The sequence below is a fragment of the Lontra canadensis genome, unplaced genomic scaffold, assembly GCF_010015895.1.
Source record: "Lontra canadensis isolate GAN:19392208 unplaced genomic scaffold, GSC_riverotter_1.0 scaffold286, whole genome shotgun sequence".
Classification (NCBI taxonomy): Eukaryota; Metazoa; Chordata; class Mammalia; order Carnivora; family Mustelidae; genus Lontra; species Lontra canadensis.
In genome coordinates this window covers 55,031-127,119 of record NW_022631280.1, presented here as the reverse complement: position 1 = coordinate 127,119, position 72,089 = coordinate 55,031, and the positions used below count along the sequence as shown (strand labels likewise).

Genomic DNA, 72,089 nt, shown 5'->3' with positions numbered 1-72,089 from the left:
AGCCTCCATTTTTTTATTGCATCTCATTAATAGCCTTTTTGAGTTCAATTTGGTTAGATTTTAGTTCTTTTTATTTTTTTTTCTCCAGAAAGGTATTTTCTAGTGTTTTCTATGCTTTTTTCAAGCCCAGCTAGTATCTTTATAATTGTTATTCTGAACTCTGGTTCCAATATCTTACTAATGTCCATATTCATTAGGCCCTGGCAGTCAGTACTGCCTCTTGTTCTCTTTTTATGAGGTGAGTTTTTCTGTTTTGTCATTATGTCCAGAGAAGAATAGATGAACAAGAGAACAAAATACTAAAAGTACAACAACCCCAGAGAAATATACACTAAACAAATCAGAAAAGATCCAAAACCAGGGGAAAAATATGTATAATCAGACAAGTGAGCAGAATAGAGCAATATGCTGGATTCTGTTTGTATTTTGGTCTGTTTTTTAGAAAGATGGATTCCAAAATTGTAAAGAAGGAAAAACTTGTATATGTACAGAAATAAAGTTAAATACAATGAAAGGATAGAATGTGATTAAAAAATGGAAATTAAAAAACAAGATAGCACAAAGGAAGAGGAGGAAAATAACAAAATAAGAAAAAAAAGGAAGAGATTTAAACAGATAGATGAATATAACAGAACAATACTCTACCTCCTGAGTGTACCTTGGTCAGTTTGTTAGAAGAAACTACATCTTGAAATTGTAAGGAAAAAAAAAAATCCTTACATAAAACAAATAAAATTAAATACATTGAGAGGGTAAAACGTAACTATAAAGAGGAAAGTTTAAAAAGACTCTAACAAATGAAAAAAATAATAATAAGAAGAAAAACAAGCAAACAAAAAGATTATGATCTGGCAGGTGAATAGAACAGAGTCATACACTAGATTTTGGTTGTTTTCTGGTCTGTTAGATGAAACTGGATCCCAAAATTTGAAAGACAGACAGAAAGAAAGCAATATATATACATATATATGTACACACAAACACACACACACACACACACACACACACATATATATATATCTTTTATCTTTAAGATATCTTTATATCTATATTTATTTCTATATATGTAAATTAAGATATATTAAGGTTAACTACAATAAAGGGATAGAATGTGATTGTAAAAATGAAAATTAAAAAAGATTTTTAAAAAGGAGGAAAAAATTTTAAGAAAAATAAAGAAAATTTGAAAATTAAAGGTGGAAGACTAATGAATCATGGGGAAAAAGTCATAAGTTCTATGTGCTATATTTCCCTAGCACTGGAGTTTTGCAGTTCTCAATCGGTAAACTTGGTCTTGGCTGGATGTTTTTGCTGATCCTCTGAGGGAGAGGCCTGTTGCATTGATTCTCAAATGTCCTTGCCAAAGTTGGGATTGCACCACCTTTGCCAGAGGGCCCAACTAAGTAATCTCCAAGTGGCTTTTGTTTCCTGAAGGCATTTTGCTCAGCTTTAGAGGTTGAGAAAGAAAATGGTGGCCTCCCATTTTCCAGGCCCTAAGCTAAAAGCTCAGGGCCTCACCTCAGCAAGCCTTCAGAGAAAAGCAGTCAGTCAGTCCTGTCTCCCTGGTCTCAGGCCATAGTCCATGCTCACACAGCCTTGTGACTGAGCATTTCTATCTCAGACATTTCAAGTCTCCAAACCCTGCAGACTCCTGTGGCATGCTTCCCTTCTACTCCTCCTGGGGGGCGGGGGGGACGGGGCATATCACCCATTCTGCTGCTTGCTGGGCCCCTGCTCAGAAACAGTCATCTGACTGTGCCACAGTTCAAGGGTTATGGTAACCCTCAGCTGAGAGCCCACTCCTGGACTCAGTGATTGCAGCCGGCTTCCCTGCTCTGATACCTAGGAGCTCTGCCACACTCAGGCACTCTAATCTTTGTGTGATGTGAGGATCCTAAGAGCACACTGTCCCAGCAAAGTTTCCACCTGCTCACCCTCCACTGGCATTTACTCACCTGACCAATGTCTTTCACTGGAGCAGACTTTTAAAAGTTCCAGGTTTGTGCTCCACTGCTCTATCACTTGTCAGTAGCTGGCTGATGGAGGCTCTCTCCCCCACGGTCTGTCTTCCCATATATTGCCTCATACTACCTTCTCCACACCCCCTACCTTGCAGAAAATGGTCACTTTTCTATTTGTAGAGTTGCAGTTATTCTTTTCTTAGATCTTTGGTTGAGTTTGCAGGTGTTCAAAATGGTTTGATAGCTATGTAGCTGAAGTCCCGGGACCAGATGAAATTAAGGTCTCTTACTCCTCTATCATCTTGGACTGCTTTATTGTTTCTTTTTCATTTCTAATTTTATTTGGGTCATTTCTCTTTTATTATTCATAGGTTTGGTTAAAGGTTTATCAATTTTGTGCATCTTTTGAAGAACCAGCTCTTACTTTCATTGATTTTTTTTTTTTTTGACAGAAAGAGATCACAAGTAGTCAGAGAGGCAGGCAGAGAGAGAGAGGAGGAAGCAGGGCTCCCTGATGAGCAGAGAGCCCAATGTGGGGCTCAATCCCAGGACCCTGGGATCATGACCTGAGCCGAAGGCAGAGGCTTTAACTGACAGAGCCACCCAGGTGCCCCTCATTGATCTTTTCTATATTTTCTTTTTTTCTTCTTCAATTTTTAGTCTTCATGTCATTTATTTTTGCTCTGATTTTATTATTTCCTTCCTTCTGCTCACCTTGGCTTTTGTTAGTCTTGTTCCTTAAGATATTAGTTTAGATTTTTTTTTTTTTTCTTGTTTCCTGAAGTAGTTCTATAGTGCTATAAACATTCCCTCAGAATTGCTTTTGCAACATACCAAAGATTTTGGACAATTGTATTTCCATTTTTATTTGTCTCCATTTTTTTTTTTAATTTCTTCTTTGATTTTGTTGTTGATCTTTTGGTTGTTTAGTAGCATGTTGTTTAACCTCCACATGTGTTTTTTCTAGTTTTTTTTTTTTTTTTCTTGTGATCTATTTCATATTTCATACTGTTGTGGTCAGAAGTGTATGACATGATTTGAACCTTCTTAAATTCATTGAGACTTCTTTTGTCACCTAACATTTGATCTATCCATAGAATGTTTCATGTTCACTTACAAAGAATATTATGTTGGTTTTGGATGTCTTTTCTACCTTTCTCTCTCTTCTCCTTCTGAGACTACTATAAAGTGAATGTTTGTTCACTTCATGTCATCTAAGACATCCCTTAATCTACCCTTGGTTTTTAAATTTTTTTTTTCTTTTACTGTCCAGGTTGGGTGCATTACCCTGTCTTCCAGATCACTGACCTGTACTTCTGCATCCACTAATATTCTATTGATTCCCTCTGGTGTGTTTTTCATATTAGTTATTGTATTCTTCAGCTCTTTTTCATATTTTCTTTGTTGTTGTTGTTGTTAAAGTTCTGAGTTCTTTTGTTCTTCTCTCCGGCCTGGTGAGCATGAGCTTTACTTTAAACTCTTTTTTCAGGCACATTGATAATATCCATTTCATTAGTTCTTTTTCTGAGGTTTTGTCTTGTTCTTTCATTTGGAGCATATTCCTCTGTCTTCCCATTTTGCTTAACTTTCTGTTTCGTTCTATGAATTAAATAGAATAATTATTTCTCCTAAACTTGAGGATATAGTCTTGTGTATAGTCATCTCCTGTGTGAACTCTGTGTGCCTAGTGATTTTTGCTGACTGGATGGAGTTGTGGCTGGCAAGGGCTGGGGGTTCATAATGGGGCTGCCTTGGTAGGATGGCTGAAGCTGAAGTGCACATGGTCTGGGGCAGTCCTGAGGCTCTCTGTACAGATGGTGAACTTTCAGAAAAGTTGAAATGAAGTGTGTGCATGACAGGAGGTCCCAGAGCTCTCCACACAGTGATTGTCCTAGCAGAACAGCTGAAGCTGAAGTGGATTAAGATGGGGGAACTCAGATCTTTTCATTCACAAGGTGCCCTAGCAGGGTAGCTGAAGGTGAAGTGAGTACAAGCTAAGGGATCCCATGGCTCTATGCACTGAAGTCTTCTTGGCAGTATAGACGAAATGAAGTAAGTATAAGCTACGATGTTCCAGGGCTCTCCCCACAGAGAGTGCCCTGGTGGGACAGCTGGAATTGAAGCAGGTGTGTGTTGGGAGGTCTATGGTTCTCCATGCAGGGGCATCATGGCAGGACAGTATTTCAAATGTCTAATCTTGTACCAAGAATGAATCTGTATTAATGGGTAAGTCCATTAGGAATTAAAATATGAATTAAAATATGGGATTCTTATTAAAATGTTGGTAATTTAACCTGATACATGTAAAATTTTAAGTGCTCCTTCACCAGTCTAGACCATAAAAATAGACTAAATAAATCTCAGCCATCAAAGTTGATTTTAAAAATCAAACACAATGGTCCAAAATTTTTGATCCAATTTTTTTGGCAGCAAAAGTGATTCCAAGAAGGACGTTTATAGCAATACAGCCCACCTTAAGTAGAAAGAAAAATCTCAAATATATAGCCTAAACTTACACTTAAAGGAGCTAGAAAAAGAACAGATAAATTCCAAACCCAGGAAAAAGAAGTAAATTATAATGATCAGAGCAGAAATAAATTAAATGAAAACTGAAAAAAAAAATTGAACAGATCAAAGAAACTAGGAATTGGCTCTTTGAAGAAAAAAATCAACAATATTGATAAATCTCTAATCAGACTCATAAAAAAGAGGGGGGTGGGGCGAGAGAGGACCTAAATAAATAAAATAGCTCATGAAAGAGGAGAAATAATACCACCACCACAGAAATACTAACAATTATAACACAATATTATGAATACCTATATGCCAATAAATTGACAACTTAGAAGTGGGTAAATTCATGGAAATATATAACCTACCAAAATTAAAACAGGAAAAAAAAGTAGAAAATTTGAATAGGCCAATTACCAGAAATAAAATGGATTCAGTAATCAGAGAACAAGACCAGAGTGCTTCACAGGCAAATTCTACCAAAAGTTTTAAAAAGTTAATTAAAAATAAAATAATAATAAAATAATAAATAAATAAATAAATAAATAAATAAAAAATAAATATATATAAATATACATATATAATAAAATAAAATAAAATAAAAAATAATAAAAAATAAGAAGTTGAAAAGTTAATAGTTATTCTCAAACTATTTCAAAAAAACAGAAAATGAAGAAAAACTTCATTCTCTGAGGTGAGTATCACCTTGATATCAAAAACAGATAAAGATACAACAACAAAAAAGAGTACTACAGGCCAATATCTCTGATGACTATAAATGCAAAAATTATCAACAAAACATTCATCTACCAACATATTAAAAAAAAATCATACAACACAATCAACTGGGATTTATTCCCAGTATATAAGGGTGGTTCAAAATTCACAAAGCCATCAATGTGATATGCCACAACAATAAATGAAAGGATAAAAACCATATGCCATATGATCATTTCAATAGATGTGTGAAAAATATATTTTTTAAAAATTAACATATAATGTATTATTAACCCCAGGGGTACAGGTCTGTGAATAGTCAGGCATACATACTTCATAACTCTCACCATAGCACACACCCTCCCCAATGTCTATAACCCAATCACCCTTTCCCTACGCCCCATCCCTGGCAACCCTCAGTTTGTTTTGTGAGATTAAGAGTCCCTTATAGTTTGTCTCCCTCCTGATCCCATCTTGTTTCATTTTTTCCTTCCCTACCCCCAAACTCCTCACTCTGCCTCTCAACTTCCTCATATCAGGGAGATCATATGATAATCGTCTTTCTCTGGTTGACTTATTTGGCTCACCATAATTAATACCTTCTAATTCCATCCACATCATTGCAAATGGCAAGCTTTCATGTGTTTTGATGTCTCCATTGTATTCCACTGTATATATATACACCACATCTTCTTTATCCATTCATTTGTGGATGGACATCTAGGTTCTTTCCATAGTTTGTCTGTTGTGGACATTGCTGCTATAAACATTTGGGTGCACCTGACCCTTCAGATCACTACATTTGTATCTTCAGGGTAAATACCCAGTAGTGGCAATTGCTGGGTCATAGGGTAGCTCTGTTATCAACTTTTTGAGGAACCTCCATGCTGTTTTCCAGAGTGGTTGCACCCGCTTTCATTCCCACCAACAGTGTAGGAGGGTTTCCCTTTCTCTGCATCCATGCCAGCATCTGTCATTTCTTGACTTGTTCATTTTACCTATTCTGACTGGCATGAGGTGGTATCTCGTTGTGGTTTTGATTTGTATTTCCCTGATGCCGAGTGATTTGGAGCACTTTTTCATGTGTCTGTTGGCCATCTGGATGTCTCCTTTGCAAAAATGTCTGTTCCTGTCCTCTTCCCAATTCTTGATTGGATTATATGTTCTTTGGGTGTTGAATTTGATAAGTTCTTTATAGATTTGGATACTAGCCATTTATCTGGTATGTCATTCACAAATATCTTCCCCCCATTATGTCAGTTGTCTTTTGGTTTTGTGGTCTGTTTCTTTTGCTGTGCAAAAGCTTTTCATCTTGATGAAGTTCCAATAGTTCATTTTTGCCCTTGCTTCCCTTGTCTTTGGTGATGTTTCTAGGAAGAAGTTACTGAGGCTGAGGTCGAAGAGGTTGCTGCCTGTGCTTTCCTCAAGGATTTTGATGGATTCCTGTCTCACATTGAGGTCTTCCATCCATTTTGAGTCTATTTTTGTGTGTGGTATAAGGAAATGGTCTGTTTCATTTTTCTGCATGTGAATGTCCAATTTTTCCCAACACCGTTTGTTGAAGAGACCATCTTTTTCCATTGGACATTCTTTCCTGCTTTGTCAAAGATTAGTTGACCATAGAGTTGAGGGTCTATTTCTGGGCTCTCTAGTCTGTTCCATTGATCTGTATGTCTGTTTTTATGTAGGTACCATACTGTCTTGATGATGACAGCTTTGTAATAGAGCTTAATGTCTGGAATTGTGATGCCACCAACTTTGGCTTTCTTTTCCAACATTCCTCTGGTGATTTGAGGTCTTTTCTGTTTTCTTATAAATTTTAGGATTATTTATGTTCCATTTCTTTGAAAAAAATAGATGGGATTGTGATAACGATTGCATTAAACATGTAGATTGCTTTAGGTAGCATGGACATTTTCACAATATTTTTTCTACCAACCCATGAGCATGAAACATTTTTCCATTTCTTTATGTCTTCCTCAATTCCTTGATAAGTGTTCTATAGTTTTCTGAGTACAGATCCTTTGCCCCTTTGTTTAGTTTTATTCCTAGGTATCTTATGATTTTGGGTGCAATTGTAAATGGAATTGACTCCTTAATTTCTTGTTCTTCTGTCTTGTTGTTAGTGTATAGAAATGCCACTAATTTCTATGCATTATTTTATATCTTGACACTACTGAATTCCAGTACAAGTTCTAGCAGATTTGGAGTAGAGTCTTTTGGGTTTTCCACATAAAGTATCATATCATCTGCAACGAGTGATAGTTTGACTTCTTCTTTGCCAATTTGGATGCCTTTAATTTCTTTTTGTTGTCTGATTGCTGAGACTAGGAGTTCTTCTACTATGTTGAATATCAGTGGTGATAATGCACATCCCTGCTGTGTTCTAACCACAATGGAAAAGCTCTCAGGTTTTCTCCGTTGAGAATGATATTCACAGTGGGTTTTTCATAGATGGCTTTGATGATATTGAGGTATGTACCCTCTATCCCTACACACTGAAGAGTTTTATCAAGAAAAGATGCTAGTGGTACCTGGGTGGCTCCGTGTGTTAAGCCTCTGCCTTTGGCTCAGGTCATGGTCTCAGGCTCCTGGGATCAAGGAGCTTTCTGCTCAGCCTCTCTGCCTCTCTCTGTGAACTTGTGATCTCTCTGTGTCAAATAAATAAATAAAATCTTTTTTTTTTTTAAAGAATGCTGTACTTTGTCAAATGTTTTTTAAGCATCTATTGAGAGTACCATATGGTTCTTGTTCTTTCTTTTATTAATGTATTGTATCACATTGAATGATTTGTGGATGTTGAACCAACCTTGTGATTTGAATAAATCCCACTTGGTCGTGGTGAATAATCCTTTTCAGGTGCTGTTGAATCCTATTCGCTAGTATTTTTGTGAGAATTTTTGTGAGAATTTTTGTGAGAATTTTTGCATCTGTGTTCGTCAAGGATATTGGTCTGTAATTCTCTTTTTTGATGGGATCTTTGTCTGGTTTTGGGATCAAGATAATGCTGGCTTCATAAAGTGAGTTTGGAAATTTTCCTTCTATTTCTATTTTTTGGAATAGTGTCAGGAGAATAGGTATTAATTCTTCATTAAATGTTTGGTAGAATTCCCCCGGGAAGCTGTCTGGCCTAGGCCCTTCTTTTTTGGGAGATCTTTGATGACTGCTTATATCTCCTTACTGGTTAGGGTTCTGTTCAGGTTTTCTATTTCTTCCTAGTTCAGTTTTGGTAGTTTATACATCTCTCAGAATGCATCCATTTCTTCCAGATTGACAAATTTGCTGGTGTATAATTTCTCATATGTTCTTATAATTTTGTGGATTTCTTTGGTGTTGGTTGTGACCTCTCCTCCTTCACTCATGATTTTATTTATTTGGATCCTTTCTCTTTTCTTTTTGATAAATCTGGCCAGAGAATTATCTTATTAATTCCTTCAAAGAACCAGCTCCTATTTTTGTTTTTGTTTTTCTTGTTGTTGTTCTACTATGTTTTTTTTTTTGTTTGTTTGTTTGTTTGGTTGGTTGGTTTCTATTTCATTGATTTCTGCTCTGTTCTTTATGATTTCTCTTCTCCTGCTGGATTTTGGCTTTCATTGCTGCTCTTTCTCCAGCTTCTTTAGGTGTAAAGCTAGGTTGTGTATTTAAGACTTTTCTTGTTTCTTGAGAAAGTCTTGTATCACTATATACTTTCCTCTCAGACTTCCTTTGTGTGTCCCACAGATTTTGAACTGTTGTGTTTTCACTATCATTTGTTTCCATGAATTTTTTTCAATTCTTCTTTATTTTCTTGGTTGACCCATTCATTCTTTAGTAGGATGTGCTTTAGCCTCCATCTATTTGGGTGCTTTTCAACTTTCCTCTTGTGATTGAGTTCTAGCTTGAAATCATTGTGGTCTGAAAATATGCAGGGAATGATCCCAATCTTTGGTACGGGTTGAGATCTGATTTGTGACCCAGGATATGATCTATTCTGGAGAATGTTCCATGTGCACTAGAGAAGAATGTGTATTCTGTTGCTTTTGGATGGAATGTTCTGAATATATTTGTGATGTCTATCTGGTCCAGTGCATCACTTAAGGCCTTTATTTCCTTGTTGATCTTTTGCTTGGATGATCTGTCCATTTCAGGAAGGGGGGTGTTAAAATCCCCTACTATTATATCATTATTGTCATTGTGTTTCTTTGATTTTTTACTAATTGGTTTATATAGTTGGCTGCTCCCATGTTAGGGGCAGAGATATTGAAAATTGTTAGATCTTCTTGTTGGACAGACCCTTTGAGTATGATATAGTGTCCTTCCTCGTCTCTTATTATAGTCTTTGGCTTAAAATCTAATTTATCTGTAATAAGGATCAGCACTCCAGCTTTATTTTGATGTCCATTAGCATGGTAAGCTGTTTTCCACCCCCTCACTTTAAATCTGGAAGTATCTTTGGGTCTAAAATGAGTTTCTAGTAGGCAGCATATTGATGGGTCTTGTTTTTTTACCCATTCTGATACCCTGTGTCATATGATTGCAGAATTTTGCCCATTCACATTCACAGCAACTATTGAAAGATATGAATTTAGTCCCGTTGTATTGCTTGTAAGGTGACTGTTACTGTATATTGTCTTTGTTCCTTTCTGGTCTGTGTTACTTTAAGGTTCTCTTTTTGCTTAGAGGACCCCTTTCAAAATTTCCCGGAGAGCTGCTTTGGTGTTTACCGATTTTTTTAGTTTTTGTTTGTCCTGGAAGCTTTTTATCTCTCCTTCTATTTTCAATGATAGCCTAGCTGGATATAGTATTCCTGGCTGCATGGTTTTCTCGTTTAGTACGCTGAATATATCATGCCAGTTCTTTCTGACCTGCCAGGTCTCTGTGGATAAGTCTCCTGACAGTCTAATATTTTTACCATTGTAGGTTATAGACTTCTTTTCCTGGGCTCCTTTCAGGATTTTCTCTTTGTCACTAAGACTTGTAAATTTTACTATTAGATGATGGGGTGTGGACCTATTTTTATTGATTTTTGAGGGGTGCTCTCTGTGCTTCCTGGATTTTGATGCTTATGCCCTTTGCCATATTAGGGAAATTCTCTACAATAATTTGCTCCAATACACCTTCTGCCCCCATCTCTCTTCCTTCTTCTGGAAACCCAATTATTCTAATACTGTTTTGTCTTATGGTATCACTTATCTCTCGAATTCTCCCCTTGTGGTCCAGTAGTTGTTTTTCTCTATTTTGCTCAGCTTCTTTATTCTCCATCATTTGGTCTTCTATGTCACTAATTCTCCCTTCTGCCTCATTTATCTTAGCAGTAAGATCCTCCATTTTTTATTGCACCTCATTAATAGCTTTTTTGATTTCAGTTTGGTTAGATTATAGTTCTTTTATTTCTCCAGAAAGAGCTTTTATTTCTCCAGACAGGGTTTCTCTAATAGCTTCCATGCCTTTTTCAAGCCCAGCTAGCACCTTGAGAATTCTCATTCTGAACTTTAGATCTGACATATTACTAATGTTCATATTGATTAGGTCCCTAGCCTTTGGTAATGCCTCTTGTTCTTTTTTTTTGTGGTGAGTTTTTCTGCCTTGTCATTTTATCCAGATAAGAATATATGATCAAGAAAATAAAATACTAAAAGGGTAGCAATGTCCCCAGAAAAATGTATGCTAAGCACATCAGAAGAAACCCCAAATTGGGGGGAGAAGAGAGGGGGGAAAAAAGAAGTTTTTAAAAATTTCTTTTTTTAAATTAAAAAAATATATATATATGTATGTTTTTATGTACACACACACACACACACACATATCTATATATATTAGACTGATGAATAGAACAGATCCACCCACTTGATTTTGTGTATATTTTGACTCTCTTAGAAGAAATTACTTCCCAAATTTTTAAAGAAAGAAAAATTTATATATCTACAAAAATAAGAGTAAACATGATGAAGGGATGGAATATGACTGTAAAGATGAAATATTTTAAAAAAATTCTAGAAAAAGAATTGATAAGATCAGTTGGTTTGGAAAAAGAAAGAAAAAGAAAGTGGAGTGAATTTGCTCAGGCTAGAGACTAGAACAAGGCCCTGTGCTAGATTTAGGGTATACTTTGATCTTTTAGAAGAAATTGTATTCCAAAAATTTTTGGAAGAAAAAACCCCTATATGTATACAAAAAAATAAAGTTAGATACAATGAAAGATAAAATATTACTAAAATAATGAAAGTTTAAAAAGATTTTTTTAGAAAGGTATTGTTAAGATAAACTAGTTAAGAAACGTTAAAAGAGGAAAAGGAAAAGTTACAAAAATTAGAATAAGGAAAAAGTAAAATTAAAAAAAATAATTAACTTTGCAAAACTAAAGAATCATGGGGGGAAAGCCATGAATTCCATGCTTTACTTTCCCCTCCTCTGGAATTCTGCTGTTCTCCTTGATCAGTGAGCTTGGTCTTAGCTGGAAGTTCTTGCTGGTCTTTGGGGGTGGGGGCGCTGTTGTAGTGATTATCAAATGTCTTTGCCAGACGTGGAGTTGCGCCACCCTTGCCAGGGGCCAGGCTAAGTAATCTGCTCAGGTTCACTCTTGGTAACTTTTGTTACCTGAACACTTTCCCTTAGAGTTCTGGAGGATGGGAATGAAAATGGCGGCCTTCCAATCTCTGGCCCAGATGAACTGAGAGTTCGGGGTCCCACTCCTCAGTGCGCCCTTGGAGAAAAGTGCTCAATCTCTCCCATTTCCCTGGTCTCCGGCCGCACTCCGAACTCACCCAGCCTCTGACTGAGTATTTCTGTCTCTGGCACACAGTCCTGTTTGGAGTTTCCAAACCCAGCAGATTCTTGCTGTTCTGCTCTTCCAGCGGGTGAAGGTGGGTCTCCCTGGGTCTGCTACTTGTGGGGTCCCTCTTAAAGAGCAGTGGTCCAACTGTGCTGCAGATCACAATTTAAAGTAACCCCAAGCTGAGAGCTCATGCCTTGGGTCCGTCTTTGTAGCTGGCTTCCCTGCTCTGAGACCGGCAAGCTCTGCTACATTCAGACACCCCGATCCTTCTGTGACCCCATGGGACTTGAGACCGCACTGTCCCCATAAGGGCTCAACCCCCATTTAGCCTCTGGAGCTATGTGTCTCAGTGGAGCAGACTTTTAAAAGTTTGAATTTTGTGCCCTATTGCTCCACTGCTTGCCAGCAACCAGCCCCTTTTCCTATGCTCTATCTTCCCATTGCTTCGCATTCACTTCTCAGCACGTCCTAGCTTTCAGAAAGTTGTCGATTTTCTGTTTCTAGAATTGCTGCTCTTCTTTTCTTCAAACTTCTCTTGGGTTTGTAGGTGTTTGGAATTGTTTGATAACTATTTAGCTGACTAGGCCCTGATGTCATCTCAGTCTGCTACTCCTCTGCCATCTTGACTCCTTCCCAGAAAAGGCATTTCACAAAGTACATGTATTCATGATAAAAACCCTCTGCAAGGTGAGTTTAAATGGTACATATCTCAACATAATAAAGGCCATTTATGAAAAATCTATGGCCACCATCATACTCAATGGTGAAAAATTGCGAGCTTTTCCTCTAAGGTCTGGAACAAGAGAAGGATGTCCACCCCCATCACTTTTATTCAACATAGTACTGGAAGTCCTAATAACAGTAAATAGAAAATGTAAAGAAGTAAAAGGCATCCGAATTGGAAAAGAAAAAAAAAAAAGTAAAACTCTCACTATTTATGGATGACATGGTACTATACATAGAAAATCCACCAGTCAGAATGGCTAAAATTAATGTCAGGAAATGACAGATGTTGGTGAGGATGTGGAGAAAACTACACAGTTGGTGGGAATGCAAGTTGGAGCAGCTGATCTGGAAAACAGCATGGAAGTTCCTCAAAAAGTTGAAAATAGAGCTACCCTATGACCCAGCAATCACTCTATTGGGTATTTACCCTAAAGATACAAATGAAGGGGCACGTGCACCCGAATGTTTATAGCAGCAATGTCCACAATAGTCAGACTATGGAAAGAACCTAGAGTCCATCAACAGATGAATGGATAAAAAAAGTGATATATATATATATATATATATATATATATATATATATACACATACATACACACACAATGGAATACTATGGAGCCATCAAAAGAAATGAAATCTTGCCATTTGCAATGGTGTGGTTGGAGCTAAAGGGAATTATGCTGAGCAAAATAAATCAATCAGAGACAGACAATTATCATATGATCTCTCTGATATGAGAAATTTGAGAGGCAGGGCAGGGGTTGTGGGGGTAGGGAAGGAAAAAATGAAACAAGATGGGATTAGGAGGGAGATAAACCATTAGAGACTCTTAATCTCACAAAGCAAACAGGCTTGCTGGGGTGTGGGAGGGTAGGGATAGGGTGGTTGGGTTATGGACATTGGGGAGATTATGTGCTGTGAAGTGTGTAAACCTGGCGATTCACAGACCTGTACCCCTGGGGCAAATAATACATTATATGTTAATAAAAATAATTTTTATATGTTAATAAAAATAATTTTTTTAAAAATCCTAAAGACCATCATAAGTCCATCAACAGATGAATGGATAAAGAAGATGTGGTATATATACACAATGGAATACTATGCAGCCATCAAAAGAAATGAAATCTTGCCATTTGCGACGACGTGGATGGAACTAGAGGGTATCATGCTTAGCGAAATAAGTCAATCGGAGAAAGACAACTATCATATGATCTCCCTGATATGAGGGAGAGGAGATGCAACATGGGGGGTTAAGGGGGTAGGAGAAGAGTAAATGAAGCAAGATGGGATTGGGAGGGAGATAAACCATAAGTGACTCTTAATCTCACAAAACAAACTGAGGGTTGCTGGGGGGAGGGGGGTTGGGGCGGTGGGGTTATTATGGACATTGGGGAGGGTATGTGCTATGATGAGTGTGGTGAAGTGTGTAAACCTGGTGATTCACAGACCTGTACCCCTGGGGGGGAAAATATATATATATATGTTTATAAAAAATAAAATTTATTAAAAAAAAAACTACTAGAACTGATAAGTGAATTTGGTAATGTTAGAGAATGCAAAATCCATGTGCACAAATATCCTGCATTTTTTTACACTAGTAATGAAGCAACTAAAAGTGAAATTAAGAAAACTACTCCGTTTGCAATTGTACCCAAAACAATTAAATATCTAGGAATAAACTTAACCAAAGAGGTGAAAGACCTGTACTCTGAAAACTATCAAACACTGATGAAAGAAATTCAAGACAACCCAAAGAAATGGAAAAACATTCCATGCTCATGAATTGGAAGAACAAAGATTGTTAAAAGGTCTGTACTACCCAAAGCAATCTACAGATAAAATGCAATCTCTATCAAAATACTAATAGTATTCTTCACAAAACTAGAGCACACAATCCTAAAATCTCTATGGGAACTCAAAGGACCCTGAAAACCACCTTGAAAAAGAAAAACCAGGAGGTATTACAATTCCAGAATTCAAGTTATATTGCAAAGCAGTAGGGAGTAAAACAGCACAGTACTGGCATAAAAGTTGACACATAGATCAATGGAATAGAAGAGAAAATCCACAATTATATGGTCAATTAATCTTTGACACAGGATAAATGAAGATACAGTGGCCAAAAGATAGTCTTTTCAACAATAATGCTGGGAAGATTGGACAGTTATATCCAAAAGAATGAAACTGGACCATTCTCTTGCACCACACACAAAAATAAATGTAAATCTGAGACCCAAAACCATAAAAATCCTTGAGGAGGGCACAGGTGGTAATTTCTCTGATGTTGCCCATAGCAACATCTTTCTAGATATATCTCTTAAGGCAATGGAAACAGAAGTAAAAATAAACTATTGGGACTACATCAAAATAAAAAGTTTCTGCACAGCAAACAATCAACAAAACTAAAAGGCAATCCATGGAATGGGAGAAGATATTTGCAAATGGCACAGCCAATGAAGGGTAATATCCAAAATATATAAAGAACTGATACGATTCAACTCAAAACATAATCCCATTAAAAATTAAGCAGAAGGGGTGCCTGGGTGACTCAGTTGATTAAGTGACTGCCTTTGGCTCAGGTCATGATCCCAGGGTCCGGGGATTAAGCCCTGTATTGGGCTCCCTACTCAGCCGGAGGTCTTCTTCTCCCTCTCCCACTCCCCCTGCTTGTGTTCTCTCTCTCACTGTCTCTCTCTCTCTCTGTGTGTCAAATACATAAATAAATAAAATCTTTAAAAAAAAATGGGCAGAAGACATGAACAGATATTTCTTCAAGGAAGACACCCAGATGGCCAATAGACACATGAAAAGATTTTCAACTTCAGTCAGCATCAGGGAAATGCAAATCAAAACTACAATGAACATAAGCAATGAATTCCAGTACACTGAAAAGAAATTAAAAAAGTAAAAATAAAAATAAAAATAAATTAAAAAAACAGTGCCTGGAAAAAAAAAACTGCAATGAATTATATGTGTCAGAATGGCTAAAATTAAAAAAAAACACAAGAAATGATGAGTGTTCATGAAGATATGCAGAAAAACAATACTCATGCACTGTTGGTGGGAATACAAACTGGTGCAGCCACTGTGGAAAAGAGTAAGGAAATTCCTCAAAAAAGTAAAAATAGAACTACCCTATAATCTAGCAATTTTACCACTGTTTATTACCCCCCAAAATAAAAAAAATACTAATTCAAAGGAATTCATGCACCCCTGTGTTTATTGCAGCATTGTTTACAATAACCAAACTATGGAAACAGCTCAAACATTCACCCATGGATGGATGAATAAAGAAGCTGTGAGATTTTATATATATATACACACACACATACATACATACATGTGTACATATATATATATATGGATATCCATATATATATGGATATATATATGGATATCCATATATATATGCATATATATATATAATGCAGTATTATTCAGCCATAAGAAAGAATGAAATCTTGCCATTTGCAACAACATGGATGGACTTAGAGACTATGATGCTAAGTGAAATAAATCAGACAGATAGGTGCCATATGTGGAACGAAACAAATGAACAAAGGAAAAAAAAAGAGAGAGACTAACCAAGAAGCAGCCTCTTAATTACAGAGCTCGAACTGATGGTTGCCAGAGGGAAGTCGGTGGGGAGATGGGTGAAAAATAAATCAGTAGTAGTCTAGAGCTGCCCAAAACATGGAGGGTAGAGCATCCTAAAACTGGCCATCACTTTGCTCCTCCAGTGGCTGACAGCTCAGCCTATAACACACTATAACACACTACCATGAAGAGTAGGCCCCCAAGATTGAAATGAAATGTGATTTTGTGAATAGAGATTGCTCTGGAGTCAGAAACTCTGCCAGTTGTTGGCTAGGTGGCTTCAGATGTCTCAGGTGAAGGGTTTCATTGTAAACATTATTAAGGATTAAATAAGTTTGTACATGTAAAGTATGTATCTACCATAAAGCCTTATAGTTATAATAAAACTGTATGGTTTTATTATTCCTCTTGTTGTCCACAGTGGCTTGAAATCCCATTCACTGGTTTTTTCTTCCTAGCACCGCAGACCTCTTGACTTTCCTTTACTATCTAACCCCAATATCTGGGCTTCACTGGCTCACCCTCCATTTGTTTCAAGATCCTTCTTTTGAATAGATTTAGAAATTTTTCTCATTTCTAATTATTAAACATGTATTAAGTGCCTATTCCATAGGACGTTCTCTGCCTCAAGAGTTACAGGCATGATGGAAATAAAGTCTCTGGCCTCAAAATTGCTGGAAAATTAGAACTTATTCCAGAGTACAGATAAACTCCCTTCCAAAATCATAAGTTTAAAGTCTTTTAAAATATTCTGAAATCTTCCCAGTGTCTTGGTTCTCCTCTTCCTTTCTTCGTGCCTCTCTAAATTTCCAGTTCTTTGTTATGACATAGATTCTGGAAACTTCATAGGCCACACTCCTGTAGCCTGCTTAGGTCTGATCAACCTAAGTCACACAGTTCCTCTGCAACCCTCTGCATGCTTGTCTACAAGGGTCTCCCCGCATTCAAGTTCATACTGCTCAGAAACAGTGAGCTTGACTCCTTTTTTCTTGATCAGCCTCTGACAAAGAAATCCAGATGATACAGAAACCACTGAAGACAATACCTGGAAAATGGCAGTTTTGGGTATGGACTGAGTCCCTCTCTAAGGCCTCTCTTACCCTACTGAATCAGAAAAGTCTCCTCCTTAGAGACTTTAACACACGGCTTTACCTTTCTTGCCTGCTTACTTTCAAATTCAATATCCTTTCTATCATTCTCATTGATTCCTTTCGGAGCCTGGGTAAAACAACCCACACAGTCAACTAAACTCTAGAGTAAGGATATTAATCTTTCTTTTGGTTTCAGGAGTTTGAATTACTAAAAGAAAATAACCATCCTCTGGAATAATAAGAAAATTCCTTAGCCTGTTATCTCACTTCTGGTAATACTATTCACTTTATAATCTGCCTCAACTCTTCCTCTTATTTTCCTCATAAATGGAGTAGATCATCTTCTGTCCAATAGCCAGAACATTTCTGACACTACTCAAAGGGAGTACCAGAAGCTTGATCCAAGTATACTACCTGGTTATCCCTTCCACCCCTAAGGATTACTTCACATCAGTTATGAAAATCTGACTTGCACGAAAGAGTCCAACTACTTCCTATTCATTTTAGTTGTCCATTAGGAGAAAATCTCTGAAGGTTGTCTTTTTGGGAAAATTTTCTCACATGATCTAATACTTGAAAGATCTGGTAGACATTTGCCCAATTTTCCCCAACTGGAGATGTGTCATTACATCTTGAAATGAATTTATCTATTGCTTTCTTGAAGCATCCTTAATCTTAGTGTAATTAATTTTCTTAGCCCTTCATAGTCAATTGTCTTAAACATTTTTCACTGTCACAGGCAGATGTATGATTCTTTTGTTCATTCATTCCTTCTTTCCTTCCTCCTTCTTCCCTTACTATCTCTTCTCTTTCTCTTTCTCTTGTTCTTTCTCCCTTCTTTCCTTTCTCCACTCTTTCCTCCCTTCCTTCCTTCCTACTGCCTCACTGCTTGCCTTTCTTCTCTCAAAGGTTCCTTAGTTTCAGTTTTTCATTAACCATAGCAAAGTATATAATTAAGATTTGTCTCTCCAATTATACATAAACAGATATAGTTTAGGCAGTTCCAGCATTCTTTCTCCTAGTAATCAAAGTAACATTCATCATAGATTTGTGGATGATGACTAAAAGGTCTTCCCCAATGGTAAGAAATTTCTGCCTCTGCTGTGGTTTTCATTAATATGACCATCTTCAGTCAGGGGCCACTAAGTTTTGATTGCTCAAAAAACTTTTGCTGTAAAAATTTTTCACACACATTATATATGTGTGTATATCACACACACACACACACACACACATAAAACATACTACTGTACTAATATATGTTTCAAAACAGGAAACCTAGAATTTTAAAGTTGTAATATAAAATTACATAAAAGTAGAACAAATATTTTTTTCCTCACACTCCAGTGGATTGTTTTGCATATCACTGAATTCCTCTAGCCTTCTGTCTATAGAAAGTAAGGGATTCAATTGAGGAAGGAAATCTGTCACATTTTCCTCTCTAAATCAAGGCTAGACAGCAACTGCGGTTCTTGGTATCTGACCAAAAGGACCAACATAAAAAATGGGTAGGCGAGGGAATGTGGGGACAATAAGATGAAGAACATAAAGGAAGAAAGGAGTTCAGGTAGCAGAAAAGGGGGCAGAGGAGATACATCTATTTGGCAAAAACAATAAAGAGGTGATCGGTAATTGTCTCTGATAATGACCAGGTCTAAATAAGCAAGTCTACAGGTGAGATTTTGTTGCAGAAATAACTTTGGCTGTCATCCTGACTCTACTGGGACTTGCCATTCTGGCTATTTTATTAACAAGATGGACACGGCGCAAGCAAAATGGTGAGTAATAAATCAAAATGGAAATTCCCCAAAAGTCACAGTGGAAGGGATGTCAAGATTCAGTTTCATTTCGTTTCTACTTATTAGACGGCTAGGGACTTTGCTAGAGACTTTTTAAACTCCCAAAGCTCACATAGCCAATAAGGTCAACCCCCCAAAAAAGCAGATTGAATTTAAAAATAGTAATAACAAGAATACTCTAAAATTATCTAAGTTCCAAGGGAAATTATCTACATAATAAAAATGGAAAAGAAAAGATACTGTGCTGATGGACAGTAGCTAGTATTATACCAAAAATTTCAAGAATTTTAGTTACTGGGGTGCCTGGGTGGCTCAGTGGGTTAAGCCTCTGCCTTCGGCTCAGGTCATGATCTCAGGGTCCTGAGATCAAGCCCCACATCAGGCTCTCTGCTCAGCAGGGAGCCTGCTTCCCCCTCTTTCTCTGCCTTTCTTTCCCCCTCTCTTCCTCTCTGCCTACTTGTGATCTCTCTCTCTTTCAAATAAATAAATAAAATCTTTAAAAAAAAAGAATTTTAGTTACTTAATACTACAGAGATGATAAGAAGAAGCAAATATAGAGTAGTATTTGTCAAGGAAACAGAGATGGGGCTTATTTAGCCAATGACCTATTTCTATGCCATAAGGTGTCTCTTTCCAGGATTTTCCTCAGTATTTTCTCCATTGCCTTGTTGTAGTCAGTTGTATCCCCCCATCAGACCTCTTTCTCATCTCAGCACCTATGAGCCCTCAGAGAATAAGTGTGGAAACAGACAGAACTGGGCTGGCTGTAGGTGCTAGAAAGGGGTAGGAACCAGTAATACATCATATCAAGAGTGCCACCTTGGGAACACAGAAGCACAGTTTAGAGTGATGAGAGATGGATCAGGAGGATGAACGCCTCTCACAAGTAGTTAATAGTAATATTTTTGCTTGATTCTTCCACAGAAATTGATGTCTCAAGATACAGTTCAGAACAAAGTAAGTACTTTGACCCAAGAGAGAAAGAAAAATAGAAAGCATAATGGAATTTCCTTAAGTCAGGGACCAAGTCTGTCTTATTTACCATTGTATTCCCAGCACCTTGCAAAATTAATCATTCCATAAACTGAACTTCTAACTTACTCAGAGAAATCTACCAGAGATTTCTATGTAACGCTGAGTGCCAATCTGAAATTGGGCAAAATAAACTAATAGGGGGTTGGTCTGCATGATTCTGAGGCTCTCTTCGGATACCATCTGTGGAACAACAGCAACAGGAATACCAAGTCATGAAAACAGCAGACTCCTCGGGCAGTGGACTAGAAGGTCTAAATCTGGTAGTGAAAAGGGCCTCAGCAAGGTGGCTGGGTAGAAGAATCAAATTAGCTAGGAATAATAAAAGAGTAAACACAACCAAGATAATTATGATTGAGAAGAGCACCAAGTTCAAGATATGAAGAGATGAAGTATATTTTCCATGGCGATGTCTAGTGAGATGTCAAAATTGCTGAAAGATAGCCCAGGATTAGTAGGAGAAGGAAAACAGGAGCTAAATTCTGAAGCACCAAGAAGGAAAAGCAATTTGAGGCCCTGTCTGATTACTGTTTAGTCTAGTGAAACTGGTGACTGGCACAGTCATTCATCAACTGCTCCAGCTATGCAGTCCTTAGTTCCTACAAAGTAAATAAATTCCCATCATCATTCATTACTGGGAGTTCATCTCTACATTAGCTCTGAGTCTTAAAGCCCCACTCCTTTTCAAGAAGCAAAACCATGAAGCACTCTCTCTTTTTACTCCAGGTCTTCTGGACTATGAGGATGGTAGAGGTAAATAGATTAGGAACTACTACAGAATGAATAGAGAAATGTGTTCTTATAGAACAAAAAAAGCCCACCTCCCTTTGAGCACAATTTGTGAGGTCAGCACACCTTTTATTATTACAATATCCAACTGCCAATCTACCTTTATATGCATATGTATACATATGTGTGTGTGTGTGTGTGTATGTATATAAATAATGTGATTTGTATATTTTTCTCAGAAAAGACAAATATGTCCTCTTTCTGAGACATTAAAAAAATTCTTTCCAACTCCTGCTTATACTAAGATCTTGGAAAGGGAAGAAACCTCTCTGAAACAATTTCCTAGATGTTTAAAATAGGGATAAAGATGTATAAAATAGGGATAATTCATGGGTTGTCATGAAGACTGCATAGCATACATAAAAAGAAACAGTAAACTATACAACACAATAGGCGAGAACAACTTATATTATCATCATTTTAGAAGATGAAATTGATATCGAAAATGTTAAAAGTTAAGACTTACCCAAATGCACCTAGCAAAAAAAATTAGAAAGCAAATCCAGGTGGTTGTGGCCTTGAGTTCAGTACTCATATTCTCATATGACACTATCCCCATTTGGTTAAGACAACAAAGGCTCATTTTAAACAATTTCGGTATTTATTATTAATATTATTAATTATAACTATTAATATTAATCAAATCAGGACATTTAGTCTGACATGATGTAAAAATAATGATAAAACATATTTGAAATTAAACAACCAGAAATCTAATGGTTTGAAGTAGAGGCCAAGGCACCCTACTTTTTTTGTAGGAGACACACACACACAGAAGCACACATGTACACACTCTACAAGCATAAAGATTCATATTTCCAAAAGGAGAGAGGAGACAGCTTGGTCACTCTGCTTCCTGTTATGCCCCACACTTGGCCTCTTGGTCCATGCCTTCTCCTGTTACTTCTACGATTCATCTGTCATGAACAGAGTGAGGAGCCATGGGATCCTCTCTTTCTTTCCTGAAATGGGATCCAAGGGAAATGGAAACATCTAGGAAAGGAGAAAAATCCTGGGAAGAAGAGAAATCCTACTAGTTGGATTTAGACATATGATGAAACATTTCTTGATGAGCTGTTACTAAACTTAAACTGTTTTTTTTTTTTTTTCCCAAAAGATGTTCCCTCTCAGAGATCTGAAAGAGGAAGAGGTAAACAGATTTTCACCTAGAAAGAAAATAATGTAGACGTAGTTGTCAGGGTAGAATCTCATTATGTTTTCATCTTGTCTTTTAGGATTCCGTCATTTGTATTCAACAGAAAGTGGTAAATAAATTAAATATTGAATTGTTAAGAAATTAATTAAGACATTAAGAAATTAAGACATCTATTTATGAGAAATTAAGAATCTTATGTTTTTCCTTCAATCCTCGAGACACCTCATATGATGATCAAGGTAAGTATGTTTAGATCTGTTTTCTTTCCTGTTATAACATGAGGGGCTGTACAATTTAGGTAAAAAGACAGGAAACCAATGTAATGTATAGAGGATTCTGAGAAGCATTCAGAAATGGTCACCTTGACACCATGAGGTGTCTTTTCCCTCAGTACCATCCAATTCCTCTTCTATTCACTTCCTCATCGCCTTAAAGTAGTCTGAGTACTCAGGGTACATTCAATATCCCAGAGCACAGGAATGTTAGCCACTAAATGTGTCTTTTTTAATATAAATGTTAAGGAATGGAGGAATAAATCCCTTAAAATTTGTCATTTTAAGGTTTGACCTGTGCACTGAAATTCCAAGAGGGCAAAGAAAGCCTGATCTTGTCTACTGTTGTCATTTACATCTCATGTTTCTTGGGAAACAAACCTCCTCAGAATAGTCAGTCATCACGACACTGCATTAAACCAGTGCAAGAAGCTACCTGAATGTGAGAAATGTAAGGGTACACAGATAAGTAAAATGCAACTATAAACAAAGAAAGGGAGAGAATTAACACGCATTCAGTACCTTCTTCTATGTGCCAGCCACTCTTGTGGACGTTTTTCACTTTATTTTAATATCTACAAATGACCCTGTGAACCACAAAGAATGAAGCTCCTGTGGCTGCTCAAGGTCTCTACAAGTTACCCTACAGATTGCTTTGGTGTAAATTAGAGAGTTTTCCTTTCTCTAGGCAGATGCAGTCCCACTGAAGGACACTACTGGGATTTTAGCCCCCAAATCCCTCTGCACAGTGAACAACCTATGCAACCATAATATGGTGGTCCTGATTATATAAGAATGGTAGTTCATTCTTAACATGTCCAAAACCCAAGTCCTGATCCTATTTACATACAGGTACCAGCACATGCATTCCCCCAATTTCTCAGGCCTTACACCTCTGTAACTTCTTTCTCTCACTTTCCTTAGACAATCCACCAGCAAATCCCATCCCCACTACTTTCCCATTATATTACAAATTAGATCACTTGTCACCATGACAACAGTCTTAGCTCAAGCATCAACATCTTGCCTGAACTACTTTGACCCCTTACTGGTTTCTTCCTACTCTTGCCCTCTTACAGTCTATTTTCTTCATCAGTAAGGATGATCCTTAGCAAGCAATTCTTAAATCAATTAACTTACTATATATTGTCATCCTTGATTTTTAATCCCTAATTAGAGAAACATACACATGAAAAATGTTAGTGACTTGCCCAAAGCCACAGGGTTTGCAAATGACTCAACCTGATAGAAACATAGAATTATCTGACTCTAGATTTCATGTTCCTTATTTTTACACAATTTAGTAATATCTTACTAATTTCCTGCTATGGATCTTTAGTGTAGAGTTTGCAATCTTAGCTTCTTTCTATCCAGGCTACCCTTGCATTTTTAGGGAAAACTTGTATCAGTAAACATTTTATGGTGGTCTAAATAAACCATAATTTAAAATTCATAGAGCCAAATGACAACTTACTTCTTTGATTTCCCAGTCACTCTAAAGTAGCCTTATGAAGCTCAATGACCTTGTTTCTACGTTCCCAAGCTCTACCAGTCTGGACATGGAGATATGAATTTGCTGGTCAGCTAGAGACTACAAAAATCCTCTGACAGGAAAATATTCGGCAAAGTCATCAGATCAGTTTAGGTGCATGAAATTTAGTACTTAAATTTTGATATTTAAATATATCATGTATTACATATTAAATTTGCCATGATAATTCATGAATTTTGAAAGGCACTGAATTTATTTTGAATGTTATTAAGTTTTACAGCAAGTGTAAATTAAGCACATTTGTTATATACATCTTGGTATTTTCTGTTTTTAAAATACCCACAGAAAAAGGAGAAACAAGTAACAATAGTGTAAACCAGAGGTTTTGTGTGTCTTGGACTTAATCCCATCACAATGACACCCTAGTATGGCAGGAAAGCATTCATTTTCAGGATGGGGATGAGAAAGAAAAAAAAAAGTTGTCTTTACATTTACAGGTAGATCTTTACTTATACGTCAGTAAAATAGCAAATTAGACCATCGTGCAACATAATTTTTCATTTCCAGAGTGTTGGTATTATTTATTTTTACACTTTCATGAAAACAATAGTGATAGGATGACAAGTTTTCATGTAATTTACTTTGTCTCCATATTTTTTAGGCACTGTTTTCGTGACATTACTAAGTTTTAGGTTGTAGGATGCACATCCAATCACAATATGTGTGTGTGTGTGTGTGTGTGTGTATTCATTATACTTTGCCATCCCTTCATTAAATTTTGCCGTCTTTTCATTAAATTTGCCACTCTTCATTAAATTTGAACTCTCAATTAGTTGAATAAATATTTTGCCATTTTTTCTCTTACTTTACCTTAACTTATTTTATAACTACTGTGCTCTTCTGTTTCTGTGTTTCTTTCCATGTATAATTATTATCTCTTCTCCCTATGTATTTACCTTTATTAATCTTTGCCTGGTTTTTCATGTCATTTGACTCATAAATTAAGTCACGAGAAGATTTTTGCCCCCAGTTTCTTGCCTACTTGGATATTTGAGGGCGTTGATTGGGTAATCCTCTGTAATGATATTGAAACTATAGAAATAGAAAATTCAAACTGATTTTTCTTGGTTTTATTTGTGTTTTTAGAGGGATCCAAAGGAGATTACAGTAAGTATTCTCTTGTTTTTCAACAAAGATTTGCTTCCCTAGATTGTAAATGCTTTGAGAAAAGAGAAATGCCATCAGTTCATATGAATACTGAGTAATTAGTGAAGTCTCCTAGTGCTGGTTTAAGATAGTTTGTCATTAACAAACTGTCAGTTTCCAAACTTGGTCTGCTGGTTTCAGAACTGACTGAGAGAAAAGGAAAAAGAAAAAGAGGTAATGATGAGTGACAGGAAAGGGAAGTGAAAGGAGTGGAAGAGGAAAGGAGAAGAAAGGAAAGAAGTGGGGGAGGGATTAGGACAGAGATTTAAGCCACAAAGTTTCACAGGACTAGCATCTGTCTACTAAAAGCTGAAACACTTTATAGAGATGGAAGGGATGGAGTTGGTGGGAGTGGCTTCTGGTACCCACAGCTAGGTCAATAAGTCTCCCTGGGCCTGGACCTCCAGAGAGGAGGTCACAGTAATTGATATGCAAGGTCAGTGATCCAAATTCTGACAATTCACCTCCTGTTTCTGTGTGTGTGTTTTAGCACCATCAGCCAACTCCTTAGGTAAGTTCCTTGTGGCTTTTCTACTATCATCTGGTTTACACGTCCTGTATAGTTTCTGTATTATATCTCTATCTCTTAAAGAAGTTTTAAGTACAAAAATAATTGACCCTTGTAAATCCATACTCTAGATTTGACAACTGATATTTTGTTTTATTTCTCAAGTGACATAATATAGAAATCTCCTTTGTCCCCATCCCTACACACATTCCACTCTCCCCAATTCCCAAATTCTTATAAATGTACCATAAATCCTGTAAGTTTATTTTCATCTATTTATATAATTTTTATGGATCACTGAACAATACATAGTATTTTTGTACATATTCATTTAAAAATTTTACTGAAATGACATCATTTTGAAAGTATCATTACAACTTGCTTTTCCACCCCAAATATTATAATATTGAAAACATACAGAAATCCAGGTTATACATTTTAATTGTTAAATAAATATCCCAACTTATGAACAAATTTTTTTCTATTCTTTCTCCTACTGTTCTGTTCTCAATGTGTTCAATTTCTGCTATCATAAATAATGCTGCAAAATCTCAAGTAATTTAAAAAATAATTAATCCAGGTACACACCCAGAAATGGAATTAATAAATCACAGTGTGTATGAATATTTATGTAATTTAAGCACTTCTTTACTTTACTAGCTGTTGTTTAATTGAATTCCACATAGGAGGCACAAAGAAATCTATAAAAGTTTCCCATTTTCCTGCATCAGTAACAACCCCAATTTTGTCATATTTCCACCTTATTGCCCCTGGGATTAGCATAAAATTTTTAATTCGCATTTTTCTGCCCAATCCTGAAACTGAGTATCTTACATGTTTACTACCTACTTAAGGCTTCACCTTATACAAACTGTTCATTTAGTTTACCCATTTATCCATGAGGTTATTGATTTGTAGAAATTCTTTATAATTATGAAAGCAATCTTTTATATTTTGTTAAATATCTGCAAATATCTTCTCTGATTCTCTTACTTTAAAATTTTTTTATTATGTTCAATTAGCTAACAGTACATCATTAATTTTTGATGTAGTGTTCAGTGATTCATTAGTTGCGTATAACACCCAGTGCTCATCATAACACGTGCCCTCCTTAATACTCATCACCCAAGTACCCCATCCCCCTATCCCCTCCCTTCTGTAACCCTCAGTTTGTTCCCCCAGAGTCCAGAGTCTCTCACGGTTTGTCTCCCTCTCTGATTTCTTCCCATTCGCTTTTCCCTCTTTTCTCCTATGATCCTCTGCACTATTTTTAAATTCTTATGGTGTCTTTTGACATTTAGAAGGCCCCATTCTCCCTCCTCCCCACCCACACACAATTAGTTGTAATAATATTTGTCAATCTTTTGTTCTCTTTTAGATTTTGGTGTTTTGTTTGTTTGTTTGTTTGTTTTTTGTTTGTTTTTTTTCCTTTGCCTTTCTGGTCTGGATATCACATAGATGTTATTCTACACCTTCTCTTAACAGCTATAAATTTTCTCTTTCCACATACAGGATGTTAATCCAAATGGAGGTTTTTGCATTTGGGATTTTTGTTTGTTTATAAATAATATAGATGGGGACCAATTTTTCCAACTGAATTTATTGACTCATGCATTCTTTCCCACTGATTTGTAATACCTCTTTTACCTTACGCTTAATTTTTCCATGGATTTTCTGTCTTAGTGAACTTTTGTCTTTTGCTCAACAGATACTAAATTGCTTCCATTTCTAAAGCTTTATGACATTTACTATGAGGAATGACACATTTTCCCCTCTCTGTTGTTGTTTCAGAAATGCTTTGCCTATTCTTGGACCTTAATTCTTACACAAAATTTAGTCCATTTCTCAAGTTTGTATGAGTCACAGTAGGATTTCATTGGAATTTCACTGAGTCTGTAGATTTATAAAATAAATTTTTCTGATGTATTACTATGATAATGTATCATACTCAAATCTTCTTATGTGACCTTCAGTAATGTTCTGTAATTTTCTCTAGGGTCTGGAGCATCTTTTGTTAATTTTGTTAATTACTATGCACATATTTGTTTTTGTTTCTGTTGTGAATGATTTTTTTTCTATTGGATTTTACAGAAGATTACTGCTGCTATATAAGTTGTATGTTGTACTGTTGAGAGTAGATGTTGTACCTAGCCACCCTGCTGAATTCTAAGACTTCTAATAATTTAGAGTTTTGGATTTTGTATGTAGAAAATCCCATCTGCAAAAACTAACAATTTTTGAGTCTTCTTTTTAGTTCTTAAACTTTCCCCTTATCTTACTGTTTTATCCAAAATATCCAGCACTGACACCAGCAATAATCACAGGCATTCTTCTTGGTATCTGATTTTAGCAAGAATGCCTCTGTTTTCACCACTAAACATGATGCTTGCTTCCATTTGTCAGTTCCATTTTATTGGGTTAAGAAAACTCTTATTTCTAGTTTGCTAACAAAAATCTTATTAAGAATAAGTACTGAATACATTTTAATTATTTTTTTTTAAAGATTTTATTTATTTATTTGACAGACAGAGATCACAAGTAGGCAGAGAGGCAGGCAGAGAGAGAGAGGAGGAAGCAGGCTCCCCGCTGAGCAGAGAGCCCGAAGTGGGGCTCGATTCCAGGACCCTGGGATCATGACCTGAGCCGAAGGCAGAGGCTTTAACCCACTGAGCCACCCAGGCGCCCCTTATTTTTTTAAATTTAATGACATAAAAGTTTTTTTATGATTCTAAAAATTGTGCACTCTATCTATGGATATGACCTATTTAAAAAAAAAAGATTTTATTATTTATTTATTTATTTATTTACTTGAGAGAGAGAGAGATTGTGAGAGAGAGAGAACAAGAGGAGGGAGAAGCAGACTCTCTGCTGAGTGGGAAGCCCAATGGGGCTCCATCCCAGGACTCCGGTATCATGACCTGAGCTGAAGGCAGACCTTAGCTGACTGAGCACCTCCTACATATGTGCTATTTTTTATTCCTAGTATCATTGGGTTTGTGCTTTCTTTTTTTGGTCATTCTTCCATGTCAAAGATTGTTGTCTTTATTACTCTATTTGAAAATCAAATTTGAATATCTACTAATTATTTTTTCCTATTTTATTACTTTCTCTTTTAAACTTTAGTATTTCCTTCTATTTTATTTTTTTTTTAAGATTTTATTTATTTATTTGACAGACAGAGATCACAAGTAGGCAGAGAGAGAGGAGGAAGCAGGCTCCTCGCTAAGCAGAAAGCCCGATGTGGGGCTTGATCCCAGGACCTGGGATCATGACCTGAGCCAAAGGCAGAGGCTTTAATCCACTGAACCACCCAGGCACCCCATTTCCTTCTATTTTAGTTCCTTTTTCTAGTTTACTATGTGAAACCCTTCATTAATTTTCAGAATTTCTTATTTTTTAATGTAAATATTTAAGTTCACTCTAAGTTCATTTGCTGTTTTTATTGTTGATTATTAATTGTATTATGATTTACAAATCAGATGCGTGTGATTTATATTCTCTGAAATGTGTTGCACCATAGCCTGGTGCAAACAGATCACTTCCTGGAAAACCCTGACAAACCGATATGAATTAATAGTGACCTTCTCACAGATAGTGTTTTTGTGAGCCTTAGATATATAGAATGTCTAGTCCCATGTTCTTCCACAGCATGAGGTATGTGTCCTTAATTTTTGCTCCTGATCATGTATTGAAAAGTCAACCTCACATTAAGATATATGGGTGATGAACCTTCTCACTTGCTATCAAAATTATGGGCTCCTTCTTGATATATGGCCCTTGGAGACTTTTCTTTCTAGTTTTCAAGTTCAGCTTTATTTTTTAAAACTTTAAAAATTATCATGCTCAACTTTTCCAAGTGGTTAGAGGAGAGGGTGAAATATCCATCTTGACAAGTCCCGTTTCCCTGCCTTGACTCTTTCTCTTTTAATATCTAGAGACATCCTTATTTTGTTTTATTGTTATTGAGCATCCCCACAGGACACAAATGATTTCTGAGAAGTATAAATTCCCTGTTGAAGCTGTTATGTAGTATTAGTTTGGTGCAAAGATCTTTCAAAGGGGGAAAAAGAGAAAGAAAATTGAGAGAGAAGAGGAGGAGGAGAAATATAGGTAGAGAAGGAAACAGAACAAAAGCAGCAGGATCACAAAGAAAAAAGTCAAAGAGGAAGAAAAGTTTCTGGGGACCAGAAAGCTAGCAATCCTCACAAACATTGTTATTCCCTTACTAAGAGAAATTAAAAGATAGGCTGCATAGATGTTGTAATCTTACCCTGCCATAAGAGTATTACTAAGTAAATAAGCAAAAGCCCAAAAAATAATCCGTAGATGGACGTCCATCTGCACACCACACTGCATTGTACCTGGTAATAGAAAATGAGATGTGACACATTGCTGCTCTCTTTCCCACAACCTTTTCCTCATATGTAATCTAGGTAATCTTAGATTCTCACTGAAATACACAAATCTCATTCTTGTTTGCTTTTTTTTAAGCACTGTCTCGATCAAGTATTGGTAAGTTCCTTTTCCTTTCTCCAACTCAATTCAAGGTATCCCCAGGTTTGAATGGCAACAATGGAGGAGATATATAATTCCCTAACTCCCTGAGCCACAGCTGACACTCAGGGGTTGGTTAGCTCCCAGTGGTTCCTTCTTCTGATATTCCCAAAATGAAAAGCAGCAATAAAAAAAAAACTGCCAGACAACCTCATAAACTTTTTTGTGTTTCTTTTTAGGAGAACAAAGAGGTAAGTTCCTCTAATTCCCTTTGGTGTATTACAGACCTGGGGGTCATACCCTAACTCTGCCTAGCCTTGTCCCTCAACTTTTCTTCCTTCTCTATAATCAAGCACTTTACCTGAAGTTAATGAGAGCTTTGGAAAATAAAAAGTCTACTGATTATGAATACAGAGGAGATTCAAATGGTTTTAAGTGGCTATGAATGTTTCAGCAAAAGAAAATACCTTCTTTTGCTCAGAAGCAGGAGCAAAGAAGAAGATTGTGAAAAGGGCAGGGAATGAGAGTAAGGGGGACAGCTGTAATTACATAAGCCAGGTTTGTTGAATCCATATTCACAGGTCTTATAAATAAGAAACTGAACTCAAGGATATTATCTAACTTACTCAAAGGCACATAGTTCATAGAAGGTAAAACTGAGGTTCTACACACAGAGCTTTTTTTTTTCTTAAGATTTTATTTATTTATTTGACAGAGAGAGATCACAAGTAGGCAGAGGGGCAGATAGAGAAAGAGAGGAGGAAGCAGGATCCCTGCCAAGCAGACAGCCTGATGCGGGACTCGATTCCAGGACCCTGAGATCATGACCTGAGCCAAAGGCAGAGGCTTAACCCACTGAGCCACCCAGGTGCACTACACACTGAGCTTTTAATTAAGTCATGTGCTTGTCCAACTATCCCCAGGACACCATTAAAATTTACTTTTAAAATTTAAAGTATCTTCTTGAAATGAAATTTAGAACATTATGCATATGTAAAAAATATTACTTCAATTTTTAATATGTAATATAAAAATGCAAAAAAATGTGAATTAATCTAAATCTCAAAATTATTTTTCTAGTCCATTATTGACATAACTGCATGTGATGAATAAGGTTGCTTCATTACATAGACATATAATATGTATATGTAAGATATAGAAATATCTATATCTTACATAATGACCTTGGAAAACCATCAAGCTCAATATTTCATTACTGTTATAATCAAATCAGGTTTTATTTAGTTTTGCTTTGTTTTCATCCAGTTAAGTCACAGAAATAACTTACCACAGGAACAAAGTCAAATATCTTCAGGTTGACATGTATGAAACAATCAACTCAAGTCTTCAATTTCTCCTGCAATATTTCAAGGCCCTGTGGTATATGAGTGTGGAATCAAAAATAACCGTTGCTCAGAGGGCTGCAAGAGGCATAGTACTTTAAAGGACAATTGGGTTTATAAAAACAAAATGATGAACAGAACATTTGGAGAAATTAAAGATACAGGGGAATCTGCTGATAGTAATTTCAGACAGCATGGTGTATGGGATTTTAGAGTGTAAGAAAGAAAATCAGATTAGGAGTTATACTAATCATTATGATAATATGCTCCTTAAAATGAGAATTATTATTATTCTCATTATTATTATTATTATCTTATTAATTATCTTATTATTATTCTGATGGCGAATAAGGTAAATGGATATGTGCGCATGTTGGGATTAATCTCAGAGGAAGGTGAGTAATTAGTTATTATATATAGTATTTAGCTGAAAGATGCATGAGGCCATTCACCCCTGAAGTTCAATACATTGTGTGGTCCTAGAGGATGAATTAGGCCCTCTTGAGAGGTCATTCTCAGAGACATCTCAGGGGACTACGGTAACTTGGGGAAGGGCTCTCAAACCAGGAGCACAAAGGGTTTGATTCTATTATTTCTCTGAAAATCTTAAACCAGCACAGTGCCTGAGGCAGAGGAGGCTATGGTCCATCTGTCCCACGTAGGTGTATACAGGTATACATAGATAAGGACTGCAATTTGAAACTATTGTTATAATATAGATGAAGTATATGTGTTACACCTTCATAGCAATCCTACAAATTATATATTACTATAAATTTTGTACTTAAAATGAATACTCTAAGACACAAAAAATTAAATAACTTGTGCAAGGTCACACAGGTAGTAAGTAGAGGAATTAGAATTGAAATCCAAGCATTCTAGCATCTGAACACCCACTGTATGTATCTCATGAAGACTAATCTGGATGCCCTCTCTAAAAAGAGTTCCATGAGAATCATAAGCTTGTTATACTATTCATCCAACTCTTGTGGATTTTTGCTATTATTCCTCAGTGTCAACTCCAAAATATTTAAGTCTCTTTCTATTTCTCAATTCAGGAAAGACACACATGAGTAAGCAAGAGGTGAAAAGAAAGGAGTACATAGGACAACTAAAGAAAGTTTAACCAAGACTTAATGTCTTCCATGTTCCCTTCAGAGTTTCAGCCTTTACAAAGAAGACATAAATGACCTCCCTGTTCATCCCCAGTCCTGTCTGGCCTCTGGGCCTCAGTCATGGCACCAAAGCACAGGATCTTTCCACTCTCTGTGACCAAATCACAAAGGAAGGGAGTGGAGAGCTTCTTCTGGAAGCTTCTCGTCAAAGGGGTTTAACTCTGATGACTTTAAACAGCTGACCTCATGAATTTACCTGTGTGTCCATTTAGCACAGTTTACAAGGGAACTGCGCATGTTTCTGACTGTTTCTCTGCCATGAATCCTTGATATCTGGGGCTCTTGTTCTCCCTGTCTTCCCCTTTCCAGGCAGGTCCTAAACTTAGAATGTCAGTCTTTTTGCTTCCCCATTATCCTAGATTTGATTAGCTAAGGCTAAAAAGCCCAGGAACACAGGACTTCCGTTTGTGGATTTAGACTAAATGAATCATTAAAAGTTGAACCTAACAGAGCATTGTTAAATCTTGTCTTTTTAGAGATTGGTTAAATAAGTTTCCAAAAAGATGACAGAAATGATCTAAGATCAAACTTCACACAGGAATTTAACCTCCACCATAAGGCAAATAAGACAAATGCTCAGCCTTCTGCCACTGAATATAGTGGGATTCATGCTGTAGTAGTTTACATATTACTAGTACTGTCATGATTTAATACTGAAACTTCCAGAAACATTCCTACTATTTAGGTTTGTTTTTTTTTTTTTAATAAGAGGAACACTCCAGAGAGTAATAAAAAGAACACGAGAGAGAGAGAGAGAGAGAGAATGTCAATATTTAGGAAGACGTTAATTCACTTTTTAAAGGAATATTCCAGAAAGAACAGAAAGAGAAAACTCTATGCAGTACAGAGGAAAGTGCATTGAACTTTGAATCAAAAAAATTGGAGGTGAAAGCTACATATATTTTTTTCACATACTCAGGCACAGAGTCTCTCAACCTCCGTCTTCTTTTGTTATAAAATTGGAACCTTTGTAACATTGTCTTTCTTCAGTTCTTGAAGCTATTACTTCATGGAGAGGATATTCTCCAAACTGAGAAGAGGAAAGAAAGAAAGAGGGAGGAGTGGAAAACAGGGGAAGAGAAAGGTGCTGGATGAAATCAGAATATTGAAAATACAATAAACCTGGAGACTTCTCTGAGAATTTCACTCCTGGGTAGTGTCCAAGGGGGAGGAAGATTCAATATCCATCGGTGGTAACCCATGTGCCTACTGGGAATGGAGAGTACAGTTTCTGTAAAGACTTCTGGGAAATAGATGGATTATTTAAAGCATTAACTCTAAACTGATTTGAATATTTGTTATTGTTCTTTAGTATTACTGCAAGGATGTATGAGTAAGTTTTTCTTCTTCTTTCAGAAATTGTTATTATAGGGCTCCCACACTAGGCAGAGGATATCTTGTCTTATCTGGGGAGATATGCTATGTCAGAGTGAGAGCACTTGAGGTTCATCATTCTCCACCTTCTCCTTCTTTAGTTATCTTACCTGCACCATGCTCACCTGTCTCACCTTTCTCCCCAAGACAATGACACACCCCTTCTTGCTTTCAAGCAAATTCTTGCACTCATGTTAGGTCATGGGACCTCTACTCCCAGCCCCACCTTTTCTTCAGCAGCCATAACTTCTCTTTTCTGGATCCTTGTACTTTTCCATTAACTCCCTCTCCCTCCTAGAGCAAATTTGATTTTCTTCCATCCCAACAGGCCCTCCCTGGACTCTGTGTCCCTTTCTAACTACATCACCCCCCACCCCCACAACGAAGGAAATTATGCTATTTACTTTGGCTGTGGCTTTGGGAATAAGTTACTGCTCACCCCATTATTGAAAATATGCATTATTTCTCCATGAATTGCGAGTAGCATAATAAGAACTATTAAAAACCACTTTAAAAATAAGTTTGGTTGTTAATTAATGTATTATAAATATACAGGGAGACTGTTACAGATGAGGGTTCTGGAGCCAGGCTGCCTAGAGTTGTATGCCAGCTCCCTATTTACTGGTTCTTTGAACAAAGAGAGTTATTTAATTTCTCATTAAACTGTTACAATTTCAACTACCAATTGAAAAACTAACAGAAAAGAACAGAAAAGTGAGAGAATATAGAATACATGAATGGAGAAAGAAGAAAATTGAGGTGATAAGGCTTAAATCAGTGTAGTGGAACTGATTTCCATTTATTGCCAAAGCAAAATGAATACATTTTCTAAACAAAGGAAGACAGAGAGAGGAATGAGGGGCAGAAAAGTAAGGAATTAGGGAAAGTGACACAAAAAATTTTAAAAATTTAAAAAGAGATAATCCTGGTTGACAGATTTTTTTTCTTCTGAGCTATATGCTTCTGATAAAATTTTTCATATTGAATATTATATTTTTGGTCACAATGAGTAAAATTACTTCTTGCTCAAAAATCATGATTTCATGATTTTTCTAAAAATATCACAACTTCCAGGTGCTTCACAACCTGAACAAGTTTGTGAATTACAGGTTTTAATTAAACGTGACCCAACCAACACCTATGATTAAATTAGTGAAAGAAAAGGAATTTATTTGGTCTATGTTGATCCAGGCCACAATCTGTGGTGATGTGAATCTCACACTCTACTATTGTTGAAATATGTAGGGTACTCAGTTAAACCCCTTCCTTTTCCAAAGTAGAGCTCCCAAATTGGCAACCCACTAGCCCAGTGCCACCTGTACATGTGTTCTGGTTGACCAGCATTGTGTTATTTTAAATTCTGAACGTGAATGCTTCCAGATAGAGTGTGCACTTTTCAACCCAACTTCCCCACTATCCCCTTAAACTGACAGATTCACAACTCATGAGACTTGCTGAGGCAATTGGGCATGTGACCCCCACAAAGACTACCAGGATTTCCATTTAGAGTGGAAAATTTGGCACTCTCTAAGATAACTAATTCTGATATTCTCATTAGGCAGACTGTCCACAGAAGCTATGCCCTTAATCTAAACATACATAATACTTAAGTGTTTTGGCAGGATATTCAAGTCTTACAATTAAGATTTTTATCTGCTTCTTCACTTTGAAATTAAGTGGAAACATTTCACTGTCATGCATAATTATTTGTCTTCGACTGGACAAGGCTACAAAACTCTAAGTTCAAAAATTTCCAAAAATATGTGATATATGTTCTTTTCTGTATACCTTTACCTGTGGCAGGTACCCGTGGGTGATCATAGTTCTCTTTCCTGCTCAGCCCACATACAATCTAAAATTTTTCTCATGTCCTGGGATGCTACTAATCAATGCTACTAATTGATCAGAATGAGCCTATTAACTCAAATATATTCATCATGCCTCATATGGGTCAATATTCTTAAATCCTAAGTATATGGGTGCTATCTTTTATAAATTATCTTTGTTTGGTAGTGGAAGTGGCAGTATGTTACCTTAGTCTATAGCACATAGAAAAGGCAGAATCTCTTCCCAAGTGCTGAGATCTTAACATTACTGTGAAAAGCTACTATTTCCCCCTAAACTCAACAAACTGGCAAACAAAAATGGAGTCATAAATATACAAGTAAAAACAATAATAATTTTAAGAGAAATAAGCTACAAATTTTTAACTGCTTAAAAGCTTTCTTTTTTTTTTAATCATTTTTTTAATTTATTTTCAGCATAACAGTATTCATTGTTCATGTACCACACCCAGTGCTCCATGCAGTCTGTGCCCTCTCTAATACCCACCACCTGGTTCCCCCAACCTCCCACCCCCCCATCTCTTCAAACCCTTCAGATTGTTTTTCAGAGTCCATAGTCTCTTATTGTTCACCTCCCCTTCCAATTTCCCCCAACTGCCTTCTCCTAACTCCCCATGTCCTCCATGCTATTTGTTATGCTCCACAAATAAGTGAAACCATATGATAATTGACTCTCTCTGCTTCACTTATTTCACTCAGCATAATCTCTCAATGTGATAGAACAAATTAATAAGAAAAGAGAGAAGAACCACATGGTCCTCTCAATTGATGCAGAAAAAGCATTTGACAAAATCCAGCATCTGTTCCTGATTAAAATGCTTCAAAGTATAGGGATAGAGGGAACATTCCTGAACTACATAAAATCTATCTATGAAAAACCCACAGCAAATATCATCCTCAATGGGAAAAAGCTTGCAGCCTTCCCGTTGAGATCAGGAATACGACAAGGATGCCCACTCTCACCACTTTTGTTCAACATAGTATTAGAAGTCCTAGCAACAGCAATCAGACAACATAGAGAAATAAAAGGTATCCAAATTGGCAATGAAGAAGTCAAACTCTCTCTCTTCGCAGATGACATGATTCTTTATATGGAAAACCCAAAAGACTCCACCCCCAAACTACTAGAACTCATACAGCAATTCAGTAACATGGCAGGATACAAAGTCAATATACAGAAATCAGTGGCTTCCTTATATACTAACAATGAAAATACAGAAAGGGAAATTAGAGAATCAATTCCATTTACTATAGCACCAAGAACCATAAGAACCTGTGAATAAACCTAGCCAAAGAGGTAAAGGATCTGTACTCGAGGTACTACAGAACACTCATGAAAGAAATTGAAGAAGACACAAAAAGATGGAAGACCATTCCATGCTCTTGAATCGGAAGAATAAACATTGTTTAACTGTCTATACTGCCTAGAGAAATCTATACTTTTAATGCCATTCCGATCAAAATTCCACCAGTATTTTTCAAAGAGCTGGAGCAAATAATCCAAAAATTTGTATGGAACCAGAAGAGACCCTGAATTGCTAAGGAAATGTTGAAAAACAAAAACAAAACTGGGAGCATCACGTTACCTGATTTCAAGCTTTACTAGAAAGCTGTGATCACCAAGATAGCATGGTACTGGCATAAAAAGAGACACATAGACCAGTGGAACAGAGTAGAGAGCCCAGATATGGACCCTCAACTCTATGGTCAGTTAATCTTCGACAAAACAGGAAAAAATATACAGTGGAAAAAAGCTTTCTTACTAAATATAATTTTTTAAAAATTAATACATTGGCCCTTAAACAATGTTCAATAGAGAAATAAAACTACATGAGGAAAAAAGATTTGAATAGGTAAAAGAAGAAAGAGTGGAGAAGAAAACAATAAGGAGGAAGAATTTCAGCAAAAATTTCCAGAATAGGGGTGCCTGGGTGGCTCAGTGGGTTAAAGTCTCCGCCTTCAGCTCAGGTCATGGTCCCAGGGTTCTGGGATCTAGCCCCACATCGTGCTCTCTGCTTGGCAGGGAGCCTGCTTCCTCTTCTCACTCTGCCTGCCTCTCTGCCTACTCGTGATCTTTGTCTGTCAAATAAATAAATAAAATCTTTAAAAAAAATTCCAGAACAGAAAAATGGAAGTCCAAAGTCTAAAACTTCAAATCATAATTTCACACATAAACAAAAACTTTGAAATTCCATGGGAAAATTAATTCATCACATACATAAACTTGTTTCAGTAAAGAGGTCTTGACATCTTAAAGTAAGATTGGTTCCTCTCAAGGAAGAAGCCATGGTTCTCCACTGCTGCCAATCTCACTGGAACATCAATGGGTATGACTAAGGTACTGAGGTAACCAAGGAATAAAAGGGATTTTTTTTTTTTTAAACAGTGAAATCACACAGATCAGCAAACCAAAACAACACAATGACGTGCTCATGAAAATGCCCTGTCACTGGCATTCAGAACTTTCCAAATAACAATAAAAGATGTAAGAGGGAAAAACAGAGAAAACAGAAAAGAAGTAAGCTAAAGTTGAAGACTTTAAACACAATGAAAACTTCCTATTTTTCATAACAGCTTCATTCCTTTGTAGTCACTGAATAGTTCTTTCCATAACAATTCTGAAAGAACTTATCAGCTTTCCTATCCATTATTATTCTTGATTTTTCACTGTAGCCATGCCTCTAAGAAAGGAGATATAATTTCCATTTTAAAGATAAGGAAAGTAATGTTTTGAAAGTTTAGTGACTTATGTAGTCATAAAACTAGAGAGGAGTGAAGCTGGGACTCTCTAGTCTTGGATGTTTGTTTATTTATTTATTTATTTATTTATTTAAGAAAGAGAGAGACTGTGCAGGAGAGAATGGGGAGGGGCAGAGGGAGAAGGAGAGAGAATCTTAAGTAGGCTCCACACTGACCCCATCATGGGGCTTGATCTCATGATCGTGAGAACATGACCTGAGCCAAAATTAAGAGATGCTTAACCGTCTGAACTACCCAAATACCCCTAGTCTTGGATCTTTAATCTCAGGACTATTTGTACCACACACGTGGGCAGGAAGTAGTAGGATTGCCTACACTTCATGCTCTCTGAAAGTCTATATCGAGATGACATTATACTTGTCTTTTTTTTTTTTTGCTTAAACAAACTTTATCTCTCATAGTTCTCATCACTTTTCATCACAGATGATGCAAAAACCCTCAAAGTAACTCCAGAACCTTTATGTAAGTTTCTCTTATTTTTTAAATCCAATTTTGTTTGTTTGTTTGTTTTGTTTGTTCTTTTGTTTTTTTGTTTTTGGTTTTGTTTGGTCTTCTACAAAGTGCCTACTATGGGAGGGGGCTGGAGCAGAGGTTAAGTAGGCACATAAAGGAGGAGGAAAGGAGACATCTCACTATTTTACTGTTCTCCTTTTCCTTTACCAGTGTGAGGAACATGAGGATGATTTCAGGATCCCTCTAAGTGACAATTTTCTTATTTAGCAAAGAGGAAACTCTGCTAATAAAATTAATTCATAGGTGAAAGGAAAAATTCTGTGGTTGGATGAAGTTGTTTACCAAAAACAAACAAAATTTTAGAAGGATTTGATAATAGGAAGATAGTAAAAATTGAGAACAAGAACAATAATTGTAGGAAATATGATTTTAAGAGTCTCTTAAATAAGGAAAAAAAGGGGAGGAGGGAAGCCAGACTTACTTTTTCCTGCTTTCCACGTAAATATAATAATGTAGTAAATGCTTGACCTGAAGTTCCCTGAAATGTACATCTTTCAGTCATGCTCTCTCCAGACTTACCTCTTCATGTTTGTATTTTAGCAGGCTCAGCAGGACCCATAAGTGAGTTCCTTTCCTATGTTTTAATTCCCATGTGCTTTGCTTTACTACACTTTAGAATATGTAAGACTCTGCTACTCATGGATGTTTTTATTTCCTCCTGCACAAATTGTCAATTCTTTTCTCCTTCTTTATTCCCTATTCTTATTTTAATAAGCTGGGAGCCTTCTGAGGAAGTACTATTACTTTTAAATTTCTCAAAATCTTGAGACTCAATTGGCAAGGGAAATGTGTTAAGAATAAAAGTGTTAGAAAGGTAGGATGGTCCCTTGCTAGAAATCACAGTCACACTCAGAGGAAGAGAGCAGCAAGTCCCAGCTCACTGACTGAGGGTCCCCCACTGTTAACAAAGAATAAGTCTGGAAGAAGTGTCCCGGTAGCATCTTAATGACATTACAACAAACATCTCTGGCAGAAACACTGGGAATGAGGGATGGGTGAGACAGTTGACACAGAAAAGAAAGAAAAAATCATATATGTAAACAGTGTCCTATACATGTTCTGAGATTTTACCAGTCACTTAATGGCTTTGTTGCTTAAATTGGGCCTAGGGATCTGCATTAGCTTCACCTTGCTGTTTCTTGGCAGAGAAGAATCTCCACCTAAGACCCACTAAATCAGAATCTGCATTTTTAAGAAAATCCCCAGATGCCTTAGAGCCATTACTAACAGAGTTTCAATCCCTTATGCTAGAAAAGAAATAAAAATTTGAGTGCACTAGATCCAAGTTTAACCAGGTCTTCCATCCCTTCAGATTCTCCATAGCAAGAGTAACCTTAAAGCCAATGACAAGAAAAATGAAACTCATCAAGGGTTCATTCATTTATTAACGTATTTTTATCCATCACTCCTGAGGATGTTCCTACGGCAGGGGCAATACTAAAGGAAGAAGAATAATTTGAGGGTTAGAGCTCATGACAAATCACACACTTAGTCTGCTCTTCCTGGAGCATTTATACACATGAAACCTGATTAAAATAAAGTCAATCAAGAATAAACACTGGGGAAGTGTCCCTAAAGCACATGTAGCCCTAGAGGTACAGAGAGCTGTCTGTATGTATGGTGTTTGTAAAGAAGGCTGTTATTGGTAAGCATGTGGGTCTAGTGCCTCAAGCTCTTTACCAGCCAACTGCACCTATGAAAGTCTTGAGCCACCGGAGAGTTCCTATTCCCTTTTATGCTTAGATATTGCAGACCAAATTACTCTAATTAATAAGGGATCTGAGGTCACCCACAGGAGACAGAAATTCCCACTGTCTCCTTCAGAAGATGAGGCCATAGGTTCTGGCTAAACAAGTTCAAGTTAGCCCAGCTGGAAGAAAAGCAATGGCCTGTGGAATCTCCTGAGTTTCAGTGATCCATCAGGAAAGGCACCCTGAGCACTGCATCCCTGCAACTCCAGCTGTCAGATACCAGTGTTGCGGGGATCTTCCATGGTGGAGAATGAAGAAAAAAATGTATTTATTCTTCTTCTGAAGTAGAAATTTTGTTCCCTGCATCTGCATTTATGATGTTCTCTCAAAAATAATTTCAGTGCAAACTAAATGTTCTGTGCTGAAGAACAATTCTAATTAGTCTGTCTTGTTTTTCTCATATTTTAGCTGAAACCATTGGACCCATAAATGAGTTCCTTTTCTGTTTCTTAATTCTAACATTCTTTAGTCTTCTGTGAGCTATGGGAATTCTTCTTACCCAAGCTCTTTCTACATCCAGGCTTTCTTACTCATGCTAATTGACTGCATGATTACATTTGAATTACTGACCCCTCCTGATGCCAAGACATCAGAAAAACAAAACAAAACAAAACAAAACAAAACAAAAAACAACTCAACTTTCCTAAGATAAAGGGGGATTAAAAATTGGTTTACCTATAGGGGTAGCATTGATTGGGAAAAGGGGATTACCTTGAAGTTTAACTCTAAATGAATATTAGAAAATAAAGATAAAAAAGGAATAAACTAGACTAAACTAAACTAAAATTTTAAAAAAATTTAAAAATAGAAATGCAAAAGAAAAACACAGGGGTGTGTATCAAAAAGTTCAGGTTAGAAGGTTATTATGGAATTTGATGTACTGGACCACTCACCGTGATGGTAAGTAGGTTAACAAATTATCTATATATATAAAAAAAAAAATGGACCAGAATAGTGGGAACGAGTTAAAAATAAAAGTTTTCTTATGAAGTAGTGGTAGTTGTTCTCCTGTAGTCCTTTTTTTTTTTTTTTTTTAATCTTTCTTTCCTGGTTGGTTTTCTGGGGGAGGGGCCTGCCACGTGGGTCTTCAGTCAATGATGTTCCCTGAGTTAAGTCCTCCCACCCCCCTCAAGGGGGTAGGCTCTGAGGAAACAGGTTTTTCAGGTTTTTGTTCTCTGGAAGATTTTTAGGCTTGTTCAATTTTTTTTCTCTTGCCTTGACTGCTTTTGATGGTTTTTGTAGGTTTAGAGGAAGGCAAACTGTACCCTGACCTCCCTCTCAGAGAGAAGCCTCAGTCTGGTCCCCTGGGGTGATCCAGAGCCCATATAAATTCCCCCTTGGCCGCTGGCAGAGCAGGTCCCGAGTCGCGGTACCGGGGGACGCAGGATCTTCTGCTTGTACCCAAAAGCATGGCAGCAGCGGCTGTCTAGGCAGCTCCAGACCACCAGAGAGGTTCCAAGCAGTGATTGCACACTGAGATTTTCATGCTGGCCTGGGCTGGGAGTTCCTGGTCTTTCTGGGTCTAAGAGCACTGGGCTTGCACGCACCTCTCTCAGGGGAGGGTGTGGGTTGCGTGCATGTCTCAGACTCTGGTAGCAGGGCGCGGGTCCGAGAGCACCAGGCTGGGCCTTCGAGCACCTCTTTCAGGGGAGGGTTTGGGGGGCACGTGTGCGTCTCAGGCTCTGGTAGAATGACGCGGGTCTAAGAATGCCGGGCTGAGCCTTCGCACACCTCTCTCAGGAGAGGGTGAGGGGTTCACACCTCTCAGGCTCTGTTAGCAGGGCTTGGTGTTCTGCCATCTGGCGAGGCTCCCAGCCCTTCACAGGAGCCAGACCCCATGCATTCTCGGGTGCACTGGTGGCTCAGGGACCAAGACCTGGTTTCTCTGCCACATTCTCTCTGGCTCAGTGCCAGGGGAGGCTGTCCTGGGCCCAGGGACTTAAGCCCCTGTCCCTATCTGCCCCGATTCCCACAATTTCTGCCCCCCATGATCCTTTGCTCTTTTTGATTGCTTTCAACCAGTCTCCAAGTTAATGCTGGTCCCCAGATGCTGGGCACCCTAGTATTATGGGTATTACTTTCCAATCGGTCACCTCTGGTGGCTCCCTCCCCCTTTTGTTTATCTTCTGATATCAGTCCGATGTTCCCACTCTGTTTTACCTGCCCACTGGTGTCTTCTGCCCCTATAGAGATCCAGATGTGTATAATTCTGATCTCAGGCTGATTTCATGAGTGATCTGAGTTCTTTGGTAGGTAATCAGCTCACTTTAGGGTACAGGTTGAAACAGCACCTCCTCCTACTTTCCCACCATCTTGTCTCCCTCCCATACTGCTAATTCTTAATACAAAGTCAGCAAAGTTGCTAGATACAAAAACAAACAGAACTTAAAACATTCTTATGTCAGCAATAACATTTTAGAAAATATAATTTGCAAACAAAATTATACCATTCACTAAAGAAACAAAATTTACAAATCTCCTAAGAATAAACCTCCAAAAAATGTGTTGTCTTATATATAGAGAAATCAAATGGAAAACCTTATTTTTATTTAGCCAACTCAGCCATTTTCTCTGAGCACTTGATATTACAGGAGATGGAAAAACTTGTATCCTGAAATAAACTGAGGGAGAATATAAGGAGATTAGATAGGTAGGTTAAGAGAAAGGAGAAGAAGTAAGGAGGAAGAAGGGATGGGTGGGAGGGAAGACAGGTTAGCCATCTAACCGGTATTGTCTACTGTTAAATAGATCAATAGTTCAGTTTAGCACCAGGCCTTCAAGCCCATTTGTTCCTCTATATTATTGACTCCCTGATGGAAATAATTTCAGTGTCGACTTTTACAATGTTAATGTAGACACATGTGTAGTGACTATTGTCAATATATAATTATAATGCAGAATTCATCTATTTACTAATGATAATAATGAGCAAACTGATTATAACTTTGTAGATTTTTCCCCTTATATTCCTGCTATGTCTTTTACTCTGTGAGTCAGTTCTGAATCATGACAACTTAGAGAGAGGGCATAAAAAAGAAAGAAAAATGATTCTTGGTATTCAGTTTGCCTCCAGTTTTTGAGAATACCTTTAAAAAACATAATATAAGACATGAATAAATACATAAACCATTTTTAGAGATAGGAAAATCCAACAACAATATAAATGTTAATTCTCCTCTCAACCAATTTACAATTCAATAAAATTCAAGTAAAAATCCAACAGGAATTTTTGTGGATTTTGACAAATCAATTCTATATATATAAAAAAGAAAAAAAATCCAAGAATAAATAACATATTTGTAAACACCAAGTTCCCAAGAGGGAAGGCTCACCAAATTATAAAATCAATCATTTGATTATCAAGTCATTTAAAAAAGAATACTGATTGATTGCATGTGGTCATAGCACAGGAATAAAACTAATCACTGGGGGTATGTTAACCAGTGGAGTAAAAGGGAGTGGCATCAACAAAATGGCAGCAACAAAATTTCTAGCACTTGTCTGATCCATAAACACCAATTTGAACAACTATCCATGTATGATAATACCTTCACAAGAGCCAAAGTTTCCAAATGAGGAACTACAGAACCTGTGTAAAGCACAGAAATAAAAAAATATCCACTGAGGAAGGTAGGAGAGATAGAGTTACGTTATTTCTATCACCCCTTTTCCATGTACAAGTGGCCCAGCACAGAGGGAGACACCTTTGGGAGGAGAGACCTCAGCTCACACTGGCATGTACTGGCCAACTCCTATGGCATCAGGCTCCTAATGAATTCCCATGGATCAGACTCCCCAACATATCCCAGCACTGGTGGACTCCTGTGACATAAGGCTCCGGGATAACCTTATCACCAGGCCATTTCTCCTCAGTCCTAGCTGCCTCACCCATTCCCATGAAGCCAGGCTCCAGGACCATCCCTATATTAGACCAACCTCCATGTGCTCAGATGCTGGGCACACCTCAGTGGTTAACAACGCCTGGTGGGCAGCTGTGGATACAGGATCTAACTCTGCCTATGCTGATTCAGGGCTCAGTCCCTTCACCACAGACTCAAGGACCAGGCCCAGCACAATGAATCCAGGCTTCAGGCTTGACCCACAGACTCATGTACCAGGCTGGTCTCCATATACCCCAAAATAACCCTACCTACCTGCTGATCCAGGAATCAGACCGTCTTTCCCAAACACACTAGTAGCAAGCCTTCACATGGCACCGCAAGAGGGCCTATCCATAATCTCTTAATGGAGTGAATGGTAGAGTTTTGCCTGCCAAATCCAGTCTGTAAAGACTGGAAGTGGTGCCTACTCCCTCAAACACATAGACACCACCACAAGGCCACAGCCATCATAAATAATCAAGAAAATATAACTCCATCAAAGGAAACTAATAAAAAATCCAATGACTGACCCTAAAGAAATGAAGATTTATGGACTATTTGACAAAATATTCAGAATGACTCATCACTCTTTTTTTTTTTTTTTTTCCTGTGTGGTTGAGTCTTTCATGGAACCTCTCTATTGAATTCTTCAGTTCAATGTTTTCTTCAGCTCTAAGATTTTTTTTTAATGGTTTTTATTTCTTTGTTGAATTTCTCATTTTGTTTATGCATTCTTTCCCTAATTTCATTTAGTTGTCTATTTTACAGTTCTCTAAATAGTGAACTAGAAGACAAGTTATTTGAAATCATCTAGTCAGAGGAGCAAAAAAAAAAAAAAGAAAAAGAACGAAAAAGAGTAAAGAAAGCCCACATGAATTATGGGACATAATTAAAAGAAACAATCTGCACATTCTTGGAGTCCCAGAAAAAGAGGGAGAAAGGAATAGAAAGCTTATTTAAAGTAATAATGACAAGAAACTTCCCAATCTGGGAAGAAATTTGGATATCCAAATTCTTGAAGCTAGGGAATCATCTCAAAATTTCAACCCAAACACTTTTGTCCAAGCACATTAATTACAATATCTAAAAGCAAAGACTAAGAATTTTAAAAGGAGCAAGAGGAAAAAGTGCTGTGCATCACTCGAGATCAGGGAAATACAAAGCAAAACCATGATGAGATACCACCTCACACCAGTCAGAATGGCTAAAATTAACAAGTTAGGAAAGGACAGATGTTGGTGAGCATTCAGTAAAGGGGAACCCTCCAACCTGTTGGTGGGAATGCAAGCTGGTGAAGCCACTCTGGAAAACAACATGGAAGTTCCTCAAAAAGTTGAAAATAGAGCTACCCTATGACCCAGCAATCACACTATTGGGTATTTACCCTAAAGATACAAATGTAGTAATCCAAAGGGGCAAATGCACCCAAATGTTTATAGCAGCAATGTCCACAATAGCCAAATTATGGAAAGAACCTAGATGTCCATCAACAGATCAATTGATAAAGAAGATGTGGTGTGTGTTTGTGTGTGTTTGTGTGTGTATATATATATATATATATATATATAATGCAACCATCAAAAGAAATGAAATCTTTCCATTTGCAATGGCGTGGATGGAACTAAAGGGTATTATGCTCAGCGAAATAAGTCAATCAGAGAAAGACAATTATCATATGATCTCTTTGATATGAGGAATTTGAGAGGCAGGCAGGGGGTTGTCGGGGGTAGGGAAGGAAAAAGTGAAACAAGATGGGATGGGATCAGGAGGAAGACAAACCATAAGAGACTCTTAATCTCACAAAACAAACTGAGGGTTGCTGGGGAGTGTGGGGGTAGGGAAAGGGGGGCTGGGTTATTGACATTGGGGAGGGTATGTGCTATGGTGAGTGCTATGAAATGTGTGACTCTGATGATTCACAGACCTGTACCCCTGGGGCAAATAATACATTATATGTTAATAAAAATTTTAAAAAATTAAAAAAAAATTTTAAAAAGCAACAAGAGAAAAAAATAGTTTCACTTATAAGGGAACCATCATAAGGCTTTAAGTTAATTTCTCAGCAGAACTCTTACAGGCCAGGAGAGTAGATTAATATATTCAAAGTGCTGCAAGGAAAACATTGCAAACCAGAAAGACAACCAAGCAAAGTTGTCCTTCAGGAATGGAGGAAAGAGAAAGACTTTCTCAAAGAAACAAAAACTGAGGAATTCCATCACCACTAGACCTGACTTACAAGAAATTCTGAAAGGAATCCTTTGAAGTGAAATGAAATATTGCTCTCTAATAATATGAAAATATATAACATACTGGTAAAGTTAAACATATAGTCAAATTCAGAATATTCTATTACTGATATATGGTAGTGTGTGATCACTTAAATCTAGTATAAAGGTTTAAATGACAAAAGTATTAAAAATAACTATAACTACAATAATTTGTTATGGCCATGCTATACAAAGAAGAAAATTATGACATGAAAAACATAAAAATATAGGAGAAGAAATAAAAAGATAGAGTTTTTGTACAGGATTGAAAATATTAGCTTTAAATAGACTGCTATAAAGTGTTTTATGTAAGCCTCATAATAACCACAAGGCAAAAACCTACAGTATATCCACAAAAGAAAAAAAAGAAGGGGGAGTCAAATCATACCACTTAGGAAATCATCAATTCACAAAGAATGACAGCAAAAAAAGAATACAGGAGCAAGGGATCTAAAAACATCCAAAAACCAATAAGACAGCACTAGTAAATCCTTACTTATCAATAATTACCTTATATATAAAGTGACTAAATTCTTCAATCAAAAGGCAAAATGGATTAAAAAACAAGATCTAGGTATATGTTACCAACCAAAAACTCACTTCACCTTTCAGGACACACTTAGGTTTATAGTGAAGGGATGACAATGACATTACCTGCATGAGGAAGTCACGAGAGGGCACAGAGGTAACAGTACTTGTATCAGACAAAACAGATTTTAAAACAAAGATTGTAACAAGAGACAATGTTCATTATATCACTATAAAGTGATCGATTCTTCAAAAGGATATAACAATTGTAATGTATATGTACCCAACATTGGAGCAACTAAATATATTAAGCAAATACTAACATATGAAAGGAGAAATAGACAACAATAGAATAAGAGTAGGGGATTTCAATACCTCACTTTCAACAATGAAAAGATCATATATAGACTGAAAATCAGTGAGGAAACACAAGATTTGAAACATACCTTAGACCAATGAATCTAACAGACATATACAGAACATTCAACCAAGAGCTAAATAAACATTCTTCTCAAGTGCACACACATATTCTCCAGAATAGATCATATTTTAGGTCAAAACATAAGGCTTAGCAAATACAGAAGATTGAAATCATAGCAAATACCTTGTCCAATCACAATGTTATGAAACTAGAAATCAAACTAAGAGAAAAAGAAAATTCACAAATGTGCAGACATTAAACAACACGCTACTGAACAACCAATGGGTCACAGAAGAAATCAAAAAGCAAATTAAAAAATTTCTCAAAACAAAAAGTGGAAATACAACATATGAAAACTTACAAGATATAGCAACAGCAGTTCTCAAGGGGAAGTTTTATAATGAAAAACACCTATATTAAGAAATTGGCCTACAAACAACCTAACTTTATACCTCAAGGGATTACAAAAAAACAAACTAAGCCAAACGTAGCAGAATGAAAGAAATAACAAAGATCAGATCAGAAATAAATGAAATAGAGACCAGAAAAATATCAGAAAAGATCAATGAAACAAAGTCCTGGTTTTGGGAAGAGATAAACAAAATTGACAAACTGTTAGAATAAGTAAAAAGGAGAGAAGACTCAACCAAATCAGAAATGAAACAAATGCCATTACAATTGAAACCTTTTTTTTAAAAGATTTAATTTATTTATTTTATATAGAGATCACAAGTAGGCAGAGAGGCAGGCAGAGAGAGAGGAGGAAGCAGGCTCCCCGCTGAGCAGAGACCCTCCCCCGATGGGGGGCTCAATTCCAGGACCCTGGGATCATGACCTGAGCTGAAGGCAGAGGCTTTGACCCACTGAACCACCCAGGCACCCCTTTTACAAGTGAAACCTATGGAAACACAGAAGATCGTAAGACTACTATGAACACTTATATGCTAACAGCTGGATAACCTAGAAGAGATGGATAAATTACCAGGAACATACAACTTACCAGGACTGGATCAGGAAATAATAAAATTTGAACTGACCAGTAATGTGTAAGGAAATTATAGTAGTAATCGAAACCTCCCAACAAAAAATTGCCCAACAGCAGACAGTTTCACTGGTGAATTACATCAAACACATAGAAAGAGGTGACACTAGTTTCTGTCAAGCTCTTCCCCAAAAAATGAAGTGGAGGAACACTTACAAATTTTATGAGGCCAGCATTAACCTTGTGATAAAGACAAATAAGGACACTACAATAAAGAAAATTACAAACCAATACTCCTGAGGAATAAAGATGCAAAAAAGTCTAAACAAAATATGAGCATAAATATCACATTTACATGATCATACACAATGATAAAGTGGGATTTTTCCCTGGATGGCTCAATACATGCAAATCAAAAAATGTGCTACATCACATTAGTAGAACAGAAGATAAAAATCATATGATCATATCAATATATGCAAAAAAAGCATCTGACAAAATTCACTATCGTTTCATAATAAAAATTCTCAACAAATTAGATGTAGAAGAAATATACCTCAATATAATAAAGCCTATATATAAAGAACCCACAGCAAACATCACACTCTATAGCAAAAGTTGAAAACTTTTCCTTAATATCAGAGACAAGGCAAGGGTGCCCACTCTCACCACTCCTAGTCAATATAGTACTTGAAGTCCTGTTCAGAGAAGTTAGTTAAGGAAAAGAAATTAAAGGCATTCAGATTGGAAAGAAAGAAACAAAGCTCTCTCTGCACTCTCTGCATGCATGTGATATAATTTTATATACACAAATCTTTAAAGATTCTACTAAAAATCTGTTAGAACTAACAAATTCAGTAATTGCTGGACACAAAATACACACAAAAAAATCAATTGCATTTCTATACACTAGCAATGAAACATCTGAAAAAAATGAAGCAATCCCATTAACAATAGCATCAAAAACAATGAAATACTTAGAAATAAATTTAACCAAGAACGTGAAAGATCTGAACACTGAAAAGTACAGGGCAGTCATGAAGAAACTTGAAGACACAAATAGGGGTGCCTGGGTGGTTCAGTTGGTTAAGCATCCACCTTTGGCTCAGGTCATGATCTCAGGGTCCTGGGATCTAGCCCTGGGTCAGGCTCCCTGCTCAGCAAAGAGTCTGCTTCTCCCAGTCCCTCTGCCATCCCCCTGCTTGTGCTCTCTCTCTCTCAAATAAATACAATCTTTAAAAAAAATTAAGAAGACACAAATAAATAGAAAGATATTCCATGGATTGGAAGAATTAATACTGTTAAAAGTCTGTACTACCCAGAGCCATCTGGAGAGTTAATGGAATTCCTATCAAATTTCCAATTCCTATCAAATTTCCATTGTCCATAGAAACAGAAAACACAATTCTAAAATTTGTGTGGTACCAAAAAGACTCTGAATAACCAAAGTCATCCCAAGGAACAAGAGCAAACCTGGAGGCATCACATCACATCTAGGCTATTACAAAGCTGTAATAATCAAAAGAGTATGTTAATGGCATTAAACAGAAACAGAGACCAATGGAATGGAATTGAGAGCCCAGAAATAAACCCATTCATAGACAGTCAAGTAACATTTGACAGTGGACCCAAGAATATTCAATGGGGAAAGGATAGTATCTTCAATAAACAATGCTGGGGAAAAAATATTCACATGCAAAAGAATGAAATTAGACTCCTATCTTATTCCACTCACAAAAATAAACTCAAAATGGACAAGACTGAAAACTGTAAAATTCTTAAGAAAAGCTAAAGGGAATGACTCCTCAACATCGGACAAAATAATAAGATGGAACTACACCAAACTAAAAGGCTACTGTATAGAAAAAATAATATATGAACTGCGAAATGAAAAGGCAATCTATGGAATTAGAAAAAAAAATCTGCAAAATGCCCTACCTGATAAGGAGTCATTTTATACATATATCCCATATGTTATACATATGGAACTCATCAACTCAATAGCAAAATATCTGATTTAAAAATGAGTAGCAGGGGCGCCTGGGTGGCTCAGTGGGTTAAGCCTCTGCCTTTGGCTCAGGTCATGATCCCAGAGTCCTGGGATCGAGCCCCGCATCGGGTTCTCGGTTCAGCAGGGAGCCTGCTACCTCCTCTCTCTCTGCCTGCCGCTCTGCCTATTTGTGTTCTTCTCTCTCTATCAAATAAATAAATAAAATCTTCAAAAAAATAAGCAGCAGAAGTTGGGAAAAAATCAGTGTGATAAAATCAAGAACCCAGAGACAGACCCTTATATAGGAGAATAGATTTATGACTCAGATAAGGAGGCTTTCTTTTAAAATACTGAGAAAACAGGTAACAGAAATGTTGACTAATAAATTTCAAAATTTTATTGACCAAATACACTACAAATAATGTTAAAAGATAAGAGGTAGTCAGACTGAGAGAAAATATTTGCAGTGTGCATAACTATCAATGTTATTAGGATTAAGAATATAAATAAAATCTCACAATTAGTAATAAAAATAAATGATTTAAGGATAAGAATAAACAGTTCACAAAATAGGGAAACTGAATGCCTAATAAGCATAATTTTTCAAATTTCATTAATAATAAAAAATACAACATAAAGATGAGATACTTCTTTTCTCCACATATATCAGTACAAATTTTAAAGCTTCACAAGATCAAATATTTATTAAGACATGTGTTAAAATGGCACCTGGATGGTACAGTTCGTTGAGCATCAGACTCTGGTTTTCCACTGAGGTCATGATCTCAGGATTTTGAGATCAAGCCCCAGGTCAGGTTCTGTGCTCAGTGTGGAGTCTGTTCAAGACTCTCTCTGCCTCTGTCCACCCCATCCCTCCAACACCGTACTCCCTCCCTCTCAAATAAATAAAATCTTGAATTTACTTCTGGGTATAAACACAAGAGTAAAGTCTTACATTTGTACATAAAATGTCATGTACAAAGATGTTTATTGTGACATTCAAAAATCAGAAATAAATTAACATATGTAAACTCATAAAATAGAATAATATACAGTAGTTTAAAATGAACTAACTCTACATGTCTGTATATTGTAATTGAAAAAAGATCTCCAGTCATAGTGTTGAATGGAAACAAGCCAGATGAAAAATGGTATTTCCTGATACAAACTAATAATAAAAGATGACACATAATAATAGAGAATAAGTATTTCAGAGAATTGAATAACAATTTATGTATCAATATTTTAAAAAAGACACACACAAGTTAAAGCAAAAAATATTGAAACCCACCCTATTGCTTAAGGATCCACATATATATGAAAGTACTTTTTTAAAATTGCTGGATACACACTGAATTCTAAATTGAGGGAAGAAAATGAATCTGGGATTGGTGATTCAAAGGGTAATCTTGGACATCCCTATATTATCTTTTTTCTTAGAAGAAAAATTGGGAACAACTATGACAATCATTATAGTATGATTTTTTGATTTCTGAGATATTATTTTTTACAGTATCTCAAAATAAAAAGAAAGCAAATAAAACAATAATACTGTGAAGCCCTAAGGAGGCAGGTCATCATGGCAACATTTGCTATGGATCATCAGTGTGTCTACCCACAAAAGATTCAGCCTCTCTTGCAATGCATCCTGCTCCTTCAAGCTCTGAGAATCTCTAAGGGGGTGATGACACATTTTCACCCACTAGTCTACCGGAACAAACCTCTGGTTCCTCTTATTTTATTCAATGTCCATGAGGCTATTTGAAGGAACCCCACTTACTTCCATGAGTGATGCCCTTGTTTGTCAAGGTGCAGCTTCTGAAAAAAAACTGATCTTCAAAATTACTTGGAGTGCTGGGTTCCATGAAAAATGAAATTTTTATACTCTGCACTGATACTTATAACCTGAGCCCCAAAAGAGTACATCTGGAGTTCAGTCTCATAACACTACATCAGTGAAATAGTTGCTTAGTCAACTGTGAACAAGAATACACATACGCACATTCTTCCACAGTCAAAGACAGTTTTCACCATTAATGCAATCCAAATTCATACTTAGAAAACAATAATTTGGGGCGCCTGGGTGGCTCAGTGGGTTAAAGCCTCTGCCTTCAGCTCAGGTCATGATCCCAGGGTCCTGGGAGCGAGCCCTGCATCGGGCTCTCTGGGCAGCGGGGAGCCTGCTTCCCCTTCTCTCTCTCTCTGCCTGCCTCTCTGCCTACTTGTGATCTCTGTCTGTCAAATAAATAAATAAAATCTTAAAAAAAAAAAAGAAAACAATAATTTTCTTCTTTGTGTGTTTTCTCATTCTTACATGTAGTTTGATTACTCAGAGTCATAGTGTTTCAGATACTTCCTTTTCAAATCTTACTTTGTCATCTCATCTCTGCTTTGCTTTGTCACACCTGGCTCTTTCTAGTGATTCTCTAGAACCAAAAAAGCTGCCCCAAGTGTATTAAGCTGCTCCAAAAGTATATTAATTATTTCACTTCTTGCTAGATTATTAAAAAAAAAAAACTCCTTATAACTTTGAAATCATTTTTCCTAGACTGATCAAGTTTTCAAAATCTTATAACTAAAAATTTTCCAGGACTTAGGCACAGAGTGTCATATGTTCATCACTCTCCCAGCAATCTCTTTTGGTCACCCTCATGCATCTTGTAGCAGAGATCTCTACATGCCTTCATATACCACATACCTGTTTCACCTATAAGGCTCAAAATCTTCTTAATGGGTGCTTGAAGAGAACAGAGGGAAAGGAGGAGCATTCTGATGCTGGCTACTTACAGTAGAGTGATTTTTTTCCTTGATTCAGTAAACATTTGTTAAATGCCTGCTCTTGCAGAGGCCATGCTAAGTGTGGGATTCGATGAAGAGAAAATAAAACCTCTCTCACCGAAGGGAGTGACAGGGTGGGCAAATTAAGTAAGGAATCTTGGTGAGGACCACAAAGATTAAGATTATCGGTTCAGGGATGCCTGGGTGGCTCAGTGGGTTAAAGCCTCTGCCTTTGGCTCAGGTCATGTTCCCAGGGTCCTGGGATCGAGTCCCATGTCGGGCTCTTTGTTCATTGGGGAGCCTGCGTCCTCCTCTCACTACCTGCCTCTCTGCCTGCTTGTGATCTCTGTCTGTCAAATAAATAAAATCTTTAAAGAAAAAAAAAAAAGATTATCGGTGCAGACTGGAAAAGTAAAATGACAAAGGAGGACCAAGAAAGTAGCTCAACTAAAATACATTGGGATATGACATATTTACTGACTTTACACAGTCAGGGATCTAGAAAGGAAAAGGAAAAGTGTGTTCCATCACCAGCTCTGGATTCTTTCTTCCAGAACATTCCCAAGGCAAAGTGGTCCCTGCTTAATCATCCTTTTCATTATTGTTCAGTGTGTGATACTCATACTGGAATGACATCAGTGAAAATGTGTTTCTGTTTCATCAGACAACCACAGTAATTTGTTTGTTTGCCTTTTCTATTAAAGCAAGACCTGAGCAATCTAAGAGTAAGTTCCATGTTTCTCTCAATTATATTAACATCGGTTTTTTATGGAATCTAGAAGCCGTTTTGTGCTCTGCTTTAGTATGAATGCACCAAGACTTAAGATTTATATTTCTGACTCTGTAGTTTATTAATATTTTCAGCATTTCTCACCTTCTAGCTTCTTGTTTCTCTATTCCTATTTCCAGTAGTTTGTTCCATTTTCAACTATCAAGTTCCATTTAGAGGCTATAATTGAAACTAATTGGTACTTAATGTGGTACTATATTAACAAATAATATTTATTCAGTTTTTATTTAATTTTAATTTTTATTTTTATATAATTTTTATTTTTATATTTATTAATATTTATTCAATGTACAAGGCACTGTACTCAGCACTTTATATATGCATATACATTGTATCAGATAGGGATTGTTATTCCTATTACAAAGAGAATAAAAGAGTGAGACTAGGTGACTTGCCCATGATGCCACAATATAAGCAGCAGAAGTTGGGATTCAAATCCAGGCTCTAAAGGTCCAGTAGTGCCTCCCTCCCAGTCAAATGGTGAGAAATACAGTCACCCAGCCCTACAATATGTATGTTTATAGGGAAAAGAGAAAACTTTCTAAAATTAACATAATGAACAGCAATTAGCAAAACAAGAATCATAGCAATGCTCATGACAAACCAATACAATCATTCCAAAGAAGTGATGGGGAGAGAGGAATAGTAAGAAGAAAACAAAGTGTCAGTAACATGAAAATCTCTCTAGTTGATGAAGAGTTTGAATTAGCAGAGAGAAACCAGAAATAGCATCTCCCATCTCTTAACCTTTCTTTCCAAAAAGGCATCCAAATTAAAAGGGACATTAGCAAAACAATGTGAAGATATTCACTCTCAAATCATATTGAACTGATTCTGAGTGCAGCATCTGGTGGTCTCTCTTATTTCAAAACTTCTAGCATAAATTTTGAGAAGTAACTCTGCTGTTCATCCAGAAATCTTTCACTCACTCACTCATTTGATTTCTTTTTTGCAGTAAGACAAGAAGAACCAAGTAAGTTCTATATCTATTCATCAATTCTGGGGTTGGTTCCAACATTAGTTATATCCTTTTCTGAACATGAAAGACCTTAACATTCAAATTTTTCAAGTTTGTCTCTCTTGTTTTTATATTAAATAACTTCCTCTGTAGTAACTGAGGAATTATTTTAGAAAGTAAAAAACCCATGGAGGTTAAACCAAATACTAAGCTGGCTAAAGCTGACCTGGAATTAGAAATAATGTTTCTGAACATTTGTTGTAAATTGTCGCCTATGGAAAAATATGCTAGTTGTAACTACTTTACTGTAGTTTATAAATGGTTTTGGTAGAAAATTTTAAATGTAGGAGATGTCAGAAATAAAATTCAATTGGCAGAGTTAAATCAATTGAGATCTTAATTAATTAATTAATTATTCGCTTATTGAGGGCCTACTCTGTGTCAAACACTGAGGATACAGCAGGGACCAAAACTGAAGAAAATAACTGTCCTCTGGGAATTTACATATGAATTTAAACATTCCTGACACCCTTCTTCAGAGAAACTGGGGAGAATGCAAAGAAAAAGTAGTTCATTTCTCCCACTTCTTCTAAAAATGGAGCTCTTGCATCTGACATATATGCTTTAGTAGTAATTGAGAATATATTTGTTTTCAGTCATTGAACAGTATCAATGGTAGTCATGTTCTCTGTATCCACTTTATGACACCTGCAATTCTAAGAAACTCCCTTTTTGTTTCTGTTATGCACTCATTGTGGGTTTTTTTCTCCCTAAATGCAGCTGTTTCCATTTCAAAAGGAAGATAAACATTATATTTCCCATACCCTCTACTCAGAATCCTACTAGAATATCTATGATTTTATATAAAACAGAGACCATAAAGATTGGTGGAAAAAATAAACATGATTGATTTTTTTTCTCAGTAAGTTAAAATGTCCCACTTAAAACAAGACTTTATCTGCTTAAAAACACTCATGATAGGGACATAAAAGAGATCATATACTATAGCCTGAGGAAAGAAGCAGGAAAAATCAGATTTATCCTTGTTTCTAACTGGGCTGGCACCACTCTTATGCACTGATCTTTGCTTACACATTGACCAACTTCTTCCCTCTTGGATTACTGAATAATATCTGGAAAATGAACCTGAGAAACAATTAAGAGTGAGATGAAAACTTCTTTGGATTGCCTCTACTGACTTTTCAACAAAATACATTTCAACTAAATATAACGTAGAAATCACAGATAAAAGAAGGAAAACTCATGAAAGAGTAAGCAATGAGAGAAAGGAGTAGAATGAAAATGGAAGCAAAATTTATAGGAAATGAGGCTTTTCCAGCTCTGTGGTATTTCAATTTCTGAAAGAACTGGATGATAAGAGAAAAATAACACTTCTTTGCCACTTTTTCAAAATGACTATGTTACTACTGGAAAAGAGAGATTAAAGTAACTCAGGTCAAAGTTCTGGAATTTACTTTCCCTTTTCATTCTGGAAATTCCTGTCTGGGTACAGTATTAGTAAGATTATTATCAATATCAATTTCATTATCAGTGTCAACCTATACCAATAATTTGTATTTGTATTTTAGCACATGGAGCAGTACCTATCAGTAAGTTCCTTTTGTTTTCATAAATCTGGTACAAGCTGGGATCCCAAAATAAGGAGAACATTTTTTCTATCTTTGACCAATTCCATTCAATGCTTGTATTTATAAATACTTCCTCTCCCTCTTGGTAACTTGCTGGGTAATTACTCACTCAATAGAAAGAATAAACATTTGACTAAGAGACTAAATATAAAAGAAACATTTTGTTTTTGAAAAACAATTTCAAATACCTTTTAATAACAAATAAAAATTGCCACACAGCCAAAAGGAAAGATATATAACATACAGTGGGATATCCCAAATGTGGAGATAGCAACAGAGGATAAAGGAAAAATCAGGAAGATATCTAAGGTGTAAGGAAAGGAAAGAGAATAACCACAATTAGCATTCAAATTTGCTATTGTTTAAAGTTCTCTGCAGGATTTAAATCCTCTATACTAGATGAGAAGAAAAAGAATGGCAGAAGCACAGATGTCCCAGCCTGCTCTGTCTTTCCACTAAATTGAAATATATGAAAGCCAGTTAAGTCAGACTGAAACTATTCTTGTACCACAAAAGAAATACTAATCCCTCTTATTTTACTGTGGATGTTTTTAATGGGGGAGGTTTGGTGTCTCTCAAAGATCTCTTTGCGAATACCTTGGAAAAAGAAAAGAAGGAAATTATATTTTTGGTCCAAAAACTCTGGTTAATGTATTTTTATTCATGTTATTCTGCCAGTTACTCCCGTGCCTGTTGGTAAGTTATTATTCATCTATTTCTCTTTTCTTTGTTCATCTATTTCTTAATTCCAGTGTCCCTTAGAAAAATTTCCCTGAAGCAAAGTGTTTCACGTTCATGTTTTCAAGCCCCTTTACCTCCCCATTATCTAGTACCTGTTTAAGTTACAAATGAATTTAGAAACTATAATATGCCCAATGTCTAGGTAAATAGATAAATAAATGATAGAAAATTAAGACCCTGAGGTAGTATTTTTCACCTAATAAAAGGAAAAATTTAAATATGAAAAGCAGTGTCAGCAATGCTTTGGTAAAAAATTATATATTTATACATCATTGATCCCTTTTAAACTTATGTGAACCTTTTAGAAAGCAAACTTACATTTTGTTGCAAGATACAATGAAATACAGTATCTCTTAAACTCATATTTCCATTTCAAGAGATATGCTCTAAGGAATAATTCTAAATATGAAATAAAACCATATACATGATATTAAATTATAAAAACAAAAATGCTAAGATGATATATTGCAGTGGTTACTAAAGCAATCAGATAGAACTAGGTTCAGATACCAACCAGAACACTTAACCAGATATGTGGCTCTGGGTAAAGCATTTAATTTCTCTAAAACTTTAATCTGTGTAACCTCTAGGGTCTTTAAATCTGATGTTTTCACTGTCCCTATTCCATATTACTGGAACAACGGATTTATTTACATATAAATCAGTGGAAACCCTAAACCATGAATGTTTAAAAAAAAAAAAAAGATAATTAGGGAAAACAAGTTTAAATATTTTGCCAAAAAACCAAGCTACAAAGGAAATCTAAAGACGAAGAGCAAGAAAGAGCAGAAAAACCAGGACTCCGCCACAAGAGTAAGGATATGAAAATTGTGAAAATTCAAATATGGCAACACTTGATTCTTTCCTCTTACTAGAGTTTCAAAGGTTCTATTTTAGCATACTTTTCAGTGGATGATTTCCAAGAGAGACACTTTCAAAAATTACCCATGAATGTGAAATTTTTTCCCCACATTTCCTAAGAATTGTATATATTTCCCTGTCTTTATCAATACCACCTAAAATAGACTTAAATTTTTCATGCTCTAGTTAGTAAAGGATGATGACTTTAACAACTCAATTACTCGAAAGATCATAGTAGTTACTCTTCCAAAGTAATCTTTCCAGAGAGGATCTATTTGTCTGTTTTGGGGTTTGTTTGTTTGTTTTATTGGTTGGTTAGTTGTTGTTGTTGTTTGATTAAAGTACAGTGGACACACAATGATTTCTACAGGTATTTCAGGCATACAACAAAATGACTGGACATCTCTGACACTACACTATGCTCACCACAAGTGCAGCTACTTTTGTCACCATAAAATACCATTGACTATATTCCCAATGCTTGTATATTTTTGGCTTTGATACAGGATTCTGAAGTACCTCTAGGAGTTTAGTCCCTTCTTTGGGGGTCATAAAGAGCTTCGAAGTTGACATAAGCTAGTGCAATCACTAAGTGTTGTGAGAGAGCTGGGTATTTTTACCAGATTATATAACCTTTGTCCATTGTTACCATAATTAAGAGCACTAGAATTAAGACAAATTCTGTTCAAGACCCTAGGTGGAGGTATGACTTTGACTCGGATGAAATTTTCTATATAAATTCAACAGCTGCCTGTCTTTCAGCAGCTCTCCATATTCCCTCTACCTCATATAAAAAGGGCAGCCATTTCCATCGAATGACTGTATTTCAACTCTTCTAAAGGACCGATGAGCAAAGAATGAATCTTTATTTTATTGTAATAACAGTCTTTACAGTCACTATTAGCTCAAAACTCATAAACAATGCTTATCAACAATGACTGTAAGAAATTAATATTTGATACTCACTGGAAACTAATATCCAGACATTAATGATTCCTAATAACATAACTAACAGTAATAGTTTGGCATGCGCTCTGTTGCCTGCAATTTATATAAACTTGGGGGTATACTGATGCCTCCAGCTTTGTACTCTGTCCTTTCTCAAGGTTACTGGACAAAACAATGGAGGAATTGATATATCATATTTATTTGCAGCTGCCTTTTTAGAAGGGAAGATAGTTTCAGGAATTCTTTTCTACTTCTGCTATAAAGAATAGGATTAGTAATTGAGTTTTGGTGAAGTTAAATTCTGTGTTAGGTTGATTAGAGTTTTGTTTTGTTTTGTTTCCTCCCCCCAAAACCCTCAACACCATTGCTTGGCAATTCTAGCATCCTTTGGACTCGCACAGGGTTGAGGTTTCATGCTCTCATGGGCTATAACCACTTCTGTTAATGCAAACTTAACTGGCATATTTTCCCATCTCTTTGCTCTCAGATTTTTCTGCATGTCCTAAAATTAATGATTTTAAGTAAAAAATCTATTGATGCAAAGGAAAAAAGGGACATAATATGGCATAATATGAACTTTTCAGTTAAAAAAAACACAAATTTCCTGAAGTAATGAAGAATTTAGCTCAGATTTAAAAACAAAACAAAACAAACAAACAAAAAAACCTAAAATAATAATGTTATGAAAAGTAAAGAATAGACCAAAAACATTATGAGGTAAGAGACTGAAATGGGAAGAAAAGCAAAATAAGTGAAATCTTAATAATCATTGCTAGCTCCTAAGGAATTTTACATTATCATAAAAACTGATAAGAAAAGAAGAGGGGCTAACCTCAACTCCATTTTGTTTACTCTAAAGTTAACTATCATGAAAGATTTAGGACTAATGAAGAGGATCAGAAGATTGAAACTCCTGGGATTTCTCATTTGTTATTATAACTGATTTTCACTATACCCTATTCTCCACCCTTGAAAGATGTGCAAGAACCATCATCTTACATGGTTTACAGGTCTTACTTGTGCTACTTCTTAGGTCAGATTTAAAATTCTGATTAAACCCTAGAGATTATCAGAAAGAAAAAGAAACACATACAGAAATATTATCATGACAAAAGTGTTTACGTTGATAGTTATAAACTTTCTGTACTGCAAAAAGGAACATGATGAGAGCTGACATGGTGACAGTTTTGAAAGTGAGATAGAATGCTGAAAGAGAAGTAAATGAAGAAGGAACTTAAGTTACTAACCGTTAACTGGTAGCCAGTTTCCTGTAAGATTGTGACCCTTGGACATGGTTAAGAATGTTTAAAAAAATTTATTGCATTAGAAAAAGTAACTTTACTCATATAACTCATCAAAATGGCCTTAGGTTATTAAAGAATAGTTAATACTGAATTAATAAGATAAAGCATATTCATATAAGATTTTATGTTTCCCAAAAGTCCCTTTTCCAATGTTCCAAGTAGATTTTCAATAGGAACTAAGTACATAGATTTTTAAAATAAAAATGTATTTCATTTTCTTTTTTAGTAATTGGTCCAGTAGCAACTGGTAAGTTTTAATTGCTTTCTCAGTGTCCTCTGGTCCTCAGTAACATCTGGGTTCCTTTACTTACACTAATACTTTTCACACCTGGCCAGCCTGAGCCCTGAGAGTTAGATTAATTTGCATCTCTTCTCCTCCACATTTTCCAGTATTCTTTTAATTTACAAATAGTTTTGGAGTGATGGGTAGTATATCAAAGGTCCACAGAACAGCAAAGACAACGAAAAAAGTTGTTCTTTGGTTACCATATTAAGTTACAAAAGAGAAACAAAGGGAAACAATGCTGATAAAATATATTGGGGTCAGATCACAGGAAAAACCATGGAAATAACACCTAAGAAAATTATATTTCAGTCTGAAGCTCTACAGTCACAAAACAAAATTCCAAAAGATAATAGGTGGAAAGCATATAATGAGAAGATATGAGTGAGAGCATTAGGAGGGACAGACTGCACATGCAAACAAAACACTAAAATAGAGTTGAAGACAAAAAAGAAAGGCAGATCTTTGTCCTCTCCTTCGTAAAGTTTATCATATCTAAACCTGAACCACCACTGCTGTTCAGTGAAAAAGGGTCAGGGTACTTTAAAAGCCTCTTCAGACTTCTTCTCCTTCAAAGAATTGATTGAGACTTGCCTTTCATACTATTCAGGCAAACTACAAAAATTTGTGCTTCCATAAAAACAAACAAACAGAAGCTTTTGATCTTGATGAAGTCCCAAAAATTCATTTTCACTTTTGTTTCCTTTGCCTTTGGAGACATATCTTGAAAGAAGTTGCTGTGGCCAATATCGAAGAGGTTACTGCCCATGTTCTCTCTAGGATTCTGGGATTCCTGTCTCACATTGAGGTCTTTTATCCATTTTGAGTTTATCTTTGTGTAGGGTGTAAGAGAATGGTCAAGTTTCATTCTTCTACATATAGCTGTCTAATTTTCCCAGCACCATTTATTGAAGAGACTGTCTTTTTTCTACTGGATATTTTTTTCTGCTTTGTTGAAGATTATTTGACCATAGAGTTGATGGTCCATATCTGAGCTCTCTACTCTGTTCCACTGGTCTATGTGTCTGTTTTTATGCCAGTACCATGCAGTCTTGGTGATCACAGCTTTGTAGTAAAGCTTGAAATCAGGCAACGTGATGCCCCCAGTTTTTTTCTTTTTCAACATTTCCTTAGCGATTCGGGGTCTCTTCTGATTCCATACAAATTTTAGGATTGTTTGCTACAGCTCTTTGAAAAATACCGGTGGAATTTTGATCGGAATGGCATTGAAAGTATAGATTGCTCTAGGCAATATAGACATTTTAACAATGTTTATTTTTCCGGTCCATGAGCATGGAATGGTCTTCCATCTTTTTGAGCCTTCTTCAATTTCTTTCATGAGTGTTCTGTAGTTCCTTGAGTGCAGATCCTTTACGTCTTTGGTTAGGTTGATTACCAGGTATCTTATGGTTCTTGGTGCTATAGTAAATGGAATCGATTCTCTAATTTCTCTTTCTGTATGTTCATGGTTAGTGTGTAAGAAAGCAACTGATTTCTGTACATTGACTTTGTATCCTGCCACATTACTGAACTCCTATGAGTTCTAATAGTTTGGGGGTGGATTCTTTTGGATTTTCCATATAAAGCATCATGCCATCAAGATCAAAAGCTTCTGCACAGCAAAGGAAACAGTCAACAAAACAAAGAGGCAACCCACGGAAGGGAAGATATTCGCAAATGACAATAGAGACCAAGGGCTGTTATCCAGGATTTATAAAGAAGTCCTCAAACTCAACACACAGACAATCATAAAAAAAATGGGCAGAAGACATGAACAGACACTTCTCCAAAGAAGACATGCATGGCTAACAGACACAGGAGAAAATGTTCATCACTAGCCATCAGGGAGATTCTAATCAAAACCACATTGAGATACCACCTTACACCAGTTAGAATGGCCAAAATTAGCAAGACAGGAAACAACGTGTGTTAGAGAGGATGTGGAGAAAGAGGAACCCTCTTACACTGTTGGTGGGAATGCAAGTTGATGCAGCCACTTTGGAAAACAGTGTGGAGATTCCTCAAGAAATTAAAGGTAGAGCTTCCCTATGACCCTGCAATTTCACTACTGGGTATTTACCCCAAAGATACAGATGTAGTGAAAGGAAGGGCCATCTGTACCCCAATGTTTATAGCAGCAATGGCCACAGTCGCCAAACTGTGGAAAGAACCAAGATGCCCTTCAACAGACGAATGGATAAGGAAGATGTGGCCCATCTACACTCCAGAGTATTATGCCTCCATCAGAAAGGTTGAATACGCAAATTTTGTAGCAACATGGACAGGACTGGAAGAGATTATGCTGAGTGAAATAAGTCAAGCAGAGAGATTCAATTATCATATGGTTTCACTTATCTGAGGAGCATAAGAAATAACACGGAGGACTTGGGGAGATGGAGAGGAGAGGTGAGTTGGGGGAAACTGGGGGAGGGGGGATGAACCATGAGAGACTCTAGACTCTGAAAAGCAACCTGAGGGTTTTTAGGGGTTGGGGGTGGGAGGTTTGGTGAGCCTGGTGATGGGTATTATGGAGGGCACACATTTCATGGAGCACTGGGTGTGGTGCAAAAACAATGAATTCTGTTATGCTGAAAATAAATAAATCATAATAAAAGATTGTAAATGATACTGTTTTCTTAGTTTTTCCTTCTGTTGCTTCATTATTGGTCTCCTGGTTTTATGTTGTTTGTTTTGTTTTGTTTTTGGTTTCTATACAATTTATTTATGCTCTAATCTGTATTATTTACTTCCTTCTGCTGGTTTTGTTTGTTGTTCTTTTTCTAGCTCCTTTATGTGTAAGGTTAGGTTTTTGGTTGAGATTTTTCTTGCTTCTTAAAGTGGGCCTGTATTGCTATAAACTTCCCTCTTAAAACCACTTTTGCTACATCCCAAAGGTTTTGAACCATTGCATTATTTTTTAAGATTTTATTTATTTATTTATGAGAGACAGAGAAAGAGAGAGGCAGAGGGAGAAGCAGGCTTCCCATTGATCAGGGAGCCCGATGTCGGACTTGATCCCAGGACACCAGGATCATGACCTGAGTGGACGCAGACACTTAACTGACTAAGCCACCTACATTCCATGAACCATTCATTGTATCTTCACTTTCATTTGTTTCCATGTATTTTAAAATATCTTTATTTTATTTTCTGGCTGACCCATTCATTGTTTAGTAGCATATTATTTAAACTCTGTGTATTTGTGGTCTTTCCCTATTTTTTTTTTTCTTATGGTTAACTTCTAGCAATGTGGTCAGAAAAGATTCATGGTATGATTTTGACCTTTTTGAATTGGTTGAGGGTTGCTTTGTGGCCTAATATGTGATCTATTCTAGAGAATGTTCCATGTGCACTTGAAAAGAATGTGTATTCTGCTGTTCTGGGGTGGAACGATCTGAATGTACCTAATATATTAGTTCCAGTGTGTCATTCAAAGTTTTGTTTCCTTGTTGATTTTCTGTTCAGATGATCTGTCCATGGCTGTAAGTGGGATGTTAAAATCCCTTACTTTTATTGCTGTTCTCCATATTTGTATCTTGTTTGCCCAGCACCATTAGTTAAAAAGATTGTCCTTTCTCCTTTGAATGCTTTTGGCTCCCGCCTTGACTGTTAGTTAACTGTATATGTGAGGGTTTTATTCTGGCCTCTCTATTATATCCTGTTAGCCCATGTATCTATTTTCATCTCAGTACCCAACTGTTTTTATTACTATAGCTTTATAGTATAGTTTAAAATCAGCAAGTGTGATACCACTAGCTTTTTTCCCACCCCTCTGGATTGCTTAACTTGACTGAGCCACACAGGCTTCCTTCCCTACAATGCACATTTCTAAGGAGTTGACAGGGATGCTGATACTGTTGTTCCAGGGACCACACCTGAGAACCACAGCTCTAACCTGGCCCTGTTAACAGGACAGAAAACTGACTAAAGAGCACATCTGTGGCCTAGGTGGGACCTCTCTGTTCATTGGTCCACACCTGGAACTTCCCTGTGCATGTTCCTAAGTTTATTATTTCTGTTCATGTGTTTGTCCTCAGTTGAATTACATGTGGCCTAAAAACTGAGCCCACAGCTATTTCTGTTAAAATCTGCTCCCACTCCATCAATCACAGGATCCAAACTACTACTTCTTATAATGGAAGGTTTCTTTCACTCTCACCATTCCCTTACAAACCTTGGTCTTCTGAGACATAGAAGACCTGTCACAACATACACTTCTTCAGGAAGAGCTCTGCAGGACCTCTGAAGAGGGATTTCTCACCACTTGTGCTACTCAAGTTTGGTTAAGTCACTATCTGTCTTGCTGGGAGGATCAAAGTGTCTTCTCCCTCTGACTTGTATGTTCCATTCCTTCTCAAGGTTTGAGAAGTTCTCAGCTAATATTTATTTAAGTAAACTCTTTGCATCCTTCTCCCTCTCTTCTCCTTTATCCTCTTGTAGCTGGAAGTATTTCTATATTCTTATTCTCTAAGTCATTTATTCTTTCTTTCATCTAGTCTGCCTTGTTATCTATGCTCTGTATTGCATTATTCATCTCATTTAAGTCTTTCGTTGTTTCATAATTTGTTTTTTTTAATAATTTTAATCTCTTAAGTAAATAACTTATTCTCTTCATTAATTTTATTTCTGAATTTACTGGATTATCTATCTGAGTTTTCTTATAGCTCATTGCATTTCTTCATAACAGCTACATATAAGAAACAAGTGTTGCATGAAACAAAAGAGTTTCAAAATACATGGGAGAAAATACTGATAGAACTGAAAAGAGAAATAGAAAAACTCACAGTTATACTTGGGGAATTCAATACCCCATTCTCAGCAGTTGGTAGAACTACTAGAAAGAACATGAAAGAGGTGACAGGATCAGCCATGCAGATGTTTGAGTAGAGAGTTCAGGCAGAGAGGACAATGACTAAACCAGTCTGGGGTAGGAATCTTTCTAGACTATTTGAGTGACAGAAAGAAAGCAAGTGTGGCTGGAACAAAATTAAAAAAAAAATAAGATGAAGGAAAGCTATTAGAGAGTTGTGGGGGACAGATATCCCAACCCAGGACCTTTTTTTTTTTTTTAATGATTTTATTTATTTATCAGAGAGGAGAGAGAGAGAAAGATAGAGAAAGAGGTCATGCAAGCAGGGGGAAAAGCAGAGGCAGAGGGAGAAGCAGGTTTCCCGCTGAGCAAGAAGGCTGATGTTCCATTCAAGTTGCTCAGCAAGGAGTTTGCTTCTTCTTCTCCCTCTGCCTCTCCTCCTGGCTCATGCTCTCTCCCTTTCTCTCTCACCATCAAATAAATAAAATCTTAAAAAAAATAAATAAAAAATAATGCTTTCATGGTATATACTTTCTATCATTTTCTTTTTATTGTTAAATTTGAAGTGAATTTCTTAAAGATAGCATAAAGTTGGGTCATTTTTTAATTTTTATTTTTTTAAAGTTATATTTAAAATCTAGCTAGTTATTAACACACAGTATAATATTAGTTTCAAGTGAATACATTAGTGATCCTACACTTCCACACATTACCCAGTACTCTTCATAAGTTCACTCCTACCACAGACTGGTGGAGGCCCTTAAGGTGGGCACATATTATATGCAGCACTGGGTGTTATACATAAACAATGAATCTTGGAACACTGGATAAAAAACTAATGATGTATTGTATGGTGACTAATATAACACAAAAATTTAAAAAAAAAGTGCACTCTTAATCCCCCTCATCACTGATTTAACCTATTCCCCCACCCACCTCCCTTCTGGTAACCACCTGTTTATTCTCTATAGTTAAGAGTCTGTTTCTTGGTTTGTGTCTTTCTCTTTTTCCCACTTTGTTCATTTGCTCTGTTTCTGAAAGTCCACAAATGAGTGAAATCATATGGTATTTGTGTTTTTTTTTTCCTGAGTGAATTATTTTGCTTAGTATAATATTCTCTAGCTCCAGCCATGCCATTGCAAATGGTAAGATTTCATTCTTTTTTATGGCTGAGTAATATTCCATGGTGTGTGTGCATGTACTCAACATAATAACTTCTGGTTTGTCCATGCTGTTGCAAATGGCATAATCATATCCTCTTTGTGTCTGTAATATGTAGATACAGATACAAATATAGATATATCTATCTTAATCTTTTCTCTATTGATGGACACTTAGGTTGCTCCTATATCTTGGCTATTGTAAATAATGCTGTGATAAACATAAGGGTGAATATATCTTCAAATTAATGTTTTAGTTTTCTTTGGGTAAATTATTGGATCACATGGTATTTTTTTTAAATTTGAGAAACCTCCATCTGTTATCCACTGGGGAAACAATTTACATTCCCACTAACAGTGCACCTGGGTTCCCTTTTATCCACATCCTCAACACTTGTTTCTTGTGTTTTTGATTTTAGCCATCTGACAAGTGTGAGGTGATATCTCATTGTGGTTTTGATTTGTGTTCACCTGATAACATAGTAGCATTGAGGATCTTTTTACATGTCTCTTGGCCATCTGTATGTCTTCTTTGGAAAATATCTACTCAAATCCTCTGCCTGTTTTAAAATCAGATTGTTTGTTTTCAGATATTCTTAATTTTAGTGAAGTCCAGTTGATCAGTTATTCCTTTCATGAATCATGCCCTTAGGGTTATATCTAAAAAGTTGTTACCAGCACTCACTTTGGCAGCACATTACTAAAAAGTCATTACCATACCCAAAGTCATCTAACTTTTCTCTGATGTTACCTTCTAGGAGTGTTATATTTTGAATTTTATATTCAGGTCTGTGATGCATTTTGAGCTAATTTTTGTGAAGAGTGTAAGTTATGGAGGAAGATTAACTTTTTTATAAGTGGATGTCCAGTTGTTCTAACATTATTTCTTGAAAAGAATATCTTTGCTCCATAGTATTGCCTTTGCTCCTTTGTCGAAGATTATTTGACTATATTTATGTGGGACTGTTTCTGAGCTGTCTATTCTGTTCCACTGATTTGTCTGTTTGCTTACCAATACCACACTATCTGGATTACTGTAGGTTTCAAGTAAGTCTTCAGGGTGAGTAGTAGTGTCAGTCTTCCAAATTTGTTCTCCTTAAATATTGTATTGGCTATTCTGAGTCTTTGGCTTCTTCATTTAAATTTTAGAATCAGTTTTTGAATATCCACAAAACACCCTGCTGAATTTTGATGGCATGGAACTCAATCTATACATTACTTTGGGAAGAATTGACATTTTGACAATATTGAGTCTCCCTATTCATGAACATGGAATATCTTTCCTTTTATTTTGTTCTTTTTTGGTTTTATTGTTAAGAGTTTTGTTAATCATTTTTTTTAATTGGTCCATTTAAAACAACAGTTTTTTTTTTAATTTTTATTTACTTTTTAAATTTCTTTTCAGTGACTAATGGGGGTGGTGTCAGATGGGGAGCAGTGTTGCTTTGGGCGGGAACAGCAGTTAGGGAAGTGCAGGAAGCTCATGGTGGGAAGCCTGTCTAGAGAGGCAGAAATGACTGGTTATCTCTTGCTCCCAGTGGGGTTTCTGGTTATCTCTTAATATTACTGGTAATTTTCCATCTTCTGGGGCCTGCCGGTCTGGGGCTCCTCTGGATAATTTTCCTCTTCACTGAGAACCCCAAAATTCTTTTGAGAAGCCATATCTTCGTGTTTTTTGTACTTGTCTCCAAACCCCAGACTTTGATTTAAGTAAATGATTAATGTTGAGCCAGTTCATATATCAAATCTCCTCAGCCACAATAATTGTTTTGGCAAGATGTATGTTATCCAAGTTGATCCATTTAGAAGGAATCTCTGGACTGCCAAGACGAAAAGCTTTGTACTTTTATTGGACTTAAATATTTTAAGATATGTGCTTGTGGATCACCCTAAAGATGGATCCTACCTCAATTTGAAGTCAATTTGAAGTATGGCAGAACCAAGAGTGTGGTTCTGTTGATGAAGAATAGTTGGAAGGCAGGCCAGCAGGGACAAACTCTCCCCGCCCACCCCCACCCCTCCACAAGAGGAAACCACCCTTAACGGATTTTACACTGCCCTGGAAGGAGCTCTCCACTCTTTCCAATGTGACAAGAGCCTGATGGGATGACAGGTGCAGTAAGGGTTAATCAGATTAAAACATCTGCCAACAAGCCCATAAACACCTTTAGACTTAGAAATTCCAGTGGCAACCTTCTCTGATCCCCTCCCTTCTTGGGAGCTTTGTGCTATCCCTTTGCTATCACTCAATACACCTTGCTTTGCTGCCCACCCCTCTGGTCTACCTCTTCATTCTTCCACGTGTTGATACCAAGGACCACTGGCACTGACAGAGAAAAAAATCCTGTAACACTGTCATCATGCCATTCCTGGAAGGCATTTCGTTTTTGTCACAGAAGACACTGAATTCATTTTTTATTCATCAATTAGATTTTTCATCATTTTAAAATACAAATTTCTAACATACTGATATTATTTATTATTGTTGAATAATTAATATGTGTGAAATTATTTTTGGTAACTACGAGGATTTTCTTTTCCTTCTACTTTTTTCAGGCAACCTATTCCATTGCTTATGGCAAATGCTGTCAGTGATGTCATATAAATCTAGATTCTCTGAAGTCAATTCTGTGTCCCATATCCCATATGCAAGGGCATTCCACCACTTATTTATTTATTTATCTAAATTTTAGTTCCAGTATAGTCACTATACAGTGTTATGTTAGTGTTAGGGTACAATATTTCACTTTCTCCTTGATTTTTTAAAACTACAATCTCTGCATCTAGATTTATTTGTGAAAATCACATTCATTCCTGAAATACTGTTTGTGTTGTCGGATTTCTAGAATCATGTAGTATGTATTGCTTTGAACAGCATTTTTGCCAGTTTAAGAGAAAGAAATGGTAATGATGAGATTTTGGAATATAGGTGACATGCAGTGGGGTGAGGTCTGGAGCTGATAACCAAGGCAGAATTCTTGAAATGTCTTTGGTGCAAAATGGTGGTTTTATTAAAGCACAGGGTCCAGACAGGTGGGCAGAAAGAGCTGCCACCTTGGGTGAGCTGTTGCCAACCTCACCCTTTGTGAGGGATGGTTGACTATATACTTGTGAGTAGGGGGAGGTAAGGAAAAGAGAGATTTTTCAAAAGGATTTTCATATGTTAAAGAGTCACAGGATACCAAGCCCTTGCCATTGTCAAATTAAGGTTGTTTTTTCCTCTAGCATGGCATTAACATTAAGACAGTTCGGAGCTTCCTGGAAGAATGTCACACATGTCCCACCTAGGAGTGTGGGAGAGTGTTGCAGGGTGTCAGCTTATGATTTGTCTTCACCTAACCTTCTGCTCCAGCATCAGTTAACTGTGCAATAATTTTTTTTTTTTTTTTTTGGTGTGAATGTCTTGGTTGATCTATGAAGTTAATCATTAATTCATTTACTCAGAGCTAAACAAGTGAACCAAGGATTCATAGTTATAAAATTGAAAACCTTTGTATTAATAATAAAGTTAGGGAGGAACCAAAGATAAAACCAAAGATAATTTAGTTGCCCATAAATTAATCTTAGGGCTTTTTTAGTGGACCATGGTGTCAGATTATAAAGTCATAAAAATGGCAGTTATATATGTTCTCAGATAACTGCTTACAAAACTGTGTTAGTGGTTTGTCAAAGTTAAACATCAATGGAAAAAATATTCTGAAGAGACACAAGAAAAGAATGAATTGTTTCAGGCATGGTCCTGCTTCAGAGGGATAAGCTCAGGTGGTCTTACTAGGTGGATTACTTCATTTTCCTTTGGGAGATGGAGAGTCTTTGTTATAAATTACCTTGGTACTGACAAGAAAATCACAGATGGATTGGGTTAAAATTTCACTCCTGGCAAGTTGAAACTGCAATTAAGTCTTGGTCTGCTACCCTAGGGGCAAGTGACTCCATCTTGGGCCTGGCCTTCTGGTTAACACCAGTTTCCTTTGAGATTAATAATCCAAAACCAAAACTAATAATAAGTGTTTTCATAGTGCCCAATTTACATTATACTAAATTTCATGTAAAGCATCTTATTAGATCCATACAACACCTTGTAAATTTTATATCATTCCCATTTTCTAGGTGAGGAAAGCAAGACTTAAAATGTATAAACTGTAAAATGGTAAATCTAGACTTTAAAAGCTAACCACTACAGAGAAAGTGTTTAAAACATGGAGTATGCAGCTGTTCTGACACTAGTAATTCTAAACGTCAGGATGCAGAAAAGACAAATTTTTTTTGGCCAAAGAGATTATTGCCTATGTTCTCCTCTAGGATTCTGATGGATTCCTGTCTCACATTGAGGTCTTTTATCCATTTTGAGTTTATCTTTGTGTACGGTGTAAGAGAATGGTCGAGTTTCATTCTTCTACATAAAGTTGTCCAGTTTTCCCAGCACCATTTATTGAAGAGAATGTCTTTTTTCCACTGTATATTTTTTCCTGTTTTGTCAAAGATTATTTGACCATAGAGTTGAGGGTCCATATCTGGGCTCTCTACTTTGTTCCACTGGTCTATGTGTCTGTTTTTATGCCAGTACCATGCTGTTTTGGTGATCACAGCTTTGTAGTAAAGCTTGAAATCAGGTAATGTGATGCCCCCAGTTTTATTTTTGTTTTTCAACATTTCCTTAGCGATTCGGGCCAGCATCCATTCCTGATTAAAATGCTTCAAAGTATAGGGACAGAGGGAACATTCCTGAACCTCATAAAATCTATCTATGAAAGACCCACAGCAAATATCATCCTCAATGGGAAAAAGCTCGAAGCCTTCCTGCTGAGATCAGGAACACGACAAGGATGCCCACTCTCACCACTCTTGTTCAACATAGTATTAGAAGTCC

At 36.5% G+C, this 72,089-nt stretch overlaps 2 long non-coding RNA genes across 2 annotated transcripts; both read left to right on the top strand.

Moving 5' to 3' along the window:
• Window positions 1-17,291: 17,291 nt before the first annotated feature.
• LOC116862642 lies at window positions 17,292-20,118 on the top strand. Its single transcript, XR_004381671.1, has 3 exons — window positions 17,292-17,334; window positions 19,052-19,138; window positions 20,084-20,118. It is a non-coding gene; the product is annotated as an uncharacterized LOC116862642 (long non-coding RNA).
• A 799-nt stretch (window positions 20,119-20,917) lies between these two features.
• Window positions 20,918-25,062, top strand: LOC116862641. Its single transcript, XR_004381670.1, has 5 exons — window positions 20,918-20,944; window positions 22,098-22,130; window positions 22,216-22,245; window positions 22,355-22,375; window positions 25,047-25,062. It is a non-coding gene; the product is annotated as an uncharacterized LOC116862641 (long non-coding RNA).
• Window positions 25,063-72,089: the final 47,027 nt, after the last annotated feature.